Source organism: Hemicordylus capensis, chromosome 1 (assembly GCF_027244095.1).
Source record: "Hemicordylus capensis ecotype Gifberg chromosome 1, rHemCap1.1.pri, whole genome shotgun sequence".
NCBI classification, from domain to species: domain Eukaryota; kingdom Metazoa; phylum Chordata; class Lepidosauria; order Squamata; family Cordylidae; genus Hemicordylus; species Hemicordylus capensis.
The window spans coordinates 201,724,758-201,783,603 of record NC_069657.1 but is presented as its reverse complement, the minus strand read 5'-3'; the positions used below and the strand labels follow the sequence as shown (position 1 = coordinate 201,783,603).

Sequence of the window (58,846 nt, the reverse complement as noted above, 5' to 3'; positions counted from 1 at the left end):
TTCACTCACTGTAGACAGGCTTGGTCTTCAGGGTGGATCTTGCCTGTGAGGCGGGTTTCCGAAAGGAGCTATAGAAGTGGTTCGCAAACTGGGAGCCTCCAGATGTTGCTGAACTACAGTTCCCATCATCCCCAGCCACAATAAATTATAGCTGGGGCTGATGGGAGTTGTAGTTCAGCAACATCTGGAGGCTCCCAGTTTGGGAACCACTGAGCTAGAGGTTTGGTATCTGTTGTGATTCTGGTCCTGTGGATAAAAGAATTGGTAAGATGACTTTGGTGAAAACTGCCAGCATTGCCTAGATGGACATGGTTGGTAGGAGTGCAGGCCCATTAACTTAGCAGTTGTTTTTAATTTATGCACTCTTTCCAGAGTGTCATCATTCTCCTTTCCAAATAGGTTCTCTCCATCAAAGAGGAGATCTTTTATTTGCAGTTTAGCTTCCATCGAAAACGATGTAGGTTTCAACCAGGCATGACATCTCAGGACCACTGCAGCTGCCGTGACTTTGGAGCTGCAGTCAGCTGTATGGTTTGTGGAATGTAACTGCTGCTTGGTGATTTGGAATCCCCTTCTGTGAGGAAGGTCATTGCAGCCTCCCACTGCTTGGATGGTAGCTGGTTGACAAACGGCTCCAGCTTCTCGGACAAGAAATGTGTGTCGTGAGCCATGCGGCCCTGATAGTTGGAAATATGCAACTGGAGGCTTGTTGTTACGTAGACCCTTTTGTCAAAGGAACCAAGTTTTCTTCCATCTGGATCTGCTGGTGAGGACAAGAATTTGTTTTGTGCCTGATTGTGAGGATCCTGCCACAACAGAGTTTGGTTTGGGATGTTTGAATTAGTGCAGAGCATTATTGTGACATACGTGGTAGAGATTCTCCAATCTCATGGAAGTGGGGTGAGCTGAAGCAAATTTTGCCCAAGAGCCTTTAACCACCTCCGTGTCTTGGCAAATATGCAGGGGTAGTAGCTGTGGATTGTATAAGGCCAAAAACTGGGTCCTTAGTTTCAGTAGTGGCCTGCTGGGTTTCTAGGCCCAAAGATGATGCCATTCTTTACATGTTCTGAATAGGGCCTGTATTCCTCAGCTGAGGACATGGATCTATCATCTCCCACTAACTCATCAGAACAGGGTGAATCTGGAGGAAGGTGGAAATGACAGCTGATGCACTGTCATCCTCCGTATCCAATCCTACTGGGTCCTTATGTGGACTAGGTACCTTAGGTTCAGCAACTGGAGGGCCTGTGTTTAATGTTGTATCCATCTGGGTATCATGTGTTTTAAGTTTCTGTTTGGACTTGGGATTCTTGACCAGTTTCTTCTTTGTGGCCGTTGTTTCCCGAGTCTTAATTGAGTGAGGTCTTGGAGGTGACCAGAAGCGCTATCTGGGCCTGTAGTTTCTCCAATAGTTGAGTGTCCCTTTGTTGGTACATGCCTGACCTGGGTTCCACTAACATGTACTCTACCCTGGTCCTCTGGAATCCCAAGTTGCCCCTGTAACAGGAGGCCTCATATCTGTATTACAGGGCGTAGTGATAGCTCCTCCTCTCTCAGTAACGCAGGGGGCACCTATCATCGTTGTCCTTGCCCCTGTGCAAGTTCCTGTCTGGGGATTCCAGCTCCCTATCAGATCAGTGGGATTCCAGGTCCTGATCTGGTTCCCAGTCAGGAGGGAGTTCAGGGTTCTCATAGCCATCTCGGTGTCAGGTTCCTTCCAAGTCAGGATTTAAATCCTCTTCAGAATCCGACAGCGTTGCTATTAGTGAAGTGGCCACAGAAACCATTGCCACTTTGCTTATTGGGGCAGCTAGTTTCTTCTTCTTTTGTTTCTTGTCTTGGCCTGCCTCAGTGATTTTAGCCTTCTTGACGGACTTTCCGTCCTGTCCCATCCCAAGGTGCCCTGTTGCTCTCGGGTTCATGCGCTGGTCTTTAGGAGGTGGTTGGGAGGGCCCCAACTTTGGCACAAAAAGCCCCACTTGAGAGGTGTTGGGAGTAAAAGAGTCTGACTCCTTACCAGCTTGCACGTTTAAGGAGCTGGCTCCTTGATGCCAGATTGGGCAGGCTTGAAATATCATTTATTTATTTAACCATCAACATGGTTGGTTCTGAACACACACACACACACACACACACACACACACACACACCACTCCCACATTTGAAGAAAAATAAAAAAACAAAACCCTGCCTGCAGTCTCTGATTGCAAAACATCACCAAACTGCAAGTAGGCAACTAAACTTACCAGTAAGCAATTCTGAATGGGAGAAAGATGGGGTTGGCGAAGTTCATGTACCATATGGCCTGTTTCTTTCTCTTCCTATGTACAATGGTTGAAGGTTGGGGATGGAAGGAGCTGGGGTTTACCTCCTCCATCAGGCAGGGACAAGACCAGACCAACATACTGGGTAGACTGATGGGAAAAGTACTGAGGAACGGCCACAGTGTATCCCTTCTTCTTCTGCTACAGCATTGGTGTCAGGAGCAGCACTGACACATCAAACAGATCCTGGTTGGAATGGCCTTGGCCTTGGCCTTGGCCTCATGGCAGTGCTAGTACATTCACTGGTTGAGCTCTCACCGAGTCTCTTGAGACCAGGGAGCCCTTCCAGAAGGGTAATAGGGAGAAGTCTTTCTTCCGTTCTCTCAGCACTAGAACCAGGAGTCACCCCAGCAAACTGATTGCCAGGAAATTAAAAACCAATAAAAGGAAGTACTTTTTCACACAGTGTGTAATTAATCTATGGAATTCTCTGCCATAGGATCTGACGATGGCCAGCAGCTTAGATGGCTTTAAACAAGACTTAGACAAATTCATGAAGGACAAGTCTATCAGTGGCTACTAGTCCTGATGGCGATAGGTTATCCTCATCTTCAGAGGACGGTTTGCTTGTTTGTTTATCAAATTTGTACACCGCCCCAAACTATCATCTCTGGGTGGTTAACAATAGAATAAAACAAGTTAAAATATATACAAAAACTTGAAACAATTTAACAATTTAAAAATCACCTACACATTAAAACCTTAAAAATTTAAAGAACTGAAAAAGCTTGAGTAAAGAGGTGGGTTTTCAAATGCTTTTAAAAAATTGTCAGAGATGGGGAGGATCGTATCTCAGTAGGGAGCGCATTCCACAGTCTCAGGGCAGCAACCGAGAAAGCTTGTACCCGTGTGGCCACCAGCCAAGCTGGCGGCAACTGGAGACGGATCTCTCTGGACGACCTCAATGGGCTGTGGGGCTCATAATGAAGAAGACATTCTCTTAGATACCCAGGGCCTAAGCCATTTAGGGCTTTATAAGTTATAACCAGCACTTTGTATTTTGCCCGGAAACCTACTGGCAGCCAGTGTAACTCTATCAACAAAGGAGTGGTCTCTCCTTTGTGGTCCTAATGTGGTCTCTCCAAAATGACCCAGAGACCAACCTGGCTGCTGCATTCTGTACCAACTGAAGCTTCCAGACTACGTACAAAGGCAGCCCCACATAGAGCGCATTGCAGAAGTCAAGTCTGGAGGTTACCAACATATGTACCACTGTTTTGAGGCTGTTCATCTCAAGAAACGGACGCAGCTGGCGTATCAGCTGAAGCTGATAGAAAGCCCTTCTGGACACCTCCTCAACCTGAGATACCAGGGAGAGGTGTGGATCCAGAAGTACTCTCAGACTGCGAACCTTTTCCTTTTGGGGAAGTATGACCCCATCCAGAACAGGGAGATCAAAATCATCTCTGGAGTTCTAACCCCGCACAATAAGTACCTCTGTCTTATCTGGATTCAGTCTCAGTTTATTCTCCGTAATCCAGCCCATTACTGCTTCCAGGCAAGCATTTAGGGAAGATATTCCATCTCCTGAAGAAGTTGACATGGAGAAGTAGATCTGGGTGTCGTCAGCATACTGATAACACCCCTCTACAAATCCCCAGATGATCTCTCCCAGCCAGCCCCGGATTAACCATAAGGCAAAACAAGCACGTGCTTAGGGCATCAAGGGAAGGGGGGGCACCACAGAATTTCCCCCTATCATGCTATCATGCCCTTAACTCTTTCACTGAACATAAGAACAGCCCTGCTCTATCAGGTCCAAGGCCCATCTAGTCCAGCATCCTGTTTCACACAGTGGCCCACCAGATGCCACTGGGAGCCACAGAAAGGAGTTGAGGGCATGCCCTCTCTCCTGCTTTTACACCCCTGCAAATGGTACTAAGAGGCATCCTGTCTTTGAAGCTAGAGGTGGCTTTAGCCCTCCAACTAGTAGCCAATGATAGACCTCTCCTCCATGAAGTTATCCAAACCCCTCTTAAAGCCATCCAGGTTGTTGGCTGTCACCACATCTTGTGGCAAAGATTTCCACAAGTTGATTATGTGTTGTGTGAAAAAGTACTTCTGTGTGTTGGTCCTAGATTTCCTGGCAATTAATTTCATGGGATGACCCCTAGTCCTAGTGTAACGTGAGAGGGAGAAGAATCTATCTCTATCCACTTTCTCCACTCCATGCATGATTTTATAGACCTCTATCATGTCTCCCCACAGTCTTTTTTCTAAACTGAAAAGCCCCAGGTGTTGTAGCCTTGCCTCATAAGAAAGGTGCTTTTTCTAGGCCCCGATCATCTTGGTTGCCCTTTTCTGCAGGTTTTCCAGTTCTACAATGTCCTCTTTTAGATGTGGTGACCAGAACTGTACGCAGTACTCCAGGTGTGGCCGCACCATCATTTCGTATAAGGACATTATAATAGTATCAGTTTTATTTCCAATCCTCTTCCTAATGATCCCTAGCATGGAATTGGCATTAAGTCAACACTTTCAACAAGCTGTCCACCATGACCCCAAGATGCCTCTCCTGGTCAATCACCGACAGCTCAGATCCCATCAGTGTATGCTTTCCCATCAGCGTATACTATAAGTTGGGGTATTTCGTCCCAATGTGCATCGCTTTACACTTGCCAACATCGAACCGCATTTGCCATTTTGTCACCCACTCCCCAAGTTTGGAGAGATCCTTTTGGAGCTCCACACAATCTGTTTTGGACTTCACTACCCAAAAGAGTTTGGTATCATCTGCAAATCTGGCTACCTCGCTGCTTACCCTTACTTCTAGATCATTATGAATAAATTAATAAGCACCACTCCCAGTACAGATCCCTGGGGGACCCCACTTCTTACTTCCCTCCATTGTGAAAACTCTCCCTTTATTCCTACCCTCTGTTTCCTGTCTTTCAACCAGTTTGTAATGCACACATGTACTTGTCCCCTTATCCCATGACTGCTAAGTTTCCTCAGGAGACTTTTATGAGGAACTTTGTCAAAAGCTTTTTGGAAGTCCAGGTATACTATGTCAACTGGATCACCTTGATCCACACACTTCTTGACACTCTCAAAGAACTCCAAAAGGTTTGTGAGGCAAGATTTACCTTTGCAGAAGCCATGCTGGTTCTCCCCCAGCAGGGCCTGTTCTTCTTTGTGCTTTACAATTTTTTCCTTGAGGATGCTTTTCATCAGTTTGCCTGGAACAGACGTTAAGCTAACCAGCCTGTAATTTCCTGGATCGCCCCGGATCCCTTTTTGAAAATTGGTGTTACATTTGCTACCTTCCATTCCTCCAGTACAGAGCCTGATTGCAGGGATAAGTTATATATTTTGGCAAGGAGGTCAGCAGTTTCTCATTTGAGTTCTTTGAGGACTCGTGGATAGATGTCATCTGGCCCTGGAGATTTATTAGTTTTCAGTTTTTCCAGACAGTTTAGAACATCATCTCTTGTCACTTCTATCTGACTCCGTTCTTTAGCCTCCATCCCTGAAAAGTCTGGTTCAGGAACAAATATATGCTCTGTATCTTCTGCTGTGAAGATGGACACAAACAACTCATTGAGCTTCTCTGCAACCTCCATATCCTCCTTTATCATCCCTTTCACTCCCTCATTGTCTAATGGTCCAACGGCCTCCCTGGCAGGTTTCCTGTTTCTGATATTAAAGAAGTTTCTGTTATTCCCCTTGATACTTTTAGCTAAATGTTCCTCAGACTCTCTTTCCACCTCCCTTATTGTCACCTTGCATTTCTTTTGCCACCTTGCATTTCACTGCCACACTCAACTTTAGTTGATTTTTTGTAATTGTTTTTATCTGCCATGTTTGACTTTACTCTGCATTGTTAAGAAAACGTTTTCTTTGGTTCAGTGACTAAAGTTTCAAGAAACTACTAAACTATGTATCTGAAGTAAAATGTCATTGATTTGTGAAAGATTACTGCAAAGAGCAGTACAAAATATTGATAAAACTTCACGTAAAAGATGGTCGTATGTTATGATGTCCTTGAAGATGAAATATTTTTCTCAATAATTCCTTCTGTTGAGGCTATTTATAAGAAATTATAGACAGTGGAACTGTTTTGTTTTACCTTAAAAATCTAGAAGAAAACTTTTTAAAATTTAAATAAATATTAAGGTATAAGTAAATAATTTGCTTGAGTCTTAATGTCTTGTCAGTTAAGCAATGGAGGGGGCCGAGGGGGGGCACCATTGTTGGGCTGTGCTTAGGGCGTCAGTTGTCCTTAATCCAGCCCTGCTCCCAGTGGTTTCATGTAGATGTTAAAGAGCACTGGAGAAAGTATGGAGCCTTGGGGGATGCCATACTGAGCATACTTGTTGCTCAGATTTTGAAGAGCAACAGTCTCCAATCAACACCATCTGGAATCTGTCCGAGAAGTTGGAGCGGAACTATTGTAAAACAGTGCCTGCCACACCAGTCCCCTCAGACATTCCAGAAGGATACTATGGTCAATAGTATTGAAAGTCACCGAGATATCTAAAAGGGGTCTAGATAATCAGTTTCCTCTAAGACCGCCTGGATCTGAGAGGCCACCACTCTCTCAGTTACCTTGCCCAGCCATGGGAGGTTGGAAACAGGCCTATAATTTCTCAACTCTGAGGGATCTAATGCAGGCTTCTTAAGAAGAGGTCTAATAACTGCCTCCTTAAAACAAGGAGGCATCCTGCCCTCCCTCAGAGAAGCATTTATGATTACTACCAGGCCTCCTACAACAACCTCCCTGCTAGATAGAACAAGCCATGTTGGACAAGGGTCAAGAGAACAAGTGGTAGGCCTCACCATTCCAAGCAGCTTGATCACATACTCAGGAATCACAAACTGAAACTGATCCAGTCGAACCACATAAGAGGAGTTGCTGGACACCTCCAGTTCAGACATAGAATTAATTGTGGAGTCTCCATCTAAGACGGCCCGTATCCGAGAGATTTTATCTGCAAAAAATTATTTAAACACATCACAGCGGGTAACTGATGGCTCCAAATTCTGATTCAAGGAGGGGGGTGCACATACTAGCCCCCTCACAACCCTGAACAACTCAGCTGGATGTGAACTCGCAGATGCAATAAGGGAAGAAAAGAACCACTTCTTTGCCGCCCGTATTGCCTGAGCATAGATCTTTAAATGTGCTTTATGCCGTAATCTGTCAGATTTGGGTCGAGTCTTTCTCCACTTGCGCTCCAGTCGCCTACCTTGCTGCTTCAGCCCCCGTAGATCTTCCCTATACCATGGGGCCAGTTTTGAAGTGGGTCAGAGGAGACGCTTAGGAGCAATCATGTCTACTGCCCTGGTGAGCATGTTATTCCAATTTTGCCCTACAGCATCAACAGGATCACCTGCAAAACCAACATTAAATCCTCCAAGACTTCTTGGAATCCTATTGGATCCAATAACCTCTTCGGGCGGACCATTCTAATAGGCTCCTTGCCCCTGCAGAGAGGGAAAGTGGTTGTAAGCCTAACCTTAACCAGATGGTGGTCTGTCCATGACAATGGGGAAATCACAGGAGTCCCCACCCACGGAACACCACCCTGATCAGAGTAAAAGACCAGATCAAGCATGTGACCTGCAATGTGCGTCAGTCCAGAGACCAGTTGGGATAGGCCCATAGTTGTCATGGCCGCTATGAACTCCTGAGCTGCCCCGGACAAATTGATCTCGAAATGAACATTGAAGTCTCCCAGCACCAAAAGTCTGGGAGACTCCAACGCAAGTTCTGAGACCAAGTCGGTGAGCTCAGTAAGGGATTCCGTCGGGCAGTGGAGCGATCGGTACACCAACAGAAGTCCCCAATCTATCCCTGGTCCCCAAATGTAGGTAAACACATTCAGTATCGTGAGATACCTCGACAGGGGCCCTGATAAGGGAGATGTTATCCTTATAGACCACAGCCACTCCACCTCCCCGCCCATGTCCCCTCACCTGCTCCTCTACAGAATATCCTGGAGGAAGAAGCTGGGACCAGACTGGGCCACCAGCCTCCCCTAACCAAGTCTCGGTGATACACACCAGGTCAGCCCCTTCATCCATAATCAAATCATGGATGAGCTCGGGTGACCTTTCCCTTTGACCTTTCCCTTTCTAACCACAAGAGACATATTCAAATGTTTAATGAAACTGCTAATAAATAAGGTGCATATTAATGTTTAACCATGTTAATATTTTGCATTCCAGCTCACTGCAGTTTTCTAACAAATCCTGTACATTAATAACCCTTGTACATATATGGTTGTGTCTTGGGGGGTGGGGGAACTGTAGTAGCATGAGAATTTGAAACAAATTATTAACTTCTATACAATTTGCAGAATAGCAGTAAGTTAACATTACGGAACCAAGCCTAGGTATGATTGGCAGGTATCTTTTGCATAACAAGTTTCAATTTTTATTTCAACAACATTCCAAATTTATTTGGCAGCTACCCTTCTGTCAAGGATGTTTAGATAAGGATTCAACAAGAAACAACAATGCAAAGCTATGAGATCTGGCTCCCCCATCTCCCCCCCCCACCTCAGGTATCTTTAAAGGATAAAAATTCCTCCAAGAACCAAAACATATTGATGGGAAGTCAGAACATATTAAATATAGCATAAGCAGAACATGTTAATTCTCCTGACATTTGTAGAGATAAGAGAAAAAGCAATTTTTCTACCATTAAGCAGACAGCAAATTGCAACAGATCCCAAAATACAGGTAAGTTAAAACAAACAAACAAACAAACAAACAAAAAATGAACCAAACATTTCCACAGAAATAAAGATGATACAAAACACACACAAGAAAAACAGGAAAGCAGCACCAAAAAAGGAGTAAAAAAGCAGTAGTGGATTGGTGCAGGAAAATGTGTATTTATTACAAAATCCCAATGTACCTCGAGATATGTGCTTTTAATCAGGGGGAAAGAATTAAGAAATAACACTATTCCATAAAATATTCCTTCTGCTTTAATTTTTTTTTTTTAAAAAAAACCCTCTCTTCGAAGGTATATAATCAGCAGACATGCTACAAAAAAGTTGCATTGGTAGAAAGTTCAAAGATGTCTATATTTGATGGGGAGCAGAAATAGCACCATATTTTTATACTGATAGCTCTGTGTTTTTGGCATTTTGTTTCCCAGTGCATCAGTCCTCTTAACTACTTCCAAGTCAGAATGGTAGTGCAAGAGGCCACCATTCATAAATCTCTGGTACACTCACTCCCCACTTCCCATCTTTAGTGGCTTACTGCTCTGAAGTCACTGAAAAGATTGATCACCTCTTCCACATGTAACACAAGTAATGGTGGCAGAGCAGGATCATGCTTTATATGTAACTTCAAGTTATTTTATGTATGTTTGGTGTGATTATATACTTTAAATTTGGCTGTATATATCAAGTTCTTTCTTGAAAGATGTTTAAGAAGTGTAGCAAATGAATGAATATTCAGACACTATGCAATATAAATGGAAATACAGAAAAAACTTTTTTATCTTTAGTAACAGAAAAAACATTCTAAAGATGTTTCAGGAGTGTCTCTGTGGCAAAAAGGGAGGTTGCTTTGTTTTTGAATTTTGATTAGGAAAATATATGTATTTATGTTTCTTTAAAAAGGGAGGTTGCTTTGTTTTTGAATTTTGATTAGGAAAATATATGTATTTATGTTTCTAGTAGAAGTATGAAGTTATAGTGGGGATTTCACATTGAAGACTGTTAGGGCAATGTGCTGATTGGACAGTGTGGATTCTATATGCAGATGTAGGAGGAGAGTGACAGTTAAAGGATAGTTATTTTTGAAATGTGGGATGGTCTTGATGCAGGGGAAGTATTTGTACTTTGTGCAAATTTCCACTTTGTGCAAAGTGGTGGTAACAAGCTGGTTATCCAGTTAGGAACATCTCCCCATTTCAAGGAGAAGAATCACTGTCTCTTCCTCCAAGTATTTCAGCCCAATCTATTTTAGGCATAAAATTATGTAACATCTTAATTTTATTAGACGCTCCCAAGTTTAGACAAGCTAAGGAAACAAAAATCAAGGAAGGAAGGCAAACATAAAATACAGAACCAACTAAACCAAGGGTGGCTTTGAAACAGCAACCTCTGAATTCTGCTAACCTTCAGAGATGAGAAAATTCCAAGAATACTCCTTCAGATGAGAGCGCATTTAGCGTGGTTTGGAATTCAAGTCAGAAGACATTTTACTAATACTGTTAAGACCACCTTAGCGAGGAGAGGGTTAAGTCCACAGCCATCTGAGAACCGACTGCCATTGTTTACTGGAAGCGAACAGAAGATAACTAGGGAAATCTCAACACAGACTATAGCTCTCAAGGTCAAGCTCATAGCATTGCGCCAGAGGGGATGGTAAAGCAAGTGAGACTGAACAACCATTTGGGACAGAAAAATGAGATACTGACTCAAATTTCCTCAAATGAAGGAGAAAAAAGGCATAATACTCCCTATGATTATACCAATCTAGTCCTTGATGGATCACAGAACACCCCAAAGACATTACTAGAAATTGCAGAGGACTTGGCGAGCCTCCAGAAAACCTCTGACGAACCTCAGTCAAGGATTAATTTGTTAGAACAACAAGCTTTTGCTGATCTTGCTGAATTCTCTATGGAACACGACTCAGTGGTGGACCTGCAAAACCAAGGCCCAATACACAATAACCAACTCTTGATTGACCATGTGAGAGTAGCCCTGTATGAAAATGCTCAATTGAAGGAAAATAGCTGGAGGGGGATACTAACTGACCCTCACTTTGATAACATCACAGCTCTACTGACACCTAAGGACAATTCCTCGCCAAAGAGAGATGCCCAAACTAGGTTGGGTAAAGATATTTTTAGTGTAAACAGCTTCCTAGAGCATGAGGTCAAGTGACTCCCTGATTTAGACACAGTATCGTCGAGGACAATAATCCCGCTGGACAATGAGTGCTGCAATAGATCTTTGCAGAGAACATCTGAAATAATGGGACAGATCCAAGGACCTACGCCATCTGAACAGGGAAACATGCTGGTTGCAGATTGACATTCAAAGCCTTTTAACCAGGTTGCAACACTTGTATGGAATGTGGCTGGCTTAAGGTCTAAAATTACAGACCCTGACTTTATGTCCTTTATCACTAAGCATGAGATATTGATAATGCAGGAAACTTGGTTGACAGAAGATATTACTCTTCCTGGTTATATTGCAATTTCATTAAATGCAGTAAGAACTGCACGCAGAGGCAGACCTAGTGGTGGCTTGGCAGTCTTGGCCTCCACAGCTCTGACATCACAACTGTCCCTGCTTACTAAGTTAGACCCTTATGCCCTTGCTACCCAACTTATTATTGGGACCTTTAAATTGATACTGATTAATATTTATATACCGCCAATGAGTTCAAGTACAGAGGTGACAGAGACATGGGCCAAACTGGAAACCTTTATTACAGACATATTAATAGTACATCATGATTCTCATCTGATTATTGCTGGTGATTTTAATGCCCGATTGGGGAAGAATAATGAGGCAGTTTTTGCAAAATACCATTTCTACCCGGTAATGCTACCTACCCCTTCTCCCCTAATTATAAGGCAGTCGAAGGATGTTATAATTAATTTTTCAGGTCTGAATTTATTATCAACTCTCCATAAATTGGACCTACACTTGCTCAATGGTGCAATGCAACCGGATTATCCGGCTGAGTATACGCACTGGACAGGCCCAAATCCCTCATTAATTGATTATGTTGCTGTAACAAGAAATTTATCACCATGGGTGGGGTACTTTCAAGTGATACCTCGCCTGGAAAGTGACCATTTTCCATTATTGCTGAACATAACACTAAGAGGGAGAAATTCTTCAGACTGTGAATGGGCTTTGGGCATACCAAAGGGAAATGCCCCACAAAGGGCAAAATGGACGGTTGGGCAGGCTGCACGTCTTACTGATTTACTAAACTCCTCAAAAGCCCAGTTGTTACGGAATGTTATTATTCAAGGGACATCCGGCCCTGATGGCATCTGCCTGCTAGAACACTATGATAGCCTCTTAACCTTAATACACCCAACGCTCATTAACACTAGGCCAAAAACTGGACGGAAAGTTCTTTCTCGTCCCTGGTTTGATAGAGACTGCCAAGAGGTGAAAGGTTCATTAATAAAGGCATTTGATAGATATACAGATGACACAACTAACTTCAATGTACAGGGTTTACTAATAATGAGGAGGCAATATAAGAGACTATTAAAGCAAAAGAAATCTCAATGGATGATACAGAGAGGGGAGGAGTTAATAGAAGCGGCCAAACTGAAAAATCAAAGCACCTTTTGGCCCTTGGTAGCACCTTCATTAGGAAGAGCCCCCACTTTACCTGATTGTATAATTCCAGCTGATAAATGGGGAAATCATTTTCACGAAATGTATAGACGAAATGACGCCATAACGGTGAATGTCGAGGCATATATAACTGACCCCCCAAGATGGGACTCGGTCTCCTGCTCGGAAGTAGAAGATCTTGTAAGACAATTTTTAAAAGGCAGAGCTCCTGGAACCGATTATATTACTATAGAGGTGATTCTGTCTAACCTTGACTGGTGGGTTCCAGTTTTAGCCTCACTGTTCACGTTTATTGATAATACAGCAAAAATTCCACCACAATGGGGAGTGGCGATAATAGTCCCAATATACAAAAAAGGTAAACGGAGTGATCCTGCAAATTATAGGCCTATAAGCCTCCTGAGTGTGATTAGTAAAATTTATGCTAAACGCTTAGCAATTAAGCTGGTGGACTGGATTGAGGAAAAGAACATTCCTGCAGTTGAACAGGCTGGCTTTCGAACAGGTCGATCTACTACAGAACATGCCCTGACCCTCCATTATCTTGTTGAAAAATATACAGCTAAGTCGGGTGCTGCACTTTATACTGCATTTATAGATCTGAAATTGGCATTTGATTCCATATCAAGAGACAGGCTCTGGCAAAAACTAATAGATTTGGAAATTGATAAGAGATTACTATTATTAATTTATAAACTATATGAGAAGTCTCGATTGCGGGTCCGCTGCAACCAGTATGGTTATTTAACGTCAGATGTTCCAACTAGTAAAGGGGTAAAGCAGGGTTGTATTTTGGCACCTACTTTATTTAACATCTATATCAACTCAGTAGTGAGCTGTTTATCTGACATGTCTATGCACCCTCCAAAACTGGCACAGAAACACATTGCAGTCCTGCTGTATGCAGACGATATGATCCTTTTATCCCAGACGCCCATAGGACTACGTCGAGCACTAGCACAATTAAGTTCATTTTGTAACAGAGAGATGATAGAGGTAAACCACCAAAAGACAAAAGTTTTGGTGTTTGCTAAACGGCCAAAGAGATATACCTGGCACATGAATGGGAGCACAATTGAACAAGTTCAATCTTATAAATACTTAGGTGTTGTATTCCACTCATCTGGTTCCCGTATTGCGCATCAAAAACATATTATTCAGAGCGCCCAATTATCAATCAATCTGATCAAATCATTTTATTTTTCACGGGGAGCTCTGTACATCCCTGTTGCAATAAAATTACTATTGGCCAAAGTGTATCCTCAGATAATGTATGGTGCACAATTGGGCCCATTTAGTAATTTTGCTCCATTAGAAACACTGCAAACTAAGTTCATAAGAACTATATTACAGCTGCCATGTTGTGTCCCAAATACTGTTATTAGAAGGGAGGTGGGTCTGGTTAGATTTGAATCACATTATTGGAGATCTATCATACTCTACTGGTTAAAATTGGTTTTCACGAAAGTCGGCTTAGTGCATTTAATTTTGGAAGACTCCTTTAAATCCAATTGGAAATTGGCAATTACAGAAAAACTTCTATTATATGGATTCTCTCATGATGATTTTATTAGATTAGGTTTCGATCAGGCCAGAAGAGAAATTGTGCAACGTATCCATGACGTGGAGTTGCAGATGGATCATGCAAAGTTACCGAGTAGCATTTACATAGGTAGCCAGTGCACCGAGCTCAAGCCTGCTACATATCTAAGTAGCATTTTAATTCCAAAATTTAGACGAGCTCTAACACTTGCCCGTGTAAATGCTCTCCCAACAGCTGTGCTCCATGGGAGATTCCAGGGTATACCATACGCATCAAGATTATGCCCTTGTGGATCTGGTAACGTTGAAACAACTGCTCATGTTTTACTGCATTGTGAATATTACAGAGACATAAGACGCCAACAAATTGCCCCACTTTTGATAAATTTTCCGGGTCGTGGAGAGGATTTCTATTTAAACTATTTGCTCACTAATCCTAATCCGGATGTTATTCATATCGTGGCCAAATATTGTTATATAATATGCCAAATGCGTATAAATGTAGTCTGATTTTATATTATCATCTTATTATTGTTATTATCATTATTATTTTAATATTGTTGTATTGCTGGTCTACAACCGAAATAAAGTTTTACATTTACATTTACAGAAACAACTTTTGTATCTTTAGTAACAGAAAAAACATTCTAAAGATGTTTCAGGAGTGTCTCTGTGGCAAAAAGGGAGGTTGCTTTGTTTTTGAATTTTGATTAGGAAAATATATGTATTTATGTTTCTTTAAAAAGGGAGGTTGCTTTGTTTTTGAATTTTGATTAGGAAAATATATGTATTTATGTTTCTAGTAGAAGTATGAAGTTATAGTGGGGATTTCACATTGAAGACTGTTAGGGCAATGTGCTGATTGGACAGTGTGGATTCTATATGCAGATGTAGGAGGAGAGTGACAGTTAAAGGATAGTTATTTTTGAAATGTGGGATGGTCTTGATGCAGGGGAAGTATTTGTACTTTGTGCAAATTTCCACTTTGTGCAAAGTGGTGGTAACAAGCTGGTTATCCAGTTAGGAACATCTCCCCATTTCAAGGAGAAGAATCACTATCTCTTCCTCCAAGTATTTCAGCCCAATCTATTTTAGGCATAAAATTATGTAACATCTTAATTTTATTAGACGCTCCCAAGTTTAGACAAGCTAAGGAAACAAAAATCAAGGAAGGAAGGCAAACATAAAATACAGAACCAACTAAACCAAGGGTGGCTTTGAAACAGCAACCTCTGATCACTGATCTTCCAGAAACTGCTTTTCAATCTGACTGAACATGCTCTTCAGAATGAGATTCTAATCTGAATTTATCCTATGCTAACTGTAAACAACATTTGATACTATTCTTTTAAAAAGTACTACCTTTAGTTCAGCACTTTTTTCTATTCAGACACAAATAAAGATTGTACAATGGCAACAATGAGCTTGATAGGATCTGTTACCTCGTTTAAGACATTTTATAACACAGTTTAACTTTTTAACAATTACTTTCCGTCTTTGGACACATGGTCCAATTCTGTACACATTAACATGGAAACAAGTCCTAGTTTGTTCACCAGCACATGCACTCAAATGTGTGAGCACAAGAGGGCAGCCTTACAAAAAAGCAGAACAGAAATCACACTAATTTCTAGAGATGTGTCGTTCTGCAGGGCTGGATGACCAAAGGATTTAAGTTATGCCCCTGGGTTGCATAAAGTCTCTATTTAGCTGTAAGCCAATACAGTTTCATTGTTAAGGCAACCAGTTCGTAAGGATGCTTGTTCAGAAAATGTGATTTCCAAGACCAAAAAACCCTTATCAGTCCACTCTGTTCACACATTTCTCCTCCTCCTGCAAAGCAGAATGTTGCCAAGTATCATGGAAGTTTAAAAAAAACAACCCAGAAACAATGGATATTAATGCCAAGGAGAATTTCATTGGACTTACTTCAGGACAATGATTTCCAACTTTCCATTTATAGACATGTTTACAAGCTCTCTAATTTCCTGAAAAATACAAACGCTTTATCCTTTTCTGTAAGACACTCTTTGCATTAAACATTTTTCTTGGATAACCAAAGCCTTAAAATCACTCTCTTATCTTCAAGTTAACATTTTTCACACATCTCCTTGCTCTTTCTAGGAAATGAGTAACTGAATGGTTAAGCCCTGGATATTTCTGTCTCACAATTATAGCCTGCACTTATTTCCAGGAGCTGACAGTGTGAACACGGGCATTACTGTCAATTTCAACAACTCTGTGAGGAAGTTTAGGCTGAGAAACAATAAGGTACCCCATAGGTACCCCAGTGAACTTCAGGGCTAAGCAAAAATTTAACCCCAGGCCCCCTCAGTCTTAGGCCAAGAGTTCATCTACACTACCACCCAGGCAGGCATTTAGGGGAGCTATGCCTTTCCTGATGATGATGTCATGGAGAAATACATTTGGGTGTCATCAGCATATTGATAACACCCTGTTCCAAATCTCCTGATGAGCTCACCCAGCAGTTAAAAAGCACTGGGGATAGGATGGAGCCCTGAGGGACATCATACAAAACAATAATAAATAATGCCATCTGTCCCCAAGTTCTCATGCTGTCTCTATGCAGTAAATCAAATTCTCTTTAGTGGCAACTCTATGGTCACTTGCTTCCAGTACCTGAAAATAATACCATAAATCTAAGATGAGGTTCCTGCCCTGCAGCCACCACACTGTCCTTTCCTGTTAAATGGGGGTGGGGTGGGGAAGAGGTGTCGTCTTAGATTCCTTTTTCTTTTGGGAAAATACAGGTATAACATGTACATAGCCTCTATCTTTTAAGGCATGGTCTTACATTCAGAGTTGCTATTCAGGTAAATACAGTAGCGATGCAATGATATATGTGGCTATAAGAGATATATAAATGGTGGAGGAAGTTGGGCATAGGAGGCAGGGGCTTGAAGTTCTACAGCTAAGGAAACATTTCTCAATACTCCTTAACCTCTGGGGAAGAGAACACTGCAACCACATATACATTCAACAGTATGTGAGGGATCATTAGGCAATGGGAGTCTGCAGGACTTTGGGGGCAGGGTGGTAGTGGCCTGCAATCCTTTACTTGCCGCCCCCCACGAGATGCCCATAGGATCAGGCAAGATGTAAGGATTCCCTTATCCCTCACAAGGAATTACAGGGAAATAAAATGAGACCTACAGTAAAGTAAAGGTAAAGTGTGCCGTCAAGTCAGTGTCGACTACTGGAGACCACAGAACCATTGCCTCCTCCCGTGCAGTATGAGATTATGCCTTCCAGCATCTTCCTATATCGCTGCTGCCTGATATAGATGTTTCCCATAGTCTGGGAAACATACAGTCCTTATTCCTAATTCATCTTTATACAAAAACACAAGTATGTAACTTTGCTGGAACCTACTTTTTCACTTGTTGTCCACCACTTGCAAATAGGAGAAGAGCCCGCAAAGGAAAGAAAGCAAAAATCAAAAGAAATTACTTCACAATCTGTACCATTACAACCAGAAACCCCACTTAGTTTTTGAAAAATAGTCTGGCAGCTTCAGTTTCTTAACTTCTGGCCATGTACAAGCAAACTAAATCAACTAAAGTTACAGTTTTTTCAATCATTGGTAATGGGTTTTTAAAATGACAGACAAGTTTCAATTGGTGAGGTTAAAGAGACAAAGACATATTTATGCATAAATGTAGCTCCCGCCCCCCACAAGGATGTCTAATAAGTTGTCCTGTGTACGACATTTAGTTTGGATAGACCAGTGATCCGAAGGAAATCATTCTTTAATTAAAATAACTAATTAGAACAAATGCATTTTTGACTAAATATCTGAATAGCAGAAATGCAGAGTTCTAGAACACCACCATGCAGCTTTTCTGGAGTTTATTATCAGGCTAAAGCCATTATGGGGCATTTTTATTACCTTTATCTGTGTGTGTGTACACACACACACACACACACACACACACACACACACACACCTCTCCAGTAGAATGCCTAGGCTACTAACATGAAAGCAATTGCAAGATGATAAGAATGATTCTGCCCTAAACAAAAGTCCTATAGCAAGTCACAATAACCCAGCATAAAAACTGATAGTTATGTTTGATCCCTTGTATTGGGCAGCAGCAATATAGGAAGATGCTGAAAGTCATCTCATATTCATATGCATCATGAACACAGTATCTAAGCTTAACCTTTATAACAATACCAGGAAGTTTACTTTTAATGACAACATATTTCAGACAACACAATAAAGCAGTCTGCTAAGCTATACATCAAACCATAGTTTGTAAGTGGGTAGCTAAATTATGAGCTGAAATTATGCTTTGAAACTATTTTACAGACCATAGCATGGGCAAACTGGGGTTTGGTATGGCATGCAAAAGGACAACCCAGGGTTTGGGATGTTGCTCTGTCCTCAAAGGCCATTGTTTGGGGATAGTATTCACGGCTTCTCAAAGAAGATGAGCAAAGAGGGAAACAATTTTTGCTATATATCTGGAATACAGACCATGATCTGGAATCTAAGCAATGGTTAAGGTGACATCCAACCACTGTTTGCAACTGAACCAACCCCCCAAGTGAACTGAATATACTAGCAAGAAACACAAGGGAGCTCTTCTTATGATCAGTGAGAAGAGCCGCAGGGCAGTCTTTGGGGAGTACCTTCCCTGCAGACGATCGTCCTTGCTTCCCTGGGTGGAATAGCCTCATTATGTTATTAGCTGCGAATTCTAACAAACAGTAGCTACCCTACATACAGTTTTGTTTTCCCTAACACAGTGGTTTCTAGTCTAATTTACTAATACCACAAACAGAAGCCACTTGATGTAAAGGGGGGGGTGCTTTTCACCAATGCCTCCTTGGTGTGCTTTTCACCAATGTCTACAGCCCCCTTTTACCAATGTCCACGGTGGTTCTCACAAACTTTAAGAGCCAATTTTTGGAGATCAAAGAGGAAAGTGTTGTGGGGAAAATCCTCTGGAACTTTGCCCTCCTGTTCAATTCAGCCCCTTGTGATCATCCTTCCATCAAATTGACAGAGAATGGGGTGTCTAACTGAACTAAAGAGGATTAGACAAGGTTCCCGCAATAGAGCTCATTGCCTGACGGAGATACTCCCTTTTTTACAAGTCAACACAATGGTGGTGCATGCTCAAATGAGCTTTTATTCATGATCATGAAGGCAGAGTACAAGCCAGAAGTCTGACAAGCACTGCGCACTTGGGGTACGCAGTTGCCAGTTTATATAGGTTAAAAATAAGCAAGCAAATAGGTAAATCTATCGATATATGTCATTTGTAGTTAAACATATGCTTTCCTGTTGTGCCAGTTAGAGCCTTAGACATGAGTTCCTGTCTGGCCTTTCTGCTGACCCTACCCCTTATCAGCATCTCCTGATGGCAGCTATTTTTCTTTCTGCTGAGTGGGGGATTTGTCTCATGACCCTGGTCACATACATTGTCTCCTGTCAGGCTCTGGTATTTTTATCTCTTGGCCGATGGGCCTCACATCCTTGTCTTGAATAATTTTATTCTGGCCTACTGGCTTTACATTCTGTTTAGCAATAGCAATAGCACTTACATTTATATACCGCTTTATAGCCGGAGCTCTCTAAGCGGTTTACAATGATTTAGCATATTGCCCCCAACATTCTGGGTACTCATTTTACCAACCTCGGAAGGATGGAAGGCTGAGTCAACCTTGAGCCCCTGGTCAGGATCGAACTTGTAACCTTCTGGTTACAGGGCGGCAGTTTTACCACTGCGCCACCAGGGGCTCATTTAGGAACCTGAACCAAACTTTTACAGGTTGAGTATCCCTTATCTGGACTGCTTGGGAACAGAAGCATTCCAGATTTCGGATTTTTCCAGATTTTGGAATATTTGCTCTCTCTTGCAAGGCAGGGATGGAGGAGCCCCCTTTGCTGCCTCCTGCCAGGGGAAGGCCAGTTTAAGGGTTAACCTGAGGGAGTCCAGGTTCCTAGAGAGGCGACTGGGAAAAAGCATTCAGCACGGGTGCCTCCCCTACAGCCCCTCCCCTGAGAAAGGAGCCTTTGTGTCTTTTCCTGCCTGTGGGATCTGCAGCCCCCCCTTGAAGAAGAGAACTTGGTGGTTGCCAATGTAGATGGGGTGCGTGGGGACCCCAGAGCTGCGAGGGGAGGCGATGCAAGGGAGGAAAGCAGAGACTGGGCTTGGGACGACGGAACCAGGGGAGAAATGTCCCCGGTGGGCAATTAGGGGGATGAGATGTGTGCAGTCTTCTGAAATAAGTAAGTTAATAAGTAAGTTTTGACTGCATGTTTAAAAGCAGCAAAATTGGGAATCTGCAAGCGAGGGAGCTGAGGCATTTTCTGTTTTGTTTTTGTTACGCCATGGTGTCTGGATTTTGGAGCATTCTGGATTTCGGATGTCTGGATAAGGGATACTCAACCTGTATACACTTATTTGTGGGCCTGAATTAAACATTTCTTTATCAAAAGGGGGGTACAATACAAATGCCTCCAAACAGATATGACCCAGCATTTATAGCAGGTAGAGGGGAAACAGGATAAATTTAGGATCAATACAGGCAGCACACGAAACTATGGTTTATATGGTAAACAGTGTTTAGAACACAAACCACAGTATCTGCAGGGTCCTGTTCGACAGTATTATCAGTAGGTTTGCCAATCCTCCAGGATTTGCCTTGAGTCTCTAGGAATTGGCATCAATCTCTAAGTGACTATGGAAAGCAATCCTGAAGATTTTCATGGCTTACTACTGTGAGGGGGGAGCCTACCTCACAGGCTTGTTGTGAGGAGAGACATAACCATGTACACCGCTCTGGGCTCTTTGGAGGAAGAGTGGGATATAAATGTAGAAAAGAAAATTTAAAATTGTATCAAGGAAACCGTGTAAATGCCAACTGTGTGTGCCACGTTGCAATGGGTCTCCCCCGCCGCTTTTCCAGCAGTACACACAGGGATCCAGCAATGGAAGTGTCTCCTGACAAAGAGAAGGACACAGGAGGAAGGGAGGCGGGCAGCAAAGCGTCCATCGCCTCCTCCATTCCGGAGAGCCAACTGGGCTTCTGCCAAGAGGAGTGAGTCGGGATACGAGGTCGCTGCACCTTGATGGGCCGTCCATCTTTGGTGAGGCACTGGCCGTGCATCTCCGCCCTTCATGGCCCGGCAGGCTTGTAAGCTGCGGGTGTACTTGATGAAAGCGAAGCCCTTTCTGGAATGCTTCGTGAGCGCTTGTCCCGCACCACGCGAAATGTTTTGGATGTCGTCGAAGGGGCCAAACTTAGCGCTCTCGGCTGAGCTCCTCCCTCACGTCCTTGCCCAGGTCCAGGAGGACCATGAAGAGGGGCCTGTGGGGGGCGGGGGTGGGTGGGTTCCCGCAGGGCCGGATTAAGGGCAACTGATGCCCTAAGCACAGCCCAACAATGGTGCCCCCCCCTCGGCCCCCTCCATTGCTTAACTGACAAGACATTAAGACTCAAGCAAATTATTTACTTATACCTTAATATTTATTTACATTTTTAAAAGTTTTCTTCTAGATATTTAAAGGTAAAACACAACAGTTACACTGTCTATAATTTCTTATAAATAGCCTCAACAGAAGGAATTATTGAGAAAAATATTTCATCTTCAAGATCAGGCATCATAACATACGACCATCTTTTACGTGAAGTTTTATCAATATTTTGTACTGCTCTTTACATTAATCTTTCACAAATCAATGACTTTTTACTTCAGATACATAGTTTAGTAGTTTCTCGAAACTTTAGTAGCTCACCGAGCCAATGAAATCTTTTTTTTAACAATGCAGAGTAAAGTCGAACACGGCATATAAAAACAATTACAAAAAATCAACTAAAGTTGAGTGTGGCAGTGCAAGGTGGCAAAAGAAATGCAAGGTGGCAAAAGAAATGCAAGGTGACAATAAGGGAGGCGGAAAGAGCGTTTGAGGAACATTTAGCTAAAAGTATCAAGGGGAATAACAGAAACTTCTTTAAATATATCAGAAACAGGAAACCTGCCAGAGAGGCCGTTGGACCATTAGACAATGAGGGAGTGGAAGGGATGATAAAGGAGGATATGGAGGTTGCAGTGAAGCTCAATGAGTTGTTTGTGCCCATCTTCACAGCAGAAGATACAGAACATATATCTGTTCCTGAACCAGACTTTTCAGGGATGGAGGCTAAAGAATGGAGTCAGATAGAAGTGACAAAAGATGATGTTCTAAACTGTCTGGAAAAACTGAAAACTAACAAATCATCACGGCCAGATGGCATCCATCCAAGAGTTCTCAAAGAACTCAAATGTGAAATTGCCGACCTCCTTGCCAAAATATACAATTTATCCCTGCAATCAGGCTCTGTACTGGAAGACTGGAAGGTAGCAAATGTAACACAGATTTTCAAAAAGGGATCCATGGGCGATCCAAGAAATTACAGGCCAGTTCACTTAACATCCGTTCTAGGCAAACTGATGGAAAGCATCCTCAAGGAAAAAATGTAAAGCACATAGAAGAACAGGCCCTGCTAGGGAAGAACCAGCATGGCTTCTGCAAAGGTAAACCTTGCCTCACAAACCTTTTGGAGTTCTTTGAGAGTGTCAACAAGTGTGTGGATCAAGGTGATCCAGTTGACATAGTATACCTGGACTTCCAAAAAGCTTTTGACAAAGTTCCTCATCAAAGTCTCCTGAGGAAACTTAGCAGTCATGGGATAAGGGGACAAGTACATGTGTGGATTGCAAACTGGTTGAAGGACAGGAAACAGAGGGTAGGGATAAAGGGAGAGTTTTCACAATGGAGGGAAGTAAGAAGTGAGGTCCCCCAGGGATCTGTACTGGGACCAATGCTTGTTAATTTAATCATAATGATCTAGAAGTAAGGGTAAGTAGCGAGGTAGTCAGATTTGCAGATGATACCAAACTCTTTTGGGTAGTGAAATCCAAAACGGATTGTGAGCAGCTCCTAAAGGATCTCTCCAAACTGGGGGAGTGGGCGACAAAATGGCCAATGTGCTTCAATGTTGGCAAGTGTAAAGTGATGCACATTGGGACGAAAAACCCCAACTTCAAGTATATGCTGATGGGATCTGAGCTGTCGGTGACTGTCCAGGATAGGGATCTTGGGGTCATGGTGGACAACTCGCTGAAAGTGTCGACTCAATGTGCGGCAGCTGTGAAAAGGGCCAGTTCCATGCTAGGGATCATTAGGAAGGGGATTGAAAATAAAACTGCTAATATTATAATGCCCTTATACAAAACTATGGTGTGGCCACACCTGGAGTACTGCATACAATTCTGGTCACCACATCGAAAAAAGGACAATGTAGAACTGGAAAAGGTGCAGAAGAGGGCAACCAAGATGATCAGGGGCCTAGAGTACCTTTTTAATGAGGCAAGGCTACAACACCTGGTGCTTTTTAGTTTAGAAAAAATACGACTGTGGGGAGACATGATAGAGTTCTATAAAATCATGAATAGTGTGGAGAAAGTGGATAGAGAGCAATTTTTCTCCTTTTCACATAACACTAGAACCAGAGGTCGTCCCATGAAATTGATTGCCAGGATATCTAGGACCAACAAATGGAAGTACTTTTTCACACAATGCATAATCAACTTGTGGAATTCTCTGCCACAAGATGTGGTGACAGCCAACAACCTGGGTGGCTTTAAGAGGGGTTTGGATAACTTCATGGAGGAGGGGTCTATCATCGGCTACTAGTTGGAGGGCTGTAGGCCACCTCCAGCCTCAAAGGCAGGATGCCTCTAAGTTCCAGTTGCAGGGGAGTAACAGCAGGAGAGAGGGCATGCCCTCAGCTTCTGCCCTGTGGCTCCCAGCAGCATCTGGTGGGCCACTGTGTGAAACAGGATGCTGGACTAGATGGGCCTTGGGCCTGATCCAGCAGAGCTGTTCTTGGTTCTTATGTTCAGTGAAAGAGTTAAAGGCATGATTGCTAGGGGGGAAACTCTGTGGTGCCCCCCTTCCCTTGATGCCCTAAGCACCTTCTTGTTTTGTCTTATGGTTTATCCAGGGCTGGGTTCCCGGAGCAACTTGGAAAGCAAACTGTTCCCTCCCGCTGCAGAGGCACTGCCAGTTCCAATGATGGAGATGGGAACCACGACCACAGCCCAAGGAAAGATGGATTGAAAACCATAGGGGGATGAACAAGGGTACCTAGAGTTACACCGTCCCCACTTCCGATTTCCTTTGAACCCTCTGCTCTTTGGGCAACCGTGTGATATGGAAGGGAGAGTAGTCCTTTCATTCTTCCAACTCTATGGTGGTCCATCCTGTTGCTTTCTAATCCAAACTCTTGTCACTAGTTCACATTCAGATAAGAAAATAATAAATAAAGGAACGTGCCATGTTGCATGAAGAAGGGGTTTCAGGGGTTTTCATTTTCTTTTCTGCCCCAGGCAGAAGTGAGTGCCACCCTAATAAAATAAAATAAAATAAAATAAAATAAAATAAAATAAAATAAAATAAAATACGGAGTACTTCAAAACTGTAGCATCAGGGTCTCCCAGTCTAAACAAACAAACAAAAAATGGTAGCAGAGAAAGTCATGCTTGTTCTAACTCGATTTTTATTTCGTGATGACAATATAACAAGAAAATTAAGCTATATACGTGACTTAAAACCAAAACCAAACCGACAGCATATACATTCATTGCAGTTTCACCATACAGGTGAAACTCGGAAAATGAGAATATCGTGCAAAAGTCCATTAATTTCACTAATGCAAATTAAAAGGTGAAACTGATATATGAGACAGACGCATTACATGCAAAGTGAGATAAGTCAAGCCTTAATTTGTTATAATTGTGATGATCATGGCGTACAGCTCATGAAAACCCCAAATCCACAATCTCAGAAAATTAGAATATTACATGGAACCAAGAAGACAAGGATTGAAGAACAGAACAATATCGGACCTCTGAAAAGTATAAGCATGCATATGTATCCAGTACTTGGTTTGGGCCGCTTTTGCAGCAATTACTGCCTCAATGCGGCGTGGCATAGATGCTATCAGCCTGTGGCACTGATGAGGTATTATGGAAGACCAGGATGCTTCATTAGCGGCCTTCAGCAATTCTGCATTGTTTGGTCTCATGTCTCTCATCCTTCTCTTGGCAATGCCCCATAGATTCTCTATGGGGTCAGGTCAGGCGGGTTTGCTGGCCAATCAAGCACAGTACACTGTATACTTTTCAGAGGTCCGATATTGTTCTATTCTTCAATCCTTGTCTTCTTGGTTCCATGTAATATTCTAATTTTCTGGGATTGTGGATTTGGGGTTTTCATGAGCTGTATGCCATGATTATCACAATTATAACAAATTAAGGCTTAACTTATCTCACTTTGTATGTAATGCGTCTGTCTCATATATCAGTTTCACCTTTTAATTTGCATTACTGAAATTAATGGACTTTTGCACGATATTCTAATTTTCCGAGTTTCACCTGTACAGTATAATTAACCTTTAAATCTCAATCCTCCACTACTAAAAATAAGCACAATCTTTTATAAAATTAATAATTAACAACAACAATTCTCTATAATTTGAGCTGCATGTCCACTTGAACTTTGTCACAAATCAGGACCATGGTGAGGCAACATCAGATAAATATTACAAGTCATGCCACTGTGCTAACAGCCACACATGGAGAATTGATCTTTTGTTATTAGACATTTCTTTTGTGGACAACAGGTTGGAGGAGATCCTAATTACTTCACTATTTCAAAGCATGTAACCAACATGCTGGCCTACAAAAAGATTGTCTGTTGTTTGCTTTTACAGGACAAGCACACAAGACATATGTATCACAATAATCAGTAAAACAATTCTCCCCACTGCAAAAGAACATTCTCTTCAAATTTAAGTGACTGTACTAGAGAGGGATAATTGTCTCCCGATTATTTTCATATAAAAATGAGGAATGAATTGAATACCACACATTACATATGACTCCTGATGCTTCATTTTCAATTCATCTGTTTTAGAGCAGAAGCAATACGTTATTCTGTACGTAACACCAAAAATCTTGCACTGTGGAAAGAAGCCACCATCATAGATATTTATTATTTTCAGCAGCCCATTTCTTCTTTTTACAGTATATATTATCTGTGCAAGCCAGGTCCCTAGGGGATTCCCACAAGACATAATGCAATTTTACACCATCCTATCGCCTACTGCAAGGGACATAGCCAAGAATAATATTACCTTTTTGCTTATGCTCAAAATTTAATTACTTTTGTCTCAGGAATTTTTAGTTAATCTTTCTAAATCTGGCACAGGTAACTGTTTATATTTTTTTCTAAGGTATGTCACCTTAAGTGGTGCAGCAGGAAAATGCTTGACAAACAAGCAGAAGGTTGCCAGTTCAAATCCCCACTGGTACTATATCAGGCAGCAGTGATATAGCATCATCTGATTCATCTCACACTGTGCGGGAGGAGGCAATGGCAAATCCCTCCTGTATTCTACCAAAGAAAACCACAGGGCTCTATGGGCGCCAGGAGTCGAAATCGACTTGATGGCACACTTTACTTGATGTGAACCTTACCATACTCTATTGGATCAGTTTCCAGATGAATTCTAACCCTAACCCTAACCACACACACACACACAAAAAAACCCTATACACTTCAGTTACTCCTGTGCTTCTTTGGATTTCTATGTGCAGTGGCATCCCTTGAGGTTTTTGCATGCAAATCACATGCAATTTTGTGGGGCAAAATGGCAAAGCTACCTTGATTTGCATATCTGTTGGCTTTGATCACCAACCCTCTTCTATTGTTTACAAGGACAGTTTCCCCCGCCCATCATTATACTCACTTGCCTCATCCCATTAAACTATTGGTTCATGTTTCACTCTCACTATCTTATTTTAGTTGGTCAAGGAATTGCATAGTTTCTTCATAACTTACTTCTTGCCTAGAAGAACCAGAAAATGTTGCAAGAGGAAATTGATTAAAACTGCACTACAATTTAAAAATAGCACTCTTTTGTTTGGGGAAAGTTAGGGTAACCTCCTTCTGGTTAAAGTGAAGAATGGACAGAAGATCATTTGTGAACAAACCACATCCATGGCTGTTAGGGAGGAGCTGTAGCTCAGTGGCAGAACACCAGCTTTGCATGCAGGAGGTTCCTTTCAGGTTCCATCTCTTGAATCTCCCAGTTTGGACAGAGAAAGAAAAATCCATCTGAAATCCGCAATCATTTATAATTCAAACTCATTCTTCCAGCACTGTTGGGCTTTTGCAACAAACATTAAGTTCAGCCACAAATACTGAGCTCCAACTTGAAACACAGTGTAAAAAGCATGGACAAAACATTGCATTGATTACCTGCAAGAACTGGATTGTCACACACAATGTTGTTGCAGATCATTTTTTGTGTATTCTCTGAGGAGCAGGGGTGGGGGATAGTCTTAATTTCCAGCATGGGGAGACAACATTCAAGGAACAGCCATTTGGTTTACATACAAAACATTCTAAGAGTAAGAGCCGAGGGCTTCTTTTTTCTTCGTTGAAAACATATATAAACAATTTTTTTAAACCTTTAAAAATGCCGCTGTGTAGTTGTGGAGGCTCCGCCCACCTCCTAAACCATTACAGGAAATGAGGTCAGGCACTGGAGGCAGGTGCAGAGATGGCGGCAAAATAGGTCTTCACTCAAGCCCGGCTTACTCACAAATGACACAGAGCGGGCAATTTCGGGTCTCTGCGCATGCACATGCATTTGCAGAGGCGCAAAATAGCTTGCTCTGTGTCATTTGCAAGTAAGCCGGGCTTATGTGAAGACCTATTTCGCCACCATTCTCCAGTGCCCAACCTCACCTCTTGTAATGGTTTAGGAGGTGGGCAGAGCTTCCACGGCCACATAGTGGCATTTTTAGAGGTTAAAAAAAAATGTTTCCCTCCCCCGCCTCCAAGCCCCCTTACTCTTGTCCCTGGGGCAGCAAATCTTTGTCTGCCATGGGCAGCAAAAAGATTAAACCATCCCTGGGGGTATGGCTGTGCTGTGACTGCCTGTTAAAGGGTGATCCCCACCCATGAACTGCGAGCTGATGAGTTGAGTCACCCACTTAACCATCATTGGACCCAAGGGGGCCCCATTTCAGTCAGGGAGGAGCAAGGGACAGAGTGAGAATCAGGTATGCCCCATGTGACTGTGCAGCTTGACAGGCAGACAAGTCTGGGATGGGGTGTGGTGGTTCCCCTGTAGCCTGGCAACTCTATAGCTGCATAGCTGAAAGGAAGGGAGGGGCTGGTTTTCTGAGAGGCTTCCAGCAAGAAGTGCTGAAAGCATGGAGAAGCCACATTCCCAGGCAGGTCTGCACCACTGCCTCTATGATTGTGGTTTGAAAATCAGCACAAAACCACAGTTATAGCTGCACCAGCAATCCGACGTAACGCTTTGGTGGCAAAACCTCAGTTGTCAATGGCAACTCTTAGAGATAACTGAAGGTTCAAAGTGGAGTTTGGTGAGGCAAACTGGAGGTAACTTTCAGCCTGTAACCAAAAATGGTTTTGTGCATTCAGGCGTAACGGAGTTGCAACCTTGGCCACAATTATTTGTGGTTAACCGTTACATCTGAATGTGGCCTGACTGTAAGTTGGACAACCTACAAAAGGTTCCAACTGAGCTGAAATGAATTTTATATAAACAGCAATTCTATGGGTTGTTGTCTCCTGAGTTGCATGAGTGGAAGGAAGATTGTGCCAAGGATCTTTGCTGTTCCCACCTCCCCACAGCACTTACCTGCATCACCAGGAAAGCCCCTCCTGTGGGTGCAGAGACCCTCCAGGAAGAGCCAGAAATTTCTAAAAATCAGACTGGAGTTACTTCCTAGGGCAGTACTTTCTACAGATTGACTCACATCTTTTAAGTTGCCAAGGCATGCACTCAATATTCTCTCAGCTTCTCTCAAAAAGAGGCATCTAGTAGGCATCAAATAAATACTTTTTGTTTTGGTGCACTATCCAGGTTAGTATAATAAATGATCCTGGTACATTTCACAGCAATCCAGTCCTGGGATGAGATCAAAGAGACTCAACAGTTGTTCTCGTACAAATGGGTATTGTTTTACCAATAATAAGCATTTGGAGACAAATTCTGGGCTTCTACTATTATTCCTTTCTAACGTTCCAAGTTCTGGAGGCCATTTTAGAGAAAACATAGTAGAGTAACACTATTGCAGATCATAGAATGACTAGGTAATATTTATTTTGTTAAAAACAAAACACACACGCGCACACACGTGACCATACACAAGATTCTTGAATTTGCTTTACACACTCTTAGAATCTTTTATCTGTTCAAGTAGTCAAGTGATATTTGCTAGTGTGAGAAGCATCTTATGAACTATATTGCACAACCATATTGAAAAGCATCTAAGAAAGCATCTAAGCAATACAACATATAGAGGCAGAAAAGACAAGAACCTGGACCTATTATTTCTGAATGTGGTTTTGACTAATCATAAAAATAATCTATATGCACCTATATACATTATAGCTGCATACCTGTGAGGATGGGCCACTACTTTAAATGCCTTGGATGCACAAGTATGTGTAAGTGGAGGGGCCCATCTATTTGCATAAGGTATTCCACTGATTTCTGCCCATGCACATCTCTCACTGCAGTCTCCTGCATGACGGCTTGCAGAGTTTGAAGGCCCTCACCCCTCAGAAGTGGCTTTTTTGGAAGCTTAGCAGGCTAGTGTAAGGAGGTGTGAAGCCCATTTTTGATAACAGAGTTCTACTTATGTTTCTTTGGATTCAAGTCAATGTTTCCAATACAGCAACTGTGTTACTGTGAACACTGTGTTACTGTAAATACATAGCTCTCAGTATTTCTATGTGTGTAATTCATATTTTGCCCCTACCCCACCCCAAATCCTGATAATCACTGTTGAAGAACAGCCTTTCTGCCCAACCAAAGTTACCAACTGATCAGGAAAAAATAAAACACAAAAATAGGCTAGCCTATTTTTTGCTTTCAGGCCAGCTTCCAGAAAAGCAAGGGACAGGGCTCCTTGGGAGTTTTTAAAGCCGTAAGCTGCACAGCAAACCTCTGGAAGTAAATTCTCTCCGGGTACCTTTTTTGATTTAGCAACCATAGCCCTATGAAAAATCTCTGAGAGAAAATTTCTCTCCATCCAGTTAAGTGATTTGAGAAGACAGATCAGTTGCAAGAGCTGGTATAAGAGAGAAGGGATTTAGTGCTTTTGTTCAATGAAAAATAAAGCAGGGTACAAACTAGATATTCACTGAATGGAGTGAGGGTGGCAGGGGCAGAAAAGAGCTTTGCAGAAAGAGACAGAGTGAGCCTTTCTCACGAAGACATGGGAGGGCTACCAGGTGAGTGGCAGGGAAGGCTGCTCAAGCCTTCCCTGCAAACTATCCATTAGTCCTTGCTGGGCACATGGATCACATGTCCAGATGGTCACCGGCTTTCACCAGCAGCGTGGAGTGTCAGGGGTCGGGACAACACATCCTAAGCCCCACACCTCCATGCTGCCAGTGGCAGCCATGGACTGTCTGGGCATACAAGTAGCACATCCAGCAACTCCCGGAGAATCATCCGCAGGGAAGGCGAGTTTCTGTTGCCTTCCCCATCACCCGCCCTCTCACTGGATTGTAAGAAAGGGCTTACATGATAGGACTGGTGTAAAATACATACATGTTTGTTATGTAGATATTGTAGGTGCCCACCAGCTACATCTCTCCCCAGTGCTGAAGGATGACACTTTGATCCCACCTCTGCAGGTGGCAATTATGACATCACCTGCTGTTTCTCCATTATGATGTGCTCATTGTCTCCTTGGTGATGGCTAAAGATCAAGCTCACAGTTGTGGAGGGTGCAGGACAAGAAGTAGCATCTCATAGGGACTGTTTGGTTCTCCTCCTCCTATCCTGAGAATAGGTGGGATAATCATGGCAAATGGCAAATATACATATGAGTAGTAAGAAGCTGCCAGGTTAGAAGTATCTTTCTGTTCTAGAACAGGAATTTGTAATGGATGGAGAAGATTTGAAACCAATCAATCCAGCAGATGAGACAAGTATTTCAACATCTTTAAATGACAGATTCTTTTACTTCCTTTCTTTGTTTGGCTCTGTAAATAAACTTTGCCAAGGTTTAATTCTAGAGACAGTAGAGGGAAATATACTACATTGCCTGGAGATCAGAGCCACTTGAATAGGGAACTACAGACAAATGCAGAACAATAAGACAACTTTATTGTCTTATTTTGGGAATAATCTGGAAAAGCTTAAAAAAAAAAACAATCCCCAAAACCCCAAAAACCAATAGATTCTAGCAAGTTTAACAAAGCAAACTCATAACAAAAACTGTGACATAACATAAGGAATGAGGCAAGGTAAGGACCATAACTTGAAGTGAAAAACTTCATATATTAAAATCACACACAAAGGTAAGTGCTTTATTGCTAAAGAAAGCAGCTATTTGGTTTTTTTTCTAGAGAATGAGAGTGTGGTGATTCTCTCTCCGCATGTATGCTGAATTTGATCGCACTATGATCCCTCTTCCCCAAAGGGTAGATGACACTGACATCACGCACCAGGTCCCGGGTGCCACTCAGAATTAAGTCCAAGGTTGCTTCCTCTCTGGTTGGTTCCAAGACCAATAGTTCTAGGGCACAGTCATTCAGTGTACCTAGAAATTTGACCTCTTTGTCATTACCTCACTGTGAATTTACCCAGTCTATGTGTGGGTAATTGAAGTCACCCATTATTACTGCTCTGCCTCTCCTTGACACCTCCATGATTTCCTCCCGCAACTCCCAGTCACTGTCAGCGTTTTGATCCGGAGGGCAATAGCACGTCCCTAGTAGCACATTGCCTTTCAGGCCTTGTATGGTCACCCACAGGGTTACTGTGGAGGACTCCGGTCCACCTAGATTTTCTATTTTGTTAGATTCTATCTCTTCTTTAACATACAGTGCTATTCCACATCCAAAGCGCCCCTCCCTGTCCTCTCTATAGAGTTTATATCCAGGGATCACAGTGTCCCACTGGTTCTCAGTGTTCTACCATGTTTCTGTTATGCCCACTATATCTATTTCTGTGTTAGCAACCAAGCACTTCAGCTCACCCATCTTGGATCGGCGGCTTCTTTGGTATTTATTTTATTTTATTTATTTTAGCACTTTTGTATACTGCCCAAAACCCTGGGCAGTTTACAACAAAATGATACAAATTAAACAATACAAATTAACAACTGACTCTGGGCAGTTTACACAAAACAATACCTCTGAGTACCAGTTGCAGGGGAGTAACAGCAGGAGATAGGGCATGCCCTCAAGTTCTGCCTGAAGGCTTCCAGCGGCATCTGGTGGGCCACTGTGTGAAGCAGGATGCTGGACTAGATGTGCCTTGGGTCTGATCCAGCAGGGCTGTTCTTATGTGTTTATCTAATAAAACTGTTTAAAAGTATTTTTTAAAAATCATTAAAAATCAATGGGTGTATATAACCTTACTTTGGAATGCCTTTTCCAGGTTTGCAGTCCTGGCATTGACTCTTAAGAGGTACTAGATAAGTACCTAAGGATTTCATAGCTATTTTATGAAGATAATTGATTGACAGCAGTAATGTGAAGTTGAGAAACTCCTTTCTCAGACTTCTTCAGTTTTTGTCAAAATTGGTGGTGGGCATCTAATATTTTTCACCTAGAAATTTATCTTCAAGTTTTTGGGAGGGTCACCACAGCTCAATTTATTCTCTTCCCTGATAAGGTATCAAAACAGCTGTGAGATTTTTGTCTCCATAAAATGGTCACATTTTATAGGGGCCATTTAAATGGTCACATTTTATGATTATTACTTGTTTCATCTGCTTTTGCTTTTTGACATTTTTAACTGGTGAGTGTTTGTCACTGCTGTAAGTTTGCTGCAGGTGAAGTTTTTCATAATTTTGTTGCAATATGTTTTATTTCTGTTATACTTTAGACTTGTAAGAAAGGATAGCAGTCTACTTGTGTTTGCCTCAAAATTGTACTCCTACCTAAGGAAATCAAGTTGATTGCTTGTGCTTCATGTGTCTCTGTTTCCCATTCCATACTGCTCCCATAGTATTCATGTTCATAGGACTTAAGCTCAGATGAAATTGTGCTGTAACCTGAAGCCAACAAAATAATAGTTCAAGATTTACAAATTCATTTCATACTTCTGTAGTGATCAGACTCCCCTCCCCCTAAAGAGTTAATAGGGAATGATGCCTTGTCTTGACTGACATGCTGGTGAACTCCAGGGCAGCCAATCAGTACACCAGGTGGGTGGGACCTAGAGAGCAGTTGCTGGGAATTCTGGGAACAGAAGGGCAATCTTTGTTACAGAGAAGCGGGTGCGGAAAGGTTTAGTGAGGGGCAATGGAGTTTTGCTCCCTCATGGTTGAAGCCAACATGGAGGTTTCTCTCATGGAATAACTCTGTAGATCCTTAAAAGAAAGGATTGCAGAAAGCTTGATTCTCCTCAGGAATTGGGTGAGTTCAAGGGAAAGGGAATTTAGCATAGAGAACAGTTTGTTAGTCAGATTTTGTGTTAGAATTTATGTTTCTTTGTGTGCGTGCTTTCGCATATTCCTGATACTGTTCTATTACTGTAATGTAATTAAAATAAGAAACACTAGCCTACACCCATCCTACCTAGGACGTTGCAAAAGACTCTGTAAACATTTAAGTGTGCATAAAGGCAACCTATTTTTGTAACTTACAAAGTATTTTTAACTTTATTTAAAAGCTGAGAAAGCCTCAGAAGGAAACAGTATGTAGTAACTGAATAAAACTATGTGTTTTTTAGTTCTTTTCTTTTTACAATTCTCTCCGGGTTGGTTTTTAACTGAGGGAAGGGGGGGTGAAGAGGAAGGGAGATTCCTCTGGTGCAATCACATCCTCAGATGGCCAGAAGCTATCAGTTTTCTCACCACATGCAGGCTTGCACATGGAAGATTTCTTGACTTGCCCAACAGCAAAATAAAGAGAATTTCCCCTGGGATTCCACCCTAAGCCCAGGGAAGTTCAAGCTCTGTCGATAAGAGGGGTGGTGGTGGCAGAATTTTAAACCTACGAAGAATATAGAATAGTTTTAGGAGAAATCTAGTCAGGCAGCTCAGCAGGGATGATTCAGCATTTCTTTCCCACATATGAACTAGCTCTGAGACAAAGGCTTTAATATGCTACAACTTCTAACTACAACTTCTTGTGGACCACTGTGTAGTTCAGATATTTGGATCTCTGAAACAAGTGGGTCCCACAAGGGTCAATGGAAACCACTGCAGCATATTTGATTTAGGATCACATCATAGTAGAGAGCCAAGTTCAAATCCCATTCAGCCATGATACTAGCTGGGTGACTCTGGGCCAGTCACTTCTTTCTCAGCCTAGCCTACTTCACAGGGTTGTTGTGAAAGAGAAACTTAAGTATTTAGTACACTGCTCTGGGCTCCTTGGAGAAAGAGCGGGATGTAAATGTAATGTAATAATAATAGTCAGAAATCTTTCTGTTAAAACTGTACAACCCACCAAAAGTAGTCATGCTGCTCCCTTGTTCTCTGTTGCGATTTGTTTTTCATTTTGCAGTATTCACATCATTTTCATGTCCAGAGGATTCAGTATGTTTGGGCACAGCCCTGTAAGCCAAGGTCAACAGATAACATTTCAAGGTTTAAATATTTGTTTCATACTTCACTTATACTCAGTTCTTGTGGATTACTATGCATCTCAGATATCTGAAGCCAGGGTGGTGGTGGGGGAATCAATAGCTAACACAGAGCTCATTTGAAGACCTATGCTCAGGTGATACATGCGACAAAGCAGCGATGCTTTTCTGCCCATATTCCATCCGCAAGTTCACGTCTGGTGGAGTTGTCCAGGGTTGTGAGAGGGCTAGTATGTGCCCCTCCTACCTTGAATTGGAATCTGGAACCATCTACTACCTGCTGTGATGTGTTTAATGAATTCTTTGTGGACAAAATCTCTCATATTCGGGCTAACTTAGATTCCATCTCCACAATTGTGTCTGATGTGGAGGTATCCAGCGACTCCTCTTATGTGGTTAGGTTGGATCAGTTCCAGTTTGTGACTCCTGAGGATGTGGACAAGCTGATTGGAACGGTGCAGCTCACCACTTGTTCTCTTTACCCTTGCCCGACATGGCTTATAGTACTATCTGGCATGGGGGCTGTTGTAGAAGGCCTGGTAGAGATTATAAATGCGTCCCTGAGGGAAGGTAGGATGCCTCCTAGTCTTAAGGAGGCAATTATTAGACCACTTCTGAAGAAGCCTACTTTGGATCCCTCAGAGCGGAGTAACTACAGGCCTGTCCCCAACCTTCCGTGGCTGGGCAAGGTAATTGAGAGGGTGGTGGCCTCCCAGCTCCAGACAGTCTTGGAGGAAATTGATTATCTAGACCCATTTCAGACTGGCTTTCGGGCGGGCTATGGGGTGGAGACTGCCTTGGTCGGCCTGATGGATGATCTCCAACTGGGAATTGACAGAGGAAGTGTGACTGTTGGTTCTTTTGGACCTCTCAGCGGCTTTTGAAACTATCGACCATAGTATCCTTTTGGAGCGTCTGAGGGGGTTAGGAGTGAGAGGGACTGCTCTGCAGTGGTTCCACTCCTACCTCTCAGGCAGGTTCCAGATGGTGTCCCTTGGAGTTCTTCAAAATCTCAACTTTTGTAAGGTGTCCCTCAGGGCTCCGTATTGTCTCTGATGTTGTTTAACATCTACATGAAACCGCTGGGAGAGATCATCAGGAGATTTGGTGCAGGGTGCCATCAGTATGCTGATGATACCCAAATCTATTTCTCCATGTCAGCATCATCGAGAGAGGGCATAACCTCCCTAAATGCCTGTCTGGAGGCGGTGATGGGCAGGATGAGGGATAACAAACTGAGACTGAATCCAGATAAGGCGGAGGTACTCATTGTGCGGGGTTGAAACTTGAAAGTCTATCTTGATCTCCCTGTTCTGGATGGGGTCACACTTCCCCAGAAGGAACAGGTACATAGTCTATGGGTGCTTCTGGATCCAAGTCTCTCCCTGGCATCCCAGGTTGAGGCAGTGGCCAGAGGTGCCGTCTATCAGCTTCGGCTGATACACCAGCTGCACCCATTTCTTGAGATAGATGACCTCAAAACAGTGGTACATCTGCTAGTAACCTCCAGACTGGATTACTGCAATGTGCTCTATGTGGGGCTGCCCTTGTATGTAGTTCGAAATCTACAGTTGGTCCAGAATGCGGCAGCCAGGCTCATCTCTGCGTCATCTAGGAGAGACCATATTACTCCCGTATTGAAGGAGTTACATTGGCTGCCGATGTTTCTGGGCAAAATACAAGGTGCTGGTCATAACCTATAAAGCCCTAAACAGCTTGAGCCCTGGGTATTTAAGAGAATGTCTTCTCCGTCATGAACCCCACTGCCCATTGAGATAATCAGGAGAGGTCCGTCTGCTTTTGGCACCGGCTTGTCTGGCAGCTAGTCAGGGACGGGCCTTCTCCGCTGCTGCCCTGAGGCTTTGGAATGCGCTCCCTATTGAAATAAGAGCCTCTCCATCTCCGAACATTTTAAAAAAGTCTTTAAAGATGCATCTGTTCACCCAGGCTTTTAATTGATATTGTTTTAATTGTTTTAATGTTGCTTCTAGAATATCGTTTTGTTTTTTTTAACAAAAATTGCTGTGTTTTAAATTTCTTGGTTTTGTTTCTAACTAATGTTTTACCTTTGTTTTTATCTGGTTGTAAACCGCCCAGAGATGTAAGTTTTGGGCGGTATAAAAATATGTTAAATAAATAAATGAATAAAAATAAATAAACAACATCTTCCCCAGTGTTACAAGAATGGAAGGGCTTCTCCTTAAGCTGACTCCTGGCATTCAGCAGAGGATCTAGGGCAAAAGGCTCAGAGCAAGCTCTCTTTGTACACCATCCATTAACAATACCTGAACGTTTCCCTTGAAAAGGGACAGAGGTAGTAGGAAAGTACACTCAGTCCTGCTTGACGGCAGTATGAGGGAAACCATGTAAACACCAAGTGTTGCCATGTGTTGTGATGGGTCCCCCGTCCCCCCCGCCTGCCCAGCAGTACATACAGGGATGCAGCAAAGGAAGCATCTCCTGACACAGAGAAAGAGTGGGGAGGGAGGGAGGAAGCAAAGCTTTCCTTGCCTCCTCCATTTTGGGGCACCAGCTGGGCTTCTTCCAAGAGGAGTGAGTTGGGCTATGAGGTTGCTGCACCTTGATGGGCCGTCCATCCTTGGTGAGGAACTGGCCGTGCATTTCTTCCATGGTCCAGATTATCTAGACACAGATATGTAGATAATCTAGACAACAGATTATCTAGACCCATTTCAAACTGGTTTTGGGGTGGGCTTTGGGGTGGAGACTGCCTTGGTCAGCCTGTTGGATGATTTCCAAAGGGGAATTGACAGAGGGAGCATGACTCTGTTGGTTCTTTTGGATCTCTCGGTGGCTTTCAAAACCACCGACCATGGTATCCTTCTGGATCACTCACTGCTTTGAAGTGGTTCTGCTTAACCTCTCAGGCAGATTCCAGAAGGTGTTATGTGGAGACTGTTGCTCTACGAAGAGAGAACTTTTGTATAGTGTCCCTCAGGGCCAGTGTTCTATTTTTTTTTCAATCTGTGTGTGGAATGGGTTTTATTCTGGGTGACAGTATCAAGGCAGTGTGTGCGCACATGCAGTCAGAGTGGGACCTTCCTGATTTAACCTGTGCGGAATCTAAAATGAACTGAGAGGACATCAAAGAAGTGTGAGCACACACAGACACATGCACGCCTTAGAGGGAACACTGCTCAGGGTTCCATTCTGTCTCCAATGCTTTTAAACATCTGCATGAAACCACTGGGAGAGATCATCAGGGGATTTGGTGCAGGGTATCATCAGTACGCTGATGACACTCAAACCTTTTTCTCCCTGTCAACTTCATCAGGTGATGTAATAACTTCCCTAAATGCTTGCCTTGAAGCAGTAACGGGCTGGATGCGGGATAACAAACTGAGACTGAATCCAAATAAGACAGAGGTGCTCATTGTAGGAACCTGCAGTTTGGAAAATGGGATAGATCTGCCGGGTCTGGATGGGGTTACACTCCCCTGGAGGGAACAGGTTTGCAGTTTGGGAGTACTTCTGGACCCAACCCTCTCTCTGATACCTTAGTTGAAGGCGGTGGCCAGGAGTGCTTTTTATAAGCTTTGGCTGGTTTGCCAACAGCACCCTTTCCTGAAAGTGAGTGATCTTAAGACAGTGGTGCACATGCTGGTAACCTCCATGCTTGACTACTGCAATGCACTCTACATGGGGCTGCCTTTGTATGTAGTCTGGAAAATGCTGCTGCCAGATTGGTTTCTGTGACATCCCAAAGAGACCATATTACTCTGGTTTTAAAAGAATACACTGACTCCCAAAAAATTTTGGGCAAAATATAAAATGCTGGTAATTACCTATAAAGACAAAGTGTTTTAAATTACCTATAATTTAAAGAATGCCTTATTTGTTATGAACCCCGCCACCTATTAGGCTCATCAGAGGAGGTTCATCTGAGGGTGCAACCAGCTCCTCTGGGGAGGCGAGCCTTCCCCACAGCTCTGAAATGCACTTCCTGCTGAGATTGGAGCTGCTCCACCCCTGTTGACTTTTGGGAAACAACTGAAGACACATCCCTTCAGCCAAGTCTTTTAACTGTTTAGCGGGTTTTATGGGTACTTATTTTAATTTGAACTTTTATATGTTTTAAATTTTCTTGGTTTGTTTTAATGTTGTAAACCACCTGGAGACTTCGGTAGTGGGCGGTATAAATAAACAAACTGGCCCGCTGTACTTGATGAAGGCGAAGCCCCTTCTTGGACTGCTTCGTGCGCTTTACCCGCACGAGGCAGATGTTCTGGATGTCGCCCGGCGGGCGGTCCGAAGCGCTCCCGGCTCAGCTCCTCCTTCCCGTCCCTGCCCAGAAGGACCAAGAACAGGAAGGGGGGGGCAGTTTCGCGGAGCAACTCGGAGAGCAAATGGCTTCCTCCCCCCGCGGAGGCGCCGCCTCTTCAGTGACGCAGATGGGAAGACATCGCCGGAGCAAAGACAGTTCCAGTGAAAAAAACAGTCTCTCTCAGTTTCCTTTTAAACATGCCCCGCCCCCCGCCACCGCGTGCGGGCTAGCGGTATAATACAGTGGGGAAGGGGGAGTACCCCTCTATCCTCCGATCACTCAACTCTATGGCCTTCCGTCCTATTTCTTTGCATCGGGCGACTCGTACGTTCAGCCATAGAGACAAGAAAATGCTAGAGGAGCAAAACATATTCTGTGAAAGCGGACTTGGGAGGAAATTAGTGCTAACTTTAGAGCTCAAACTCAAAGGGAGATGCTCAACCTACCTGGTGGTAACTACGGTCGTTGTGCTTGGGAGCAGCGTGTTTGTCGCTTGCACGCTGTCCAACAAAAGATAGCAGCAGAGCCAGTCCTAACTTGGGTCTTAATTTACATGTGTTTTTTTACTTTAAAAAATCAAACATTGTAACAATTGTATTTGTGATGAACAACTGGAGTGTGGAGACCAGAAGCCTAAATAGTATTCCTCCAAATGTAACTACATCGTACATTTATATATGGCTGGGAGAGGAGTGACTTCCTACAAGCCCTGAAATATTGTATAACTAATGCAGGTTAGGGTAGTTTCCAGGCCAAATAAATAAATAAATTCCCTCTTCTTAACACACCCGATTTCAACAAAATAAAATAGTCTTCTTAAACTGCCTCTGTCTCTCTCATCCCCAGCTCAAATGCAACGTTTAACTGCCTGCAGAAACCTTCTGCTCTATTCACTTGCAACCTCTGTGCTCTTGGACATTTATAAACTTTATAAAAGTTACACTTCTCACACGAAATAAGACCTGAGTTGGAAAGAGTACATATTTGTTCCAAGCTTCGTGGGGGGCAGATGGTGCTGCTCAGCCAATTTGTTTAAAACTCTGAATTTCTCCCGTGTATTTTCTACGGGAGGCTCTCACTGCTACCACCTCGTGGAAGGGGGCGGGGCGGGGCAGGGTGTGGGGGTCTCTACAAAACTGGAAGCCGGGCAGTCTGTGTCTTCCGTCGGGAACCGTCTTCGGTCCTCCGCTCCCAAGTCTCTGGGAGATGCGCGGCAGCGCTGCAAGGGTCTAGCCGACAAATTATTCACAGCGCCCTCTTGTGATGGACAGCCAGTGAAACACACCCTTCCCCTCACACTCTGTTAAGTAAGAATATATGCAAAACAGGGCGGGAAGACTGGCGAGAGCAGGGAAACTATTGGCTGTGGTGCGAACCAATAGATGCATCCCGTTTCCCACCGGCTGTTGAACGCCCGAGGACTCGTTTTTCAGACATTCTCGGCCTCGAGGATGGGTGTCTTTGACCCGCCTTGGGAGAGGCTAAAATGACCGCCCTCCCCGGTGGCCCGCCCCTGCTACTAGAGTGAGCCAATCAGCAGTCAAAATATCACTGCATATTGGCTTATGATTGGATGTCTCTATTGTGAAGCAAATCCCTCTCTGCCTTGGCGGCACTTCGTCGCTAGATGCACGGTCGGGGCGTGAGAGTTGCCCCTCCGGGTTGATTCGGTTAGCGAGAGGGTTTAGGGCCAAGCTGGGCTTTGGAGAGAGGCCAAGCCAGTGTAGAAAGCTGTTCTGTTCTAGCCTGGACTTCAGGTAGGCAGTAGGAGAAGATGGCTTCCATTACAGGGCGGGTTCTATTATTTGTAGTACTGTAAAGCGCCTAGTCCTCAATATTATTTCGCTATTTAGTTTGTATCCTGCTCCTTCACCCAAAGACTCAGGGCACTTAACCATGTACATCAAAAACACGAACAAAATGATTCCAGTGTCTGACCATATCTTGCTCTCTCCCAATGACCACCCAAAGTCAGTTTGAATTTAAAAGTCTTGCACCACTTCCGAAAGACACCTAGCCCTGGACTTTCACAAGAATTCCAGTGTTGAGCAGCCATGTATATAAACAAAACTATAAACCTCACTCTCCCCTGCCCCATCTCCATGTAAGGCCCTTCATTTTCTTGCCACTCTATTTCAAGCAGAAATACTTGTACCATTTTCCAAAAAAATAATTTTGTTTTTACTTCCTGGGTTATCAGAATTCTCCTCCCCTCGAAGATTAGTCCTACTGGAGGCATAGATATCGACAATCTCACTACAGAGCTCCTGCTCATTAAGCTGAGTTCAACACAGCTATTGTCCTTTTAATGGTTTGCAGCATCCTATCTACACTATATACTTTGGTTTGTGATCTTTGATGGGACAATCCACTGATTACCCCTTCTACACAGAAAAAAAAGTAAAGGTTGGGTCCTCACAGATCCTCCCGGTTTTTACATAGTATCTGCTTAAATCCATCCTCAAATCACAGATCATGATTATTATAGTGCAATCCCTAGACAAGGTGGTGAGCTGTGATTTGATGCTCTGTATATAAAAATCAGGCAAATTCAGGAGGATCTATTAGATCTGGCTTTTTAACAAAGTGCCTTCACGTAACCCTGATTGAAGTTATTGGGACTGCACATAAATAGTGATGGATGGATTGCACACACTGTCTAGCCTAGGCTAATGTCCACTATATATATTCATATTTGTGATATATAAAAGACAAACACACATATATATCTAATAAAATGCTATTAGATATATTAATAGAAAGGGACAATGCTGAGCTTAATATCCTTGACAGTGTTGTGAACAGGGATCTCACAGCCCCAGCTTCTCCCCCTGCCCTGCTTTTCTGCCATATTTCCATGTGTGAAATAAGAAACAAGCCTTAAACAAAATTCATTTTTCTTCTCTATTTTAGACGCAAATGCAGGATGGCTTCTTGTCTTTTCAGGGTTTCTAATGGTTAGCCATTGCTTATATGTTTTGTGAATGTATTTATCTCCTTTCTACCACATTTATTTGTTTGTTTGTTTGTTCGATTTATAGACCGCCCTTACAAAATAGCTCAGGGCGGTTCACAAACATCAAAGACCCTTTAAAACAATTTAAGAGCACTGGAAGGCCAGGCCGAACAGGTAGGTCTTTAGGGCTCTCCTAAATTCTTTGCTCCAAGGTGGATTATAGTTTAAAATAGTTTACCCTGCTGACTATGCAAAGAGTCAGAGGCACCTTTTAAAGTAATGGCTCTCTTGTATTTAGCAGAAGGAGAGAAGTTGTCCCTCTTCATTAATCCCAGCACAGTCTCTCTCCCAGTGACTGTTTGCTGGTGTCTCCCTTTTTAAATAGTTAACACTTTTGGCACAGGGAACAATCTTCTCCTCCCTTTTCTATGTAAACTACTTTGAGAAATGTTTTGGTTGAAAAGTGGTAACAACTATAATAGCACACAATCTAAGAGACACAATTCAAAAGGAATGGAGAGGAAAGGAGAAAACAAGCGTATTTAAGTACTAACAGTCGATTCCGACTCCTGGCGCCCACAGAGCCCTGTGGTTTTCTTTGGTAGAATACAGGAGGGGTTTACCATTGCCTCCTCCCACGCAGTATGAGATCATGCCTCTCAGCATCTTCCTGTATAGCTGTTGCCCGATATAGTACCAGTGGGGATTTGAAACTGCAACCTTCTGCTTGTTAGTCAAGCATTTCCCCACTGCGCCACTTAAGGTGACAACTCTTTGATATTGTTATATAATTAAATTATAAAATGAACAAGTTGAATTGTCAAGGCTGTGTGACATTTGGTCCCAGTGAAGCTGATAAAAGGGGCTTCATCTCTTCCTGTTACATAGGAGTTTGTCTTTCTGGTACTGTTCCATAGAATGATTCATCTCTGGAGGGAAATTTGCTTTTGACATACTGATCCTAAACACATTTGCTTAAAACTTAAGTACACCCTGATTAAACCTGGTGGTGCATATTATCCAGATATTATCCAGTTAATTATTCAGATAATATCCAGTTACTATCCAGTTTAGAACTAGAGGTCCTGATTGATTGATTGATTAAGTTCTGTCCTCTCTTAGTGACCACATAGATAGAGTCTCTCCAGGATAATCTGTCTTCAGCTTGGCCTTTAAAGTCTCTCAGTGGTATATTCATTGCTGTCGTAATTGAATCCATCCACCTTGCTGCTGGCCATCCTCTTCTTCCTTCTTTCCTTCAACTTTTCTCAGCATAATGGACTTCTTAAGGGAGCTGGGTTTTCTCATAATGGGTCTGATGTATGATAGTTTGAGCCTGGTCATTTGTGCCTCGAGTGAAAATTCTGGATTGATTTGTTCTGTGATCCATTTGCTTGTTTTCCTGGCTGTCCATGGTATCCTTCTCCAGCACCAACTAGAGGTCCTAAATTTACTTAATTTTGCTGGTCAAATGACCATAACAATAAAGATATGATCTTGATTTTTTTAAATTTGACTTAATTTCCCCCAGTTAATTTCACTTGTATCTACTGAATATGTAAGTTGTTGCTCTTACATCTTCTTAATTCTGTGTTTCAGAATACTTACATTGTTCTCATTTTTTGGCTATTGTGCATTTAGATAATTAAATATTATTAATCAAATGTGTTGAAAGGAATGTGAGATATGTGTGCTCATATCTCAAAGCACTGATATCACAGTGCTCACTTTGTTTAGTTCTGATGCTGCAGCAGCAGTTGCATTATATATTTGCTTCTTTAGAAAGTATTATTCTTTAAAATGCTTACTCTTTATGTTTACTGTTATTAATGTATTTAGAAATAAGGTGTTTAACATGAGAGGAGAGCTGGTCTTGTGGTAGCAAGCATGACTTGTCCCCTTAGCTTAGCAGGGTCCACCCTGGTTGCATATAAAAGGGAGACTAGAAGTGTGAGCACTGTAAGATATTCCCCTCAGGGGATGGAGCCACTCTGGGAAGAGAAGGTTTCAACTTCCCTCCCTGGCTTCTTCAAGATAGGACAAGATTTTTATAGGACAAGATTTTTTTTAATTGAACCAACAAACTACCAAAGCATACAGTACGTTGCCAAAGCACAGTTATATACAAAGTAGTTGTTTGTACATCATATATGGCTTGGAGAGATTACTGCCTGCAACCTTGGAGAAGCCGCTGCCTGTCTGTGAAGACAATACTGAGCTAGATAGACCAAAGGTCTGACTCAGTATATGGCAGCTTCCTATGTTCCTATGATTGTTTACATTTACTGCCCTGATAACCATTAGCAGGGTTTAAAAAAGAGAAAGAAATATACTAAACTGATTTGATTGGTAGCTTTTCAGGTAGGGAATATTGCTACCAATGTGGAACTTCTGCCTCTGCTCCCTGGTTATGTTACAGTAAAATGATTGTGAAAAGTTTGTCTAAAGTGATATTTTTGTTATATAAAGAACAAGGACTGTAGTCCTAAGCATAGTTACTTTGTAGTAAATCAATGGGATTTACTTCTGACTTGACTTAGTAGTTATATGAATATTTGTATACATTTTTGAAGACCTGCAGAGATTTTAAAATCTGAGTACACTGTGGTGCTGTCTCATCTTCCTTGAATTTAAAACACTATAGCCCCATTCAACCATTACATTGTGTATGCATATAGATATCTGTACTCCTGTACATGTTTTTGTGTGAATGACTGTATACGTTCATTTTAAAAGTGAACCTGCCCCTCAACTGCAGAGGACATACAGGAAGTGCGCTATGTATATGGAACATAATTTGTAAATAAATGTTTATGCATATAGATTTGTAGTCCATACATTGTACACAAACTTAAACCTCTCACCTATTAAGATCATCTAGGGAGGTCCGGTTATGGCTACCACTGGCTTGTTTGGTGGCTTCTCGGGACCAGGGCCTTCTCTGTGGCTGCCCTGGGGCTCTGGGATGCACTCCCTGTTAAAATCAGAGTTTCTCCATCTCTGGCTGTTTTTGAAAAGGCCCGTAAGACCTGTTTCCTCAGGGTTTTAATTAAGTGTAATTGGCTTTATATCATAATGATTTTATCCTGTTTTTATATTTTTTGTATTTTAACTTGTGTACACCACCTAGGGATGCACATTTCAGGTGGTATAGGTAGGTAGATAGATAGATTTATATAGATAGATCTATAGATAGCTAGGGTATGTAGCAGGTAAATAGGGCTCATGTTTCTTTTTAAAGCCTTATTTGCTTCAGTGTCTTCCTGTTACATATATGCCCTTGCATATGTTAGGTGTTCAGTGTTAGGAACATAGGAAGCTGCCACAGACTGGCAGAGGCTTCTCCAAGGTTGCAGGCAGGAATCTCTCTCAGCCCTGTCTTGGAGATGCCAGGGAGGGAACTTGGAACCTAGATGCTCTTCCCAGAGTGGCTCCATCCCCTCAGGGGAATATCTTCCAGTCTCACACATCAAGTCTCCCTTTCATATGCAACCAGGGTAGATCCTGCTTAGCTAAGGGGACAAATCATGCTTGCTACCACAAGCCCAGCTCTCCTCTTTATTTATTGTTAATGTTTCCGCTGAAGTGGGAATCCTCTGAGTTATCCATTTTAAAAGAAAATGTAAGGAGTGCTCGCTCGGGACTATCTACTGTTGCAGTTCCCACATTGTCCACAACTGGTTTGCTCTTTCACTTTGTGATGATTAAATGCAGCCTTTTTACATTAAAATGAGTACACTTAAAGTGTAGGACTCAGAATCTAGTAATTTATGCTGGCACTTCTGCCGGCAACCCTGGTCCAACAACATGGTGTGATGCTGCATCTTTGCCATGGTAGTAAGTAACCTATGACAAGTCTAAGAGCCTAACTACGAGGCTATTCTGATGATCGCTCAAAAGCAGGCTAAGGGAGCCTAGCCCGCTTTTGGGTGATTGTGTGCTGCAACGGGAGCTGTGTGGCTCCCAGCAGCTAGCCTCCATAAATGCCCCTCCCCTTAGACAAGGTTAACAGAGCGAGAGCTCCATTAACCTCATCTTTTTGCTCATGTGTTGCCGCGGCGCACGGCAACACACAAGTAGACCCCCGCCCAGGAGGCTGCAAGCTCGGGGGTCTCTCCAGGATGCCCTGCACATTCATGCGGGGCATCCTGGAACTTCTGGGGGCCACACAGCCCCCGATCCCCGTAGCCCCCGCTGGCCCCATGACGGAGCTGGCAGTCGTATGGGCAGCCGATCTGGCCACCCAGGGCTGCCTTTGGATCATCTGCGGGGAGAGCGGGCTAAGCCCGCTCTCCCTGAAGACCCAGAAGAAGCTCTTCTCACTGATTGTGAGGAGAGCTTCTTTATATTACATGCAAAAGCATGTAACAGAATTCTGACAGCTATTTCTTTAAAGGGAAATAGCTGTGGGCAGTGCAGTGCAGAAGAGTGATATAGGATGGGGAAAGATTAAGCCATCCCCCTCCATGCTGCTCCTCCACTCCAGATTGTCCTCTTCCAAAGCTGCTTTACCATTAAAAGAAAAAAGGAAAAAAAGACGGGTTCTGTTTCATGTGTTTGCATGTAATGTATAGTTGGGCCCTGATTAAGCCGTACCATTGGCTAACAACTCAAAAAAGTTCAATTTTTTCAAAGAAACATATAAGGCTAGATCTTTATGTACTCCTGAAATTTTGTGTACCAGAACTGTCACTGCAAAGGACAGAAGTTCCTTTAAAACATTTGGACTTCAAAATATGTTGCTGTTGTTGCAAGCATTACAGCTATTAACTTCTGCTGAACTGAATTAAGTTACAGTTAATCTTAACAAAAACAAAGGGTTTTATTCTCACATCTCCCTATTTGAGTTGTTTTTGTTAAGCATACTATGGGCTGCATCCAAAGATTCTCCTCCTCTGAAGGATAAATACCACTGTGGGGTATATATATCAAACCTACCCAAACAGAGAGATTCCTGAGGAAGGGAACCTTTGGATACAACCCAATTTTTATCTTTTCATTGTAGATCTTGCATTTATTTTTCTAATTGATGATATGGACATTGATTTTCCTTACTGGAGAACAAGTAAGGCACATGTGGCATTTATTTTATCTGGCTTAAGAATGCATTGGTTGGTACTTGTCCTAATTTACAGTGAGGGAAATAAGTATTTGATCCCCTGCTGATTTTGTCCGTTTGCCCTCTGACACAGAAATGACCAGGCTATAATTGGAATGGTAGGTTTATTGTAGCTGTGAGAGACAGAACAACAACAAACAAACCCTCAAAAGCCCAGTGCCCAAAAGTCAGCGATGGATTTGCATTGTAGTGAGGGAAATAAGTATTCGATCCCTTCACAAAAGATGTCTTAGTACTTGGTGGCAAAACCCTTGTTGGCAATCACAGAGGTCAGACGTTTCTTGTAGTTGGCCACCAGGTTTGCACACAACCCAGGAGGGATGTTGTCCCACTCCTCTTTGCAGATCCTCTCCAAGTCAGAAAGGTTTCGAGGCTGATGTTTGGCAACCCAAACCTTCAGCTCCCTCCACAGATTTTCTATGGGATTAAGGTCTGGAGACTGGCTGGGCCACTCCAGGACCTTCATGTGCTTTTTCTTGAGCCACTCCTTTGTTGCCTTGGCTGTGTGTTTTGGTTCATTGTCATGCTGGAATACCCATCCACGACCCATTCCCAATGCCCTGGCTGAGGGAAGGAGGTGCTCACCCAAGATCTGACGGTACATGGTCCCGTCCATCGTCCCTTCGATGCGGTGAAGGTGTCCTGTCCCCTTAGCAGAAAAACACCCCCAAAGCATAATGTGTCCACCTCTATGTTTGACGGTGGGGATGGTGTTCTTGGGCTCATAGGCAGCATTCCTTCTCCTCCACACATGGCGAGTTGAGTTGATGCCAAAGAGCTCGATTTTGGTCTCATCTGTCCACAACACTTTTGCCCAGTTCTCCTCTGGATCATTCAGATGTGCATTGGCAAACTGCAGACGGGCCTGTACATGTGCTGCCTTGAGCAGGGGGACCTTGCGGGCACTGCAAGATTTCAGTTCTTCACGGCGTAGTGTGTTACCAATTGTTTTCTTGGTGACTATGGTTCCAGCTACCCTGAGATCATTGACAAGTTCCCCCCGTGTAGTTCTGGGCTGCTTTGTCACCGTTCTCATGATCATTGCAACTCCATGAGGTGAGATCTTGCATGGAGCCCCAGACCAAGGGAGATTGACAGTTATTTTGTGTTTCTTCCATTTGCGAGTTATCATGCCAACTATAGTCACCTTCTCACCAAGCTGCTTGGCGATAGTCTTATAGCCCAGTCCAGCCTTGTGCAGGTCTACAACCTTGTCCCTGACATCCTTCGACAGCTCTTTGGTCTTGGGCATGGTGGTGAGTTTGGAAGCTGAGTGATTTCTTGCTTCTATGGACAGGTGTCTTTTATACAGGTACTGTAACAAGCTGGGATTAGGAGCACTCCCTTACAGAGGGTGTTCCTCATCTCAGCTCGTTACCTGCATATAGTGAAAAGACACCTGGGAGCCTGAAATCTTGCTGGTTGATAGGGGATCGAATACTTATTTCCCTCACTACAATGCAAATCCATCGCTGACTTTGGGCACTGGGCTTTTGAGGGTTTGTTTGTTGTTGTTCTGTCTCTCACAGCTACAATAAACCTACCATTCCAATTATAGCCTGGTCATTTCTGTGTCAGAGGGCAAACGGATAAAATCAGCAGGGGATCAAATACTTATTTCCCTCACTGTATGGCACTATACAATATAAACAAACAAACAAAACCCATACTAGAGTATATATGTCTCATGTTGAGTGACAATGGCACCTCCAGTATACCATTAGATGTTCCTGTCATTACAGCATGTGTTTTGATCCTGTTGGATACTATGAACAAGGTTGTGGAAACGGGCTAAAAAGAGAGAATCACTTGAAACATGGCAGTTTCATTGCTGTGCTTTTTCTTTCTTTCACAGATTACCATGGGTGATTTTGAAAAGGGTAAAAAGATCTTTGTTCAGAAATGTTCTCAGTGCCACACAGTTGAAAAAGGTGGAAAGCATAAGACAGGCCCAAATCTTTGGGGTCTTCTTGGCCGTAAAACAGGACAAGCTGCTGGCTTTACTTATTCAGATGCAAACAAGAATAAAGGTAAAAACAAAGGAGGGAAGGAATAGGATGAGTGGAGTAGTTTAATAAAAACAAATTTTCTAAAGGATTAGCATGAGAGGCTATATATCATAGTTCATAGTGCCTCTCTTAGAGAGATATTCTGAAAAAATTCTTCTAATTTATCAAAAGAATTTTTCTAAAGTCGGTTTAGTATAATAATGTTTCTGTAGCACATTTATGCCTGTTATGTTAATTTAATAGTTTACATATTATTATACGATTTATGGTCCATTCATGGGCTGTACAAAAACTCATAGGATCAGTCTCAAGGGCCCCAATGCCACCAGAACTTCCACCAGAGCTGGACTCAACCACGGCACCAGTGCACCTTGCATGGTACCATTGGGAAGAGAAGCAGGACTAGTAATGGCTCATGTCTGACTGCAGCATCTAAAGAACAGTTTGAGCTGACCAGGAGCCAGGGCAGGTTTTTCTCTGTGTACTGTGGTTTGGAGAGAGCTTCCGAGAGCTATTAGTTGTATTAATGATAATGCTCTAACACAAAAAAGAACTGTTTTGCTTGTGCCTTAATTAAATGTGCTTTATATGCAATAATGTAATTGTGGAAAATTGCTCCAATTGATTGAAGCAATAATATCTTTCATATACTTGGAGAGTGGAGTTTTGCATAACAAGTAACCTGGGAGGTGGGCATCTGTGCTTTAGAAGTGAAGCAAAAGATGCTTCAGCTGCAGCAGCATAAAATACTGTTTGCACTGTGATCTTTCGGATTGAACTGTTAATCTCACAGCATGTTCAGTCTGTAGGCCTTTCGCTCAATTATAGCTACGCCTCTGGGCTCATTCTAAAAAGGCTACATGCAGCCTGATCATGTCCCCTCCCCAACCCGCCACCCTCCTCTCCCATGTTTCTTCAGATGACCCTTCAGAGTATGCATGGTAATTCCAGCTTTTAAGACTGTGGCAGTCTAAGGCTAGGATGCATCTGCTTACTGCCCACTGCCAGCTATGTGAGGAAGGATCTGGGGGCCACTGGAGTTGCTTGAACCCACCTCACTCAGTATTTCTGGCAAACCTTTAGGATTGACTTGCCTGTGGGAACTCCCTATATGTGCAGGTTTATCCCCACACATTCATAGAAGAACATAAGAAGAACCTTGCTGGTCCAGGCCCAAGGCCTAGCTAGTCCAGCATCCTTTCTCTCCCAGTGGCCCGCCAGATGCTTCTGGGAAATGCATAACTAGAATATGAAGGTATGCCTACCCCGTTGCTCCCCTGCAACTGGTGTCTGGAGGCATTTGGGGGAGGGGTTCCATTTCCTATCGTATAATTTATTTGTTCATATAACTTTAGCACACTTACTTGAAACAAAGTTCAGTTTCAGTCAATAGGACATTTCCTCTTAAATGTACAGCCACCTGCCAGACCACTTGCCAGCTCGCCAGTGGTAAGGGCCCCCAGCTCTCTGGCAAGCAGAACACTCTGCACCACAGCAAACGCCTCACCTGAGGCCTTATTTCCAGTGCCATTTTTGAGAAGGAAAGAAACAGCAGGGATCTTTTTCAAGCAGTATCGAGGGCTCCCTCCCACTGTTTCTTACTATCTCCATATCTCCGTGTAAATGACAGAAGACCTGCTTCTTTCCTAAATCCTCTCTGTGTGTGCCAGAAAAGGATCTGAGGGAAGAGAAGGGATTTGTGGCAACCACAAATAATGGCTGACTAGTGAGCCAAGCCTAAAGTTGTGGATCCCTGGACATGCATTTATATATTTGACATTTAGGATGTCAACCTATCAGGAACCTGTCCTTCAAATAGAAGGACAAGAGTGGGGCTAGAAAAATAATAAATTAACCCAAATAGGTCAACGAGCAAAAGTTTGAGTCTGGAAACAAGTACTGCCAACTGAAGCCTTGTAACAAATACTTCAGATCAATCTATACAGATGTATTCCGAGCTCTAATACTATATATTCTGTATTTAAATGGTAGAGGCAGGTGACACCAGCTGGTAAGGAAAGTTAAAGTCTAGGCAAAGTGTGTGGAACCTTATATTAAGGATCTATTGATTCTCGGGCTTTGCAATGTACTTCTGTCTACATTAAGAACATAATGTTTAATGTCTAGGAAAACAATGATTAAGGTTTTTGTAGTTGCTTTTGTTTTAAGGTCTGAAATAAAACATCCATCTAGTTATCTTTATTAGAAGCTACTGTCTCATTCTAATTACAAGAACTAGGTGTGTAACAGCCTATGCTTGTTTACTCAGACATAAGTTGCACTGAGTTCAGTAGGTGTTATATCCTGGTACATTTGCATAGGATTGCAGCACAGAAGTTGTTTATATGATGTGACTGAAATATTTGCCAGCTCATGAATCCCAACCGGATTATGAAAATATGAATCAAAAGCAAATAGAGCTCTAGATATGTGCTAAATATTAAATGTGTTCAAATAGTAATGAAAATTGGATTTTGTTTGACATTCTTTCTGATCTTTTTTTTTTTTTTTTTTAGCCTTTGGACTTTAGAACCTAAGTTATTCATTTTCATATATATGAACCAATAGGTTTTGAAGTTTCTCTGAGTATATTGATGCAACAGAGCTTCTGGTGAAACCTACTAGTGAAACATTAACATTAGAAAGAGCTTGTTCATTATTCTCTAAATTTTGCAGGTATTGTCTGGAGTGAAAATACCCTGATGGAATACTTGGAGAACCCTAAAAAATACATTCCTGGAACAAAAATGATTTTTGCTGGTATTAAAAAGAAAGATGAGAGAGCAGATCTTATTGCATACTTGAAAAAAGCAACCTCTTCATGAAACATGATAGCAGCTTCTGCGATGTCTATATAATCCCCCAATTTGCATATCACTTCTTCCAAAATGGATGTTTCATTAATGTGCTAACATTTGTTTGTTAGAGCATTACCTAAGAAAAATCAAATAAAAGTTCAGATGCTCTGTCTTCTAACAAAACAAGAGTGACCCTTATATTCTGTTTTTATAAGTATGCCTCTATATAGATATTGGCCTGCATCCAGACTAGTGTTGCACTAGCTAGCATAATGCTGTTGTGCTACTGTAACGATGTAGTCTAATGACACTGTGCAAAGAAAGGAACATCTGTTTCACACTAGTTCTTCCACTGGCAGGAGATGCTGACAAGTCGCACAGTGCATTGCGCAACCTTGTATGTTTCCTGCAAAGGTTTTCCACTAGCTGTTGTGCAACATTGTGGTGGGTTTCCCAACTCGCCCAACACCTCCCAACTGGGAATTGGGATACTCACATGGCATGCGTGCTCCTGATTTCCTGTTATAAGAACTCCAGAAATGTGGCAATGTTGGGTTAGCATCATGCCAATGCAACGTGTAACCAAGATCAGTAATCTGGGATTTGATCTGTGGTTGCCAAACCTGGTTACGTGTTACGTAAAGAATTCCCGGGTTCTTATGACTCTTGGGAGTGTAAATACGTTGCCCAGTGAATCTCCCAGTTCTTGTTTCCGTGCCATAGCGAGGCTCATGAGAACTAGCCCAGCTTCACACAGCTCTGCAAACTGTAAGTTTGCAAAAGTGAAAAGCTGCTCACGAGCACAACTTTTCTCACTTCACTAGCACAACAATAGGATAAATGTCAGCCATTATTTCCATAGTGCAGACCAAAGGGTTTAGTTCAATCATATATGAAGTAATTTGATACTATTACTTTTATGATTTTTTAGAGCAGGCAGTGTTCCCCTCCAAACTAAAGCCAACCTACCGCTATATACCAGCTGCTCAGTAAACCTCCTGATTCTACCTTCCTGGGACTGCAAAAACAAGGAGAGGAGAAGTTGTCAAGCACTAGCATGCCACACTTTACATATAGGCAGAGTCAACTCCAGATTTCAGGAGGCCCTCAGCAAACTATCTTTCACAGCGCCTCTTCCTATATTGGTGAGCCCTGAGCAAGTCACTCCACTTCCACAATGCAAAGGTTATGGGCACAGAAGTGGTCTCAGGGACAGCAGTGGGTCCTTCTGAGGGTCCTGGACCCTTGAGAGCTGTCCAGTTATGCCAAACCCGATGCTGGCACTGAATATAGGGCTAATAAACAAACAGTGAGTCACCAATTACGAATGCCTATGAAAACTGAACCTATACACTTTTGCAATGTTTTATTTAGGCCAACTTTTCAGTTAAATCAATGGAACAGGGGACTACTCAGCACTCTGCAGAACTCTGCTAAGGTAAAAGAAAAAGAGCTGACAAATGCAATTAATCTGAACAAGTCAAGGGCAAAGACCATTAGCTATGTATAGAATTCTGGTCACTATTGCATCTAACTCGCGTTGTGCTTGATAGGGTAGTAGAAACACTAGTGTCAATCTATTTACAATTACTTTTGAAATTTAGCTCTGTTCAGATTTTTCTAATGGATTAGCGTGACATCAGTATCAAAGTGATTCTGTAACCACATAATGCAATTTAGCTAAACCAGGATGTGCCAGACATTGAAATCTTGCAGAGGAGGAACTTCCCAGATGTGCAAATGGCTGCCTCACTGATTCCAGTAACCTAAGTTTTTATGTCAGCTATGGCTGTGGTCAGGAATTTGAAGTGTATGTTGATACAGATGATATATGTCTCCATTGGAGAGCTGATGCAATGTCATACTGCTCCCTCATGTACAGAATCCATAGTGCCACCGATTACTCTTCAAGAATGCTTGTGACTCAGGGCACAGATTAAGACACTAGGTGTAGCAACTTTGCTGAAGCTAAGCAGATTTCAGGCTGGTCAGTATCTGGTGGAGACCATCTGGGAACTCTGTGTATCCTGCCCTAAGCCTCCCGAAGGAAATGATCAACAAATAATGACACTTATTTAATGTGGTACGATGACCAGGTTTAGACAGAGGCTGTGCTTTAGCATTAGCAGTTCCCTAGCTGATGAACAGCTCCTTGATGTCTTATATCATTTTGGGAACTGCTGTGTTAAGGCCATAGTCTGGGCAGAACCAGTGGTACATTCTCCCAACCTAGGGTACTACTGTTATGTATCAAGGAGGGAAGCAGAAACAGCAAAGTTCTGACAAAGGGAAATCAGACTTTGTCTAAAATGGAAACCAAGGTCGGAAAAGGCTTTCAAAGGTGTGACATGCTTCATGGACTATCCCTCATGCGATTAGATGTAATCCTATGCACACATACAATGGAATAGCCCCACTTAAATCAATTTTACTTTCTTCTGAGTAAACCTCAATACCACTTGCAGCAATACCAGTGGCAGGGGAGCAACAGCAGGAGACAGGGCATGCCCTCACCTCTTGCCTGTGGGCTCCCCAGGGCATCTGGTGGGCCACTGAGTGAAACAGGATGCTGGACTAGATAGGCCTTGGGCCTGATCCAGCAGGCAGGGGCGTAGCTAGGGGAGAGGGGGCCGTGTTCATGCCTCTCTCTGGCGGCCCCCCAGAGTGAGGAAGATAATGAAGAAAATAGGAAGAGATGGAGCTGGAGGGCCCTCAGGAGCTGGGGGCCCGTGTTCCTTGAACCCTTTCGCTCAGTTATCGCTACACCCCTGCCAGCAGGGCTGTTCTTATGCATGGGACCAGGCAGCACAGTGTTCAGTCACAAGCTTGGGGATGTTTCCATCATGCCCACCTGTAGTGATGGGAAGGATTTGAGAGAGGACAGTTGCACTGAGAGCAACTGCTGAGAGGGTGGGCCTTTCCTAATAAGGGGGAAGCCCCGGGGAAATCAAAATAGGTTGTTTGTTTTTGTTTTTAACAAAATCTCCCCCAGGAATCTTACATGGAGAGAGTGGTTTGTGCCACTTTAAAATAAAGTGGACGGTGCCTACTGTGAATCCCTTAAGACAAGGATTCACCCCAGTGAACTCCACCCCCCCACCCCCAGCTCTGGTAGGAGCTATGACATCACCTTTCTCTCTCTCCTCGCTGCTTCCTGTTTTGCTTAATATCCAGGTTGAAGAAGAATTCTGAAGAACTGGAAAGCTTGCTGACTACTTTGTGGCATTTTCGTTAGTCCTAATAAAGGTATATCACCCTGCTTTAGCATTTGGATTTGCAGCAGCCTGATGGTAATGAAAACGTCAGGCTGTGTTGTGGAGAGTGTTGGCTATTCACCAGTTTGCTTAAGGGCCTGCAGAATCAAACTACAACCAAGGTCTCTGAGGAACTGTCACATGTTGAGATACAAGCATTGCAGCCTGACGCAGAGCGAGTGTGCAGCAGGCTTTCATGAGCATATTACCTGCCTGAACTCAGTTTGTAGTAAAGCTCTGGTTGTCATCCCTCCCAAAGCTGCTCTTCAGAATCTTTGCTGGAAGCAACTGCAGCAGCTTGCTCTATATGCTGTTGACAGTGGCTGACATGCTGAGGAAAATCACTCAAAGTATCTCAAATGAAGTGAAAAGGTTGTTAGTTATTGCTAAGCCTGCCTGTGCCGAACTTGTCCTTTTCATTTCCATGGGACTACTTTGAGTAATTTTCCTCTTGTCAAACCATGCTTCAATCTGTTTGTGGTTGCGTTGCAGCATGTACTTGGTGTGCTGCCTTGTAAGGTGTGTTGTTTGGCAGAGTGCTGGAGAGACAACCCAATAACTACCCGATGTTTTGATTTTCAACAAATGCTTGTTTCTTTGTCCCAGTAACCCTGTCCCTGGGTGCATCCTAAATCTGTATAACACCTAGTGAGGCTAATCCAGTTAGGTCTGCCTGCTGCAGTCCTTTGTAAGACTAACAACAACTGCACTGCAGATGTTGGGGCTTTTCTGCTCAAATGAAGGTGGGCCAGAAAGCTACTGTTTGTATAAGCCCCCTATGTGAGTGAGAGGGAGAGATTTGGCTAAAATTGGAGGTAATGAGCTTGTGAGTGGAGAGGAGAGCTGGTCTTGTGGTAGCAAGCATGACTTGTCCCCTTAGCTAAGCTGGGTCTGCCCTGGTTGCATCTGAATGGGAGACTAGAAGTGTGAGCACTGCAAGATATTCCCCTCAGGGGATGGAGCTGCTCTGGGAAGAGCAGAAGGTTTCCAAGTTCCCTCCATGGCATCTCCAAGATAGGGCTGAGAAAGATTCCTGCCTGCAACCTTGGAGGAGCTGCTGCCAGTCTGTGAAGAGAATACTGAGCTAGATGGACCAATGGTCTGACTCAGTATATGGTGGCTTCCTATGTTCCTATGAGTTATTTATTTATTTATTTATTTTGAATACTGCCCTTGCAAAATGGTTCAGTTAAATGGGGTTAAATGGAGTTAAACACCCCTATTGGAGCTCAGCCAAGTTCTCCACCCCGCCCAGCATTTTTCTCGTTGTCTCTTCTCCCACTACTAACCCCTTTTGTTCAACACCGAGCCTGATGAAGCGTTCTGGAGAACTGGAAAGCTTGCTTATTTATTGTTGTGATCTGTTAGTTGGTCCTAATGCAGGTATCGATTCGGGAGTGTTGGTTTCTAATGGACCAAGGCGGCTGCCTAGGAATCTTGCACATGAAAGACAGACGGTTAGACACGCAGCAGTCATCGGAAAGCAGCAACAGCAGGGCCCCATGGACGTCCATCAGGCCGAGCCGAATCGATGCTGGTGCCGTGTATGTTGGGATGGAACATTCCGCAGTGAAGGGAGGCGAGCCGGGCGGGCGTCACGGGCTTTTTTGCGAAGAGACAGGGGTGTCCTGGACGCCCAGAGACTGCAGCTCGGGGCGTCCACGGCCGATGACAGTGAGGATTAGAGACTGAGGCGGCGCCAGTAGCGGCCCAGACACGTCTCAGCCTCCGCGTCGGAGCAGAAGACTCGGAGAGCGGGCACGGCACAGCCGTCCTCTCCTCAAGGCAATGCCCTGGGGACTCTCATCCGAGGGGAGAGGAGAATGCAGAGCAGCTCCGTCTTTTCTTTTCAGCCCCCGATCCCAGAGGCGATCCTCCCAGTCTTGGAGGCTGGGAAGAAAGTCACATTGATTTCACATGAGTGGGTCTCAAGCTGTAACCCTTTGAACACTTCCTGGGGGAGCCCCTCTCGGAGACTAACCGCCGAGTAAACGTGCATAGAGTCGGGCTGCGCTGCATCGTTGTAAGCAGTCCTTGATGCGCCCATTCCCCCAGTTTCCTCTACCACCAAGATACACGTGGAGAGGTGCGTCCTCAGGGCTTAAACAACTTTGGGGGTCCCACATCCCCCCCCCCTTGCTGTCCTGGAACATACGTGCCTCTGAGTCGCTAGGGATTGCCATTCCCCTCGCTCCTCACAGAGCTCCCGCATTTCTGGAGTTTGGGGCAGGGTTGGTATGTGATGGTCTGACATCTGAGTTGATTTGAGCCCCGTTACTTCCCAATTTAGTCGTTAGTCACTGCAGGTGTGTAGATCCCGCTCTAAGCATTTGAGCCCCCCCCCCAATGTTACTGAACTCTCCCCAAAACATATCCCCACCCCCTAAGTGAGTTTATCCTCGAGCTTTCTGTCTGCACCCGGAATATATCCTCTCTCTTTTACGGCTTTGTTCACTGCCGACAACCCTTCTAAAGTGGAGTTACACGTGGCGTTGTTTGGATGGGTCGGGGAAGGAGCGAAAGGTAGATACACGGAGTCCACTGAAATCTTAACAAACATTGTTTTGACGACTGAAAAGAGGAAACAAGAGCTAAGTAACAACCATTCCACTGAGCTGGTGCTCCTGACACCAGGCGCGGCTTGTTTTGCAGAATAAAAACAAGAGGCATTCCCTTTCATTTCCTGCTAACTGGACAAGGGGGTACCAAGAGGTGGCTCTCTGATATTTAGCAGCCGGAGAGCAACCGTCCCTCTCCAACCCAGAAGAGCAACCTCCCTCCCAGAGGGAGGCTGCTTTTCAGGTGTTCCCTTGAGTTTCTTTGTAGACTGACTGTCTTCTCTTTTCTTTTGCTATGTAAACCGCTTTGAGCACTTTTTTCTGTTGAAAAGCGGTATGGGAAATGACTTGGCTAGCAAGCCAGAGGTTGCCATTTCGAATCCCCGCTGGTATGTTTTCCAGACTATGGGAAACACCTATATATCAGGCAGCAGAGATATAGGGAGATGCTGAAAGACATTATCTCATACTACGCGGGAGAAGGCAATGGTAAACCCTCCTGTATTCTACCAAAGACAACCACAGGGCTCTGTGGTTGCCAGGAGTCGACATCGACTCGATGGCACACTTTACCTTTACATATAATGTGTAAGAATAACAATAACAATTCTGCTATGAATGTCCCCTTTCAGTCACACCTCTCTGAGAGTGTGCGTGCACATAGGGGGCTCCCTCATCCAGAATCAGCCCCTTGGCTCCGCATTGTCTGCCTTGAGCGGCGGCGGCGGCGGTCTCCGGGTCTCTGTCGGCCGCAGCCACGCTCCTCGAGAGCCTTTCTCGCTGGAGATGTGCTCCACTATCGAACTAAGGTCTCCTCCGCAACCTCTTATGGGAGCGATCTGACGTTTACCTTCAGGGCTCCAGCTATCATGCGGTAGCTGCAGCAGATCTCCGCCCAGGTCTCCACCCAATCGAAAAAACATTTCTCAGTTGAGCCTTCTCCTCTGGCCTCCCAGCCAAACAAGAGCTAAAGGGGGGGGGGGTGTCGGTGGGTATGTGCGTGACTGCGGAGTGGGAGGGG

General features: G+C 43.4%; 1 protein-coding gene and 1 long non-coding RNA gene across 8 annotated transcripts; one reads left to right on the top strand and one right to left on the bottom strand.

Annotated features, from left to right (window-relative positions):
- Positions 1 to 25,631: 25,631 nt before the first annotated feature.
- LOC128333271 (uncharacterized) lies at positions 25,632 to 40,627 on the bottom strand. Of its 6 annotated transcripts, none has more exons than XR_008310901.1 (6): positions 39,578 to 40,627; positions 34,711 to 34,817; positions 33,195 to 33,308; positions 30,956 to 31,084; positions 26,999 to 27,097; positions 25,632 to 26,209 (listed from the first exon to the last, which is right to left on the bottom strand). It is a non-coding gene; the product is annotated as an uncharacterized LOC128333271 (long non-coding RNA). The 6 variants fall into 6 exon arrangements; XR_008310897.1 differs by having other exon boundaries at positions 30,956 to 31,079; positions 39,578 to 40,626; XR_008310893.1 differs by lacking the exon at positions 30,956 to 31,084 and having other exon boundaries at positions 39,578 to 40,616.
- On the top strand, positions 40,551 to 52,199 carry LOC128333259 (cytochrome c-like). Of its 2 annotated transcripts, XM_053268542.1 has the most exons (4): positions 40,551 to 40,888; positions 42,173 to 42,261; positions 49,062 to 49,236; positions 51,892 to 52,199. In XM_053268542.1, the coding sequence occupies exons 3-4, from the start codon at positions 49,068 to 49,070 to the stop codon at positions 52,038 to 52,040; spliced, it is 318 nt and encodes a 105-aa protein (XP_053124517.1). In that variant the 5' UTR covers positions 40,551 to 40,888; positions 42,173 to 42,261; positions 49,062 to 49,067; the 3' UTR covers positions 52,041 to 52,199. The 2 variants fall into 2 exon arrangements, with proteins under 2 accessions (XP_053124517.1, XP_053124509.1); XM_053268534.1 differs by lacking the exon at positions 42,173 to 42,261 and having other exon boundaries at positions 40,555 to 40,888.
- The last annotated feature ends 6,647 nt before the right edge of the window (positions 52,200 to 58,846 follow it).

Bases quoted from the DNA above. Each gene is read 5' to 3' on its own strand.
- LOC128333259 (XM_053268542.1), top strand. From the start codon at position 49,068: ATGGGTGATTTTGAAAAGGGTAAAAAGATCTTTGTTCAGAAATGTTCT. The intron at 49,237-51,891 runs GTAAAAACAAAG...TAAATTTTGCAG, and splicing joins AGATGCAAACAAGAATAAAG to GTATTGTCTGGAGTGAAAAT.